Genomic DNA, 55768 nt, shown 5'->3' with positions numbered 1-55768 from the left:
ACTTTGAGGTAGTTTTCCAAGGCCTGCAGCCAGGCTGGGGAAGCCTTTGTTTTCTTCCTTCGAGCTGGGCTAAAGGTTCGTGAAAGAAAGCCTGGGGGGGGGGGGGGGGGTATCAAACTCCAAATTCTTAACCAGGAAAAGATGCTGCTAACCAAGGTTAAAAATGGTGATTCTCCCAAATCCTCAGTCAGTCCCTGCTTACTTTCTCTCTCCTTGGTGCAGCTTTCGCCAGCTATGCTTTAAGATTCATGTCTCCCAAAGAGGCCCCACAATTTGCCAGGGACGAGCAAGAAATAATTGTGCCTGGCTGGCATGTTTCTGGCCTTGCTGCCCGATAAGTTACAAAGTCTAGTAACGGTGGTAAGAGAGAAGTTACTGGTGGGCTGCCGCGACGAGCAGGAGCTCTGGGATGGGAAACAACTGCCTGTCACATCCCTGTGGAAGGAAGAAGGGAGGCCAGCTGATAGACAGCCTGTTCCTGCCACAGCTGTGGCTGCATAGGCAGCCGGTTGTTGGCAATATTAGATACCAAGGTACTTAAGTAAAGGAGCTCTGTTTTGGTCCATCTATGTCCATAAGGTGTTTGCCTATTAGATCAGCCGGTACTGTTTCTCTTCAAACAACTAGCATAGCCTGAATGGCATTCTTGAGGATTTTCTTTGATGTGTATAAATGTGGAATAGCTCAAGGTATTATTCCAGGTTTTCTTTGACTGAGTGCATGATGGAGCTTGATTTATCTTAATGGTCATAGGAAATCAATGAACATGTATCAATTATTTGGGAGTGGACCACCTGGAGTAGTGCTCAGAGACATAAAGCAGGACTAAGGAGCTTTTGTGGCTGGCACTATACAAGTGAAACAAATCTCTTCTAGAGGTGTTTATAATAGAGAACTCTGCTAATTTAAACAGCTCTTCACAAATCCAGCAGAAGCCTATTTGCTGTAACGGTATAAGAACCTGAGTACGAAGCAACTTTCAGCATCAGGGTATCATGGATCATGTAAACAGACCAATGTGAAAACTTATTTTCTGTATCACTCGAGTCTTACTACTTTTGTTTATGCCAGCCCCAGTGATCTATTTAAAAAATCTAGCAAAGCTAAAACATCTCTGTGGTCCTCACTGTCAAGTCAGAAGCCTCTAAAATGCTTCATTTGTGTGTGTCCTGAAGCCCTCTTAGTGGATCCTAATTTCCCTCATCTAGGTGTTCTTTCCTGCTCAGTATATTTGGATTCCAGGGGAGTCTTTTCTGTGATTCTTGCACAGACCAACAGGCTCCTGAATCCATCTGAGTACCCCTAACAATTCTTCTAATGTGCCTTTGATAGGGACCCTATCATGGCAACTATTGGACTGTTTTGCTTTAGTTCTGCATTCAGCTCTTTTAGGGGACTAAGATACTATTGGGTACTACTGTCTATCTCAGTAACATGAATGTCACAGTCACTTTAATCATAAGCTCAATAGTTCCTTTGTAAAGGTGCATACTGAATTTTCAGAGAGGGAACACTTTTCTTGAGTGATACAGAATTTTTAGCATAAATTTCACCCTGTTAGTTTGTTTTATTTTCAGATGACAGCTTGCTGCTGCCCGTATTTGCTGATTCCAAAAAGGGAAGACATCATTTCACATTTTTTTAAGTTGCACAGATGTGAGTATTTATTTTGACAATGAAAATAAACACCAAAGATGTGAACGGTTACCTCTCTCTCTTACTGCCATAGAGTGGTGATGATTTATTTTCACAAAGATAAGAAAAGGCAGTAGAGAAAACTGCAGCTGCAACATCTTTGCTAGAAGTCGGACAAGAGTGTTATTTGCTAAACAGTACATGCTGGGAATAAAAATCAATGTTTCAATAGTATTTGTCCACAGAATTCTACCCAGACTGTGACAAAATATTCTAAACATTTTGACAACATATTTCCCCATGAGAAACATATACCTATACTTTATTTTTTATTTCCAACATCAGGCCTTCACTTTATTGGTATCCAAAAATAGAAAATGAAAACAAAAGGAAAGAAAAAAACCCTTTTACAGTAGACAAATGAAAATGACAGTTTATGAAGATAGACTGGCTCTGACAAGGAAGGAGAGAAAAAGGAGACAGAAAGGAAGAAGAGCAAGAAAATCATCTTGTTCATTTACCTTTTCACGCTGATGTTGTGGTACCTTCCTGCCAGGTACCCAAAACCACAATGCCTTTAAGCCTTTATGTTAAGACGAGCAGAGCTGTTGTTTTCCAGACCTAGATGTGTGGGGAAAAGGGCTACTGGCCAGTGGTTTCCACTCTGGTAGTAAGGCTTCTGGTGCTGCACTCCTTGGCCCATTTGAGTTCAAGTACTCAGAGTTAGCAAAGACCTGTTGTTTCAATAGACCCTGGAAGCACCAAGTCCTCAGGCGAGGGGCCATTCGACAAGAATACAGGATTTAGCAGTTGTTCTTTGAACACAGATAACCTTGACAGAATCGTTTTGGCCTCACTAAATTGACTTGTGCTGGTGAGATTTTATTTCATTAGCTAGCTCTGACCAGGTCTATCTAACCTTACCTCACTAACATAGTAGCAAAGAGTTGATACCAATACCCACCGTTACACAATACAACTAGAGTTCATATGAATCACAAGTGCTGTAACTATGTGATTACCACTATTTTTAGAAGAGGAAAAAAATCAAACAAAAGAGTTCATTATTTTTGGAGGGGAAAAATCAAAGAAAAAGATTCCCTGCCCCCAGTCCTTTTTTCTAAATTTGGAACATTTCTATATAACAAAAATGAACATTAAAGATAAGAACTGCAAATAAAGCACATTAGCAAATGTGACCAAAATAATTTAACTTCAATAGGTGCACAACGAATGAGGGACTAAGGTCTTAAGCACAGAGTCAGAGATGAACAGAAATAAGGAGTCTTTATAGCCGTCCTATGAGTCTAAATTACTCAAAGGACAGTATGTTACCGAGCTCAGCCAGAAAATTACTTACTGAAATTTACTGAATTCTCATGGTAGGTAAAAAGGTAAGATCTTGTGGGGGCACAAATATCAACTTGTTATTTTTGACCCCCAATCAGCCATTTGTTTCTATACATTCTATTCTATAATTTCTATATACTGTCTTGAACAGCACATTAGCATTTGTAAAAAGGGTCTCTGAAGACAAAAGCAGAATGCACACTTGGAAGGATCAGCTCCTAACTTGGTGTGTGATTAGTTTTAAATACATGGAATAGATGTAATCCCCTGATGTGATGATGTATGCTCTCTGCTTTCACAGACACTGGGGGTATGAAAGACTACGAATCCCCAAGGAAAGCCCCTCACCAGATTCAGCCCAGCCTCTGGAGACTGGAATGTTATTCTAGGTGTGTCACAGTGAAAAGCTTTCAAGGAAAGATTCGTACAGAGGTATCAGCTGCTTCATCTTGCCAAGGTGTCACAGGTTTTCTCTCTAATCTTACAAAAATCCCTTTGACTTAAATTGACTTGTCTCTTAGAAGATAAGATTTGAGAGTAAATACAAAGAGTGGTAACATATGACCTTTGAGAAGAAAAGAAAGCAGGAGATTAACTTTTAATGACTGTATGGGAATTTCAGGCACAGAACAAAAGATGAGGCTAAAATCCGCCTTTCAGGTTGAAATGGGTAAGAGTAGCACGCAAATGATCCTGCATATAATGCGCTGAGTACGCTTACAGAGTCACGTTCCAGAAATACATTGAAAAGTTGTCAAGAAGAATGAGTGATTTAATGAACTGTGTCAACACATTTGCAGGAAGCACCAGATTATAATTTGCCCTGACTTAGTCACATTTTAAGCAACTGAAAAATTGCTTTTACAGCAAGTATTAAACTGTACAATGTTATCAATTTTTAAGATACAAATCTATTTTGAACAAAATTTACCCAGTTCTCCTTAGCCATACTTCAGACATTATTTAAAAAAGAATGTATTCACACAACTGGGAGCTAGATAGTCTCCTTTCTGCATGTTTTGCCTGACTGCTTTAACTTGTTTTGATCTACCCTTTCTAATTTTAAAATCTTTTTCTTCTTAATATTTGCTTAGCTATGAGGGAGGGCAAGGGAATTGCTTTATCACCCTGGAAGGGTGAGCCACCTGAAGCTCAAGGTCAATGAACACATTCCGAGTGGTTAAACAGGGAAGTCTTTTACGGCAAGTGGAGACAGTGAGGCAACTAACATGAAAGTGTAGCAAAATACGTGACTGACTGGGAAAACACATTCAACTTGATAATAGCTAAGGAGCTGCCCAGTTAGGTCTCTCACTTACATGAAACTTGCTTATTGTATTATTCAGATCAAGATTCAGATGGAGGTGGAAGGGGAAGCAAGTAATGAACTCTCCCAAATCCTGCTTCACTCTGCCTCCTGCATGTGCTCAAATTTTGTAGGAGTTACTGGCTCCTCCAGTCCGACCCCAGCCCTGCAGTCCTGTGTGTGCTGTGGACCAATGCAAACTCCAAATGATGGAAATGATGAAAACCCTACTTTCAAGAATCAGGCGATGCTGACAGAAGATTTCATTAAAAACAAGAAATTCTGTGAGCCAACTATTGAAGCCTCATTTGCTATACATTTGCGTTGCACTAGTGCCTGGGAGAGTCAGCTGAGGTTTTTCCTAGGTCTTCCTTCAAAGTAGATTATTACAGCTGTATGATGTGAGCTCACATTGCAGTCTCTTACTGCGGGGCCACATGCACAGTTCTTCCCTCTAGCTGGTGCATGCTTTAATGACACTTGTTATAGTGTTATCAAGACCTCCCCTGACTCAGAGGTCACTGAAATTGGTTAATAGTTACTGATCCATCTGGGGTCAGTTCTCCTGCTCTCATTTCCTCCCTTTCTCTATCTCATCTGGCTTCTGTCTCTTGCTGGAAATGTAAGGGGACACTCAGGAGCAGGTGTGTCCTGTTTTTAAATCTTATTGTCTAGCACATTACAATACCAAGAGACTTAGTCTTCTGTTGGCATCCCATCTGTGACTGACAATTCAGCTAGCTTTCACCTCACTTGGAGGCAAGAATATGACTTAAAGAATGGAGAAAACTGGAGTGCCCCAGAAATGGGCTAGTATCCAAGAGTTCAAGGAATCTCTGCAGAAAAAAAAAAAAGCAATGGTGTCTTCACTTTCCTGAAAAAGATTACACATGGAACAGTGAATAAGTTCAAAATGACTCAATATAAATATTAATAAAGGAAAAAATATAGGTTGCAGGAATCACATAAATTTAGCAGGGAGGAAGAACTCTTAATCCTGAAAAGCTGTAAGCTTAAAGATACAAAGAAATAGGTAAGAGCTGACCATGGTGTTGGGGGTAGATCCTATATAGGTGGCCACCACTAACTCCCGAGGCGGCAGCGAGGGCCCTGCTGGACCTACCACCGGGAATCTTTCAGCACGCGCATTTCAACAGCAGAGAAACGCAGAGGTTTCTTTATGGTTTGATCGAGGCTGCATCTAAGCAAGCCCACCAGCATCTGCACCGTCAGTCACCTCATCTCCAAACAGAGCAGCTCTGCCTCGGGTCTAGTTTTGCTGCCTTGTGGTTACTTCTGCTAGACTACAGCTAGACCGCTACACCTAGCAGCAATTTCTGCCCGTGACCGCTTCCTTTAAGTAGTCTTCTCCGAGCAGCGCTTCCCACCCTCATCGAGCCGAGCACCTCACCCCGGCAGCCCGGCCCCGGCCCCGGCCCCGGCCCCCCCGTGCGCCTGGGGGGGCAGCACGGCACTGCCCGCGGAACCACGGCCGGGGCGGGGGGAAGCGGCGGTTGCGGGGGGGAAGCGGCCGTTGGGGCAGGTGGCGCGCGCCGCCGCCCCGGGCCGGCCGTTGCCCGCGGGGGGCGGAGCGGCGGCGCCCCCCCCGCCCCCCGAGGCGCCGTCGCAGCGGGCAGCCGGGGGGGAGCGGGGAGCGGGCCGCGGCGCGGGTGGGCGGGGAGCGGCCGCCTCCCCGCCCGCCCCTCTCCCCCGGGGGCCGGGGGACGCGGAGGCGATGGCGATGGCGATGGCGCGGCGCCCGCCCCGCGGCCGCCCGGGGCGCGCCGTGGGCGAGCGCGGCTGCCCGCCCGGGGGAAGTTGAAGGCAGGGCCCCGGCGGGCCGGGCCGCTCCGCTCCGCTCCGCTCCGCCGGCGGCGAGGGGGCGGGCGGCGCCCGAGGAGGAGCCCGACGCCCCGGGCAGCGGGGAGAGCCGGCGGCTCCATGGGCAGCTCCCGCCACCATGGTGCTCGCCGCCAACAGCAGCCACCTCTACGGTAACCTGCGGCCCTTCGCCCTGGAGGACCCGCGGGCGCTGGGCGGCGGGAGGATGATCGCCGGCTCCTGGCCGCCGCGCCTGGTGAAGCTCGCCCCGGCCGGCACCCCGGCGGCGCTGCCCACGGCGAGCCCGCTGCCGCACAACGACTCGCAGTGCGGCGAGCAGATCCTCAGCTACGGCAACGTCGAGAAAGTTGTCATCGGCGCCGTCCTGTCCCTCCTCACGCTGCTCACCGTCGCCGGCAACTGCCTGGTGGTCATCTCGGTGTGCTTCGTGAAGAAGCTGCGGCAGCCCTCCAACTATCTCATCGTCTCGCTGGCGCTGGCCGACCTCTCGGTGGCCCTGGCCGTGATGCCCTTCGTCAGCGTGACCGACCTCATCGGCGGCGAGTGGATCTTCGGGCGCCTCTTCTGCAACGTCTTCATCGCCATGGACGTCATGTGCTGCACGGCCTCCATCCTGACCCTCTGCGTGATAAGTATCGACAGGTGAGTGGCCGCGCCGCGCCCGCTCCTCGCCGCCGCCGTGGCGCTGCTCCGCGAGGGCTCTCCGCTGCTTGCGGCTTCCCCCGCGCGGGGCGGCCGGGCCCCGCTGCGCCGCTTCGCTGCCGTCGGCGCGGCGGCCGGGAGGCGCCGGAGCGCAGGGCTGCAGCCGCACCGTGTGCGCTTCCTCGGGCTGGCTACGGCTAACGGGGCATTTGCAACCGGTTTACATCTCGCAGCTGATCTACATCTCCCAGCGTATGTCTTAAGCCGCTTTATACCCTGGGCAGATTTGAGCTGGTTCTTCTCGAGTTGGTGACAGCGTGAACCCCCTGAATTCAGTGGAGTTTTACCTGCTCTGAGGAGACGCGGGAATTGCAGCTTATTAGGTGTTTTATCATTGCTATGGCACAGTCTCAGAATATTTACACTTCAGCTGACAGAACCCATTTTTGACAAATAAACTTAGTGCTGAAGGAGAAGTTACTCTATAATACTTGCCTTTTTCATATTTCTTCAGTCGTCTTAAAAAAAAAAAACCAAACCCACCATACTATCCTTGCTGACATTTAACTTCTTCCAAAAGATACAGATACTGAAGCAATAGGGAGGTGTATACAGACTGTAGAAGAGCATACTAGGAATTAATTTCTGATGTTCAAGCCAGGCCTAAGATCTCCCTTTCTGCCCACATCTCAGCTCTCCTCTGCAGAGGAAGGTCAATAGGTTCTATTATTCTATGGTGGTCCAATCCTAAAATAATTTGCAGAATGTGTTTTCCCTCTTTCATGGCATCCGTCCCATACCGGGCATTTTAGCATCTAGAGGGAGACTGTTTTCATTACGACTCAATACAATTAGCAGAAATTGAAGAACCTCCTAACTAGACTCTACAAGTGGTTTATCTAGTCCAATATCCTCTTTAACAGTAGCTTGTGCTGGCTGCTTCAGAAGGTTTTTTGAAAGAGCTCTGCATTAGGTCTCTACAAAGAACCAGTCCTTCAAAAGTGTTGCCCACAAACCCAGAGGTTGTTTCACGCCAAGCGGCTTCACAATTTATAGTCATTCCAAAACTTTAACTTCTTTATAAACACTCCCCACTCCAATGCTATTTAGTGAATTCTACCGTGGCCAGCAGGTACCTGAACGCTGCTAAACATCTTGTAGCAGTGAAATACACATACGGACTTTAGGTGAGTATCGAAGTATTTTCTCTTGTTGCCTTAAAGTTTGCCACCTTTTAATTTAGTTCCAGTGTTGCGTGAGATGAATAGGCTGTTTTAACTTCCTAATATTATTCTTTGTTTTTGTAATCTACTTATTTTTAAGGTAATTGATTTCCTTTTTCCACTCTCTCCACACAGAAGTGGTTCCATTCTTTGATCATTCTTGATGTCCATGTCTGAACTCTCCAACTGCATTTCTGATAACTTTTGTGAGACAGGTGAACATAATTCAGCTTTTTTATCCAAGTAGGGATAGATGATTGATTCACACAGCAGCATTGTGGTAGTTCAGTCCTACTCTTTTCCATTCCTTAGCTTAAAATTTGAGGCTGCTGCTGTATGCTGAATAGAGATTTTAATCGAACTAGTCACAATGATGATCTCGTCTCACACTTTCTTCCTTCTTTCCATTCTTTCTCTTCTCCCCCTTCCCCTCAAAGAAATACTAACAAGGGACATAGCAGTGCACCTAGAACTGAATATAACTGAATATAACCTATTATGAATGACTGATTTTCATTTAAAAATACTGGTTTAAACCGGAATTATTCTCCTTTTGTCTTTGCATATTCCTACTTCTATTACCAAATATTTATTCAACATGGTCTCTTCATAACTCGTAATTATGTTGCCTGCTCCCTACTTGAAGGCAAAATTTGGCAAACCCTGGTGCTTTAACCTCTATTATCCAAATCCATTATGGATTATCCATATGATGGATAATAGTATAAATAGAACATCTTAATGTGTCTCCCATTAATGGGGAGACCAGCCAGCAATTCATTAGCAAAATGTCTCTATCACTTGGCAATAGAGAATTTTAAAACTCCATAATTTGTAACTCTATTTAAAAATACACAATCTTACACTGTCGTAACAGTGGTTCATCAGGCCAAAGATTAGCTTCAGATGTTAATTATTCTTTGAATACTGAAGATGTATAAAATAGGCAAACCAGAGAAATGATGAAAATTAAATGTGTATGATGAAACATAAGCAACGTAAAATTGATTTAATGGTTCTAGTTTACCTAGAATTGTTCTTACATTTATGTAGCTGGGAAAGCTTTGATTTAGCACTGGGGGAGACACATCTCTGAATAAATGAGAACCACCAGATAAAGTATTATTTTTTGTACAGTAGCTTGTAAATCATGATGTACATAGTTATTAGAGGTTCAAACCATTTGCAGGAAAGAACCCACGGGTTTGATGGAAACACTTGTAAATTTTATATTATGTATGAGGGAAGGTTCTCTGATGATACAGTCCTTGTATTCCCAGCACAAAGAATATACATATAATATGAACCAGGAAACCCAGAGGCAGGGAAGAAATGAATGAAATTTGCCATCATTCAATTTGCCATTTAGATACATTTAAACCTTGTAGCACAATTGTTAAATGCTTCTGGGGTCACATGGGAGCCCTTTGCTTAGGGAGAAGGGTTAAGATAGGATGAAACTGAACATTTTTCAAGAATAACTGTGAATTGGACTGCCACTTGGCTCTTTTGGGTAGTTTAGGAAGCCTTTGTTGTCATCCAGTGAAGTTTCCCTTGAAGGGAAAGAGCTTCACTGTTGCAGGCAGCACAGAGGGACAGCAAAGTTGGATATTTTTAATTTTCATTATTAAATCTCTAGGTTATTTCTGGATCAGAGAGAGATCCTGGAGATGAGAATCAGTCCAAGGTAAATAGCTGCAAGAGTGTCACTGTTGAATTAATTTCAAAACCAGTTTCAAACAAACCATTAGGCAAGGTTTGTAAGAGGAGGTAATACCTTTTATTAGACAAACGAGTATAGCTGGTAAAAAAGAGGCTTTAAGGCTCTTTTGGACAGGATAAACCGAGTAAATTCAAGGGGATTTTTTCCCTTGCACATTAATATGCTACTCAGCTCATGCCACTGATAGCCCTATAGTGCTGGCAGCTGGCAGGCCTACTGTACTTAGAGGTACTTTGCCTCACAGCCCTCAGTGGTGGATGCATTTTTTAACTGAATTTCTCTAGCAATTGGAAAGCTCTGAAGGATGCAGATTAGCATGGAGTCTACAAATGGACTGGCTCACCTGCCCTCAAAAGCATTTTCCTGCATTGTAATGGGCTTTTTTAGCTGCCTTAAGCTGATTCTGTCACATTCTCACTCCCCCATCTTTTCCTAGTCAGACATATTCTGGGTGACCCGTTCCAAAGGAGTGTGTTACTACTGAAAATTTTTCAGAAACTTCTCAAATGATACTTTTTTTGTCCCTCCTAATGTGTAGCATTAACTGGAGAAAGCAGCATGGTCCTGAATGTGGTGGCTAAATACTTCCCTAACAGTTATAGACATGCCGTAGGCCTCTGTATTAACTGCCTAGTGAATGGAAGACTAACATTTTTTTTTTAAGGCAGCGGAATAGTGACCCCATGTCACTTCAGAAACAGGTAATTTCTTAGTAGGACATGAAAGGGCTGAATACAGGGTCAGGGCATTTTTATTTATCAGATAAATATAAGTGTCTAAGGGCTAGCTTAGTTTGAGAACAGCGTTCTTGAGGACAGGGATTTGCAATTCAAAACAAAACCTATCTAGTATCTGAACAGTAGTATCTGAAGTAGTATCTTCAAGTAGTATCTTGTATCTGAACAGAAGGATCTGAACAGAACCACCACTACTTGTTAAACTGCTTCTGCTCTTAAGTCGTATAAATTGCTGTGAGACAGCAAAGTATGTGTTAACATGCTAATACAGGAATCTCTAACTTTGTACAGGGTGCACTAAGAAAGAATCTAGTGTGAAGTATGTCTTTAATAGAACCACAGTAGTGACTTTTCCAGAAAGAAAAGGTCATGTTGTTATCCACAAAGAACTACATTTTGTGGAGACTGTAAGATAGTACCCGTAATAATATCAGGATATCGATTATTGAGCTTTTTTCATGTCATTTCTTTCCTTTTATTCCACAACAATGAAAACTTTCACAGATCTTCATTAGAGTGAGCTGAGATGAGCATGTTATCTCTGAGGTATCTATCTTATTCAAGCTCCCCTTTGGAAGAAGCTATCTGCCTACAGGTGGGTAGGTCAAAAATAAAAATGGATGTGAATGAGCGATGAGCATACTTCTCCCTTTCCCAATTTCATAAGGATTAAATAGGCAGCTTAATACCTGGACACTCAATATTACCTTCACTGTACTCTCCATTCATCATATGGGGGGTAGCTCTGTAAAAAGGAAGCAGGTGCAGAGACTTTGGCAGGATAATTGTCCCTCAGTGAATGGTAATCTACTTTAAACATTTCTTATTACTGTTTTTTCCTTTAATGCTCTGTTCTTCTGGCTCTGAATTATACCAAATTTGGATTCCTTTACATTTATGAGTCAGCAAAATTCAGGGGTGAATTGTAAGGGGAGGCTGCAAACCATATCTTAGTGGGTGAATGAATATCTAAAGGGAATTAATTGAATTTAAACTGGTGCGGTTTGCCTGCTGATTCATCAGGTTCTTCTGACCCAAGATAGCTACAGAAATCCTGTTTTGGAGATTATCCACTGAATAACTGCATAAGTAGCAATTTTTAATTCAATTTAAAAATAACTCTGGCTTAGAAAGTAATAAAGAACATAACTACTCAGATACAGTTTAAGAATTATAACACTTTCCCCACACCCACACAAGTAATTAAACACTTTCTGGAGAACTTTTCCAGTCTGTGTCTAAGCCAGCATTAAATGAGTATTACAGACATCTATTAAATTGATGAAGATTTAGGATTTATACACAAATGATACAAAAGCAGGACTTTTTGTTGTTCTGGAGATTTTTATACACAAGGATCTGCTTTCTCTCCCATCCCTGTTTGGTATCTTTTGCCATACTCCAAAAAAGTATGAGTACTTATGCATCAGCTTAGAATATGTTGATCCTAAACACTCACCAAATTCAAATTTCCTTGATGCATGCTTGGGAACTGAGGAGGCCCAGTGCCTCACAGGAGGGATTTAAGACTACATCCAAATAAAGATTTAAGCACTTCAAATAGAATCTGGGTGTCTAAATTCTGCCTAAATCCAAAACTGAAAATCGTGGCCTGAAAACCCTGTCAGTAATTTCTTAAACTTAGTGGCACCTAAGAGCCCTGTATGGCTTTCTGTTTGTTACAAAAGCTTTTCCTGTGCATTTAGGCTGTGGGTGGAAAAGGCTGGAGTCCAGTCTGCCAGCCCTGCTCCATTCCTTCGCAAAATGTTTGTAGAGTATATACATATAGATAGATACCGACAAAAAATGTTTTATGTAATATATTCTGGATCTAGAATAAATATAGGTACCCACCTGCAGTGTCCCCCAAGAGATTTTTATTCCCTATATATTACCTGTATCATACTGCAAGAGTTCTTACCATTGCTGTGGATGGCTCAGATTTACTTGTGTCCTTGTAGTTCCTATGGGCTAGCGCCAGCTGGTTCTTCGTTCTCTCCTAGGAATATGAGTTTTGTAGATTCTCATTTCCAGGTACCCTATTTTATGCTTTATTTAGGGAACTTTCATCCCTGGTATGAGAAGTGTGTAGAATAAAAGTACTGATATGTGAGGATTTTCTTTAAATGCAGTCTGTAGGTAGTGAGTTTCCTAAGTCCATTGATATAAATGTGAAGTAGGTTCCTTCATACCTCTGCAAGATTTAGGTCCTGGTGCCTTGCAAACAGTGGAGCTTGTAATGTCACTGAAGGCTTGAGAAAAGAAGAAAGCTTCTATTTACACAGAAACATCTGAAGGATCAAGAAAAAGCTTAAAGGAATTGCAGAAAAAGTATGTGATGGAGTTACTGAAATTAAGGTCTATGTTGCGGAAGAAAGTTTTGTGATCAATATGGCAGCTTGTTCCTAAACACCACCACCACAAGAGCCATTGTTTCCATTGCTAAACCCATAAACAAATGTGCTCTAAGTCTGTAAATAACTTATTCTCTGTCTGACTGAAGATACAAACAGCAATGTCACACTAATAAGGAAAAAACAGATATTTTTATTCCTTGCCATGTAGTTTTTCTAGTTTAGTCAACTTAATATTCGTCCTTTGAGTTGTTCTAATTTGTTTTTGCAGAGAATTTGTTACTGAACACTTCTTCAATCTCTGTTTTATTTACATTGAAAAGAGACATGATGCTAATTCTTGGCTGGTTATATTTAAGTAGTGTTACTAAAAGGAAGCCATAATGCATGGAGATGCAGGGTAATGTACAAATGATAGGGAAAAGATGGCTGTAATTGGTTATGTTTGAAGATGTGTGTGAATGGGGAATTATAGTTGAATCAGTAATGGGAGATTTGCAGTTACACAACATTTACCTGAATGCCTTTGAAATTAGCTTGTTACTTTTTTTCTTTCACGTTTGAAACTATCTTCTGTTTGCTCCTACCAGGATTTAACATTGGATGAGTTTTCAGAAGTGATTTGGGGGTCTCTAATTCTTGGGGGTCCATCCAGACATTTCAGGGGAGTCTTGTAGTCAGAGGTAAGGGAATATTACTTCACATTTTTGCCAAGCGGGCCTGTTAATGTACTGGAAGAATAAACATCCACTTTGAAAATTAGAAGAAAATTTGAACTGCTTGGCCAGCATTACAACCTGATTCTTTTACCAATGCAAGAAAGAGCAGCTGTCTGGGAAATATTCCATTACCTAGACCATACTTTGATCTTAAAAGGAAGAGTATTTTTCTAAATAAAAAAATGAATTCCACAGCTATCTCAGAGCTGTCAGGGCATTTAAATAGTATGTAGCATTCTGAAGACATTTGGAAAGTGAATTTTTCCTTTCAAGGTCACAAAAAGATTTTCCATGAGTGAAAACAGATTGGATTTCCTTCAAGATTCACAGAAAGAACATAACTCCCTAGAAACACTCAGTGTTTGAAGGTGTCTTTCAGAAATATCTCCTAATATAAATTACATGAATGCAATAGACATCATCTCGGAAGGACAGTGTAGAGTAATTTGTGTGCACTCATATCAAACTGTTTTTTCCTAGTGAGTTTTTCTCGAACTGAATGAATATTATAGAATGAAACACCAAACCACCTGTAGTCATTGTGCAGTGGTTGAAACAAGACTTCCGTATTGTTGATAATACACTTTCACAGCCTTCTACAGGAACAGAAATTTCACAAGGAATGTTCTTTAACTTTTCTGGAATAATTTACTCTTAAGACTTATTTATGAAAAGCCTCTAAATTATGTAAGAGGACTGTTTTATTTCTTTGAAGGAATGCAGTCTTGTTTTTTAATGCTGTTTTTGAGCTTGAAACATTTTATCAGAAACATTTGTGGCAAACTTAGAGATAGAACATCCCGTTTCATCTGCAGCTGATATTGTACACGTGGATCTGTCTTTCAGGTATAAACACCTCTTTTTTCTCCTCTCAGTATATCACGTAAAGATCTGGCTCTTCCTGTATAGATTAGGAAATCTGAAGAAAGAGCCAGCCATTTTAGTTCTTGCATAGATATAAAAGAGCTGGAGAAACAGCTGAGTCTGCCAAGATGCCCTTGTCTTATAACAAAGATTGGAAAAATGTAATTACAAATTCTAATACCTGAGTTGACAAAGTATGAACATCATAAAGCAATGCTCACAGCAGTTTTTTTCTGAATGACCAGTACTTTTTTAAAGGACAGATTAATTTCTTTCAGTTGGAAGGCTTATAGCTTTTAGTTTTTCCTGTTACACTGGATAGCCAGGCACTTTTATAGGACTGATTCGTAATATGTCTACTCCTATGTATACTAAAAATGGAAAAGGCAGATGAAAAATTTTGAGCAAACTCCTACTATAAGGGTTGAGTTTCTTTCCAAAAGTCTCCAGTAATAAAATATGTAATGGGGCTGGGTAGTACTGTGCAGAAAACACCATATTTGTAATGCTAGCACTGTTTCAGCAGATGAGAAGTGATTTTTTTCTAACCATTTTAGCCATATTCACTTTAGAAATGCTTAGATTTGCTAGACAACAGAGGCTGAAGGAGGCTGCTTAGAAGTATTTGGATAGAGCAAATAAGAATTTTGATGTGCATATGCTAAGGTCAAGAATCAGTTGAAAATTTCATTAGTTTGAGTGACTTAAAAGGACACTTTGTTCTTTAATTGAATTTTAAGCAGTATTCATCACTACAGTGTTTTTATTTGTAAATTGTTTTGCATAGTGGATATATTTATAGCATACATTGAAATGACTTGCTGACAGCTGCATGAAAGCTATCTGGGAGGAGAAGGTCTGCCTGAGCTTGCCTGTTTTTGCAGTTGTGGAGTGGAAGTCTTTGAGTGATACAGACCAGCTCCTGTACTTGGGACAGTAAAATAGCCTTTGGTGCTGATAACATTTTTTCTGATTAATTTCTTTTACCAAAGTTTGCAACATTTGGATATCTATGTTAGCACGTTGGGAAAAAGGGCTTTTTGTGCTATGTCGTGTAAGAAACATGTCTAAGGGTGTGGTCAAACTTAAATAGGATTTTTAATCTTGCAAAGTTGATCTAAAAACTTTTTTAGAATGAGATTTCTCTTTGTAGTGGAGAGAGAGGATTCATGTAATTTCATATTTTTGCCCTTAAGATTGTCTGACAGGTTACAGTTAGTGATTTATTTGTCTGATACTTTTGTATAGCCGTGTTTGAGATAACTGAGGAATAATTTAATTCTGTATAGTTTTATGTACCAGCATTTGAGATAGCCTCCATTTTTACCTGCTGCAGTACCAGTGACAGCACAGATTGCTAATTTGTATTTTGTCACAAATCTTAATCAGTTACTGATTGAGGTTTCTCAGGCCTTTCTTCACACTTAGTTTTCACTGGATCACCCTAATAGGTGATTAGGATACATGAACCAGTTCAGGTCAACTTGCCCTTAGTTAATTCTCTCCCTCAGGTTTTAGAGACCTGTTTCACAACCGGCAGAGAATATTCGATTTCTTTTATCAACTTGGAGAAGGGAATTGAGGATTTTTCTTGCCAAAGAAAAAGTTATTTTTGTTCAATCTCTTCTTGCTATAGGGGTTTCAATTTGCCAAGATTTTGGCAAAATAAAAGTTCTAGTCATTCATCCTGCTAAGCACTGATTTAGTTCTGCTTTTGCTAAGATTGACACACTCAGGTTGGCAAGTTCCCTTGTTCCAGGTCTGCTGTTATGCTTGATTTTTCATAGTATCATTGCAGAATTTTGTGGACAGGTTGCTGCTGGTAATGCAGTGGGCATGCTTCAAATCTAAACTGTACTCCTAGAGAGACAGGACGAGATATGGCCCAAAGTGAAAGTCAGCAAGCTCCTAAAAGAGTTTGAGCACCAAGTCAGCTAGAAATGCTGAGAATGCACATTGGTTCTGCCAGCTTAATTCAAAGCTAGATTGGAGCTAGATCACAAACCTGAGGCAAATATTTGTTCTAATAATAGACATCATATGTTATGGCTCTTGTAAAGCTAGATTTTGGCAAAAGATGACTATTTCATCAACCAAAGACAGAAGGAATAAGACATCTACATTTCAGTCTCTGTGATCATAAAGACTCCAATGAAATCGGTCTATGAATATTATTACATCCCTTTTTTTTTCCTGAAATTCAAGGGTTGACTCTCTTGGCTATAAATAATAATGGAAAATGAAAATGATTTAACAATTTGGAATCATTTGCCAAGATTAAGGGTGTGCATGCACAAAACTGGCCCCTATGTAAAGATCAGCATAGAAATCTTCAATTACAGAGTTAAAGGTACAAGAGCTTTCATAGCTTGTTTGCCACAACATACATGCCCTTCTCTTGCTGACATCAGTAGGGGTATGTGCATACAGACATATATAGGCATCTGGGGAGAGCTTGTCTCTATTTTGTTTGAACTAATATAACAGAATTAAGGAAGGAGTGCACAGTGACTTTGATTTTGTTATACCTACCTATTTATTCATAAAGCTTTATATAGAACATCTAGATTGTCTGATAGGTATTTTTCACATATGGGTGGTGCCATAAATATTAGCACGTGTACAAATCAGATAATGAATTGTATCTTAGCACTAAAAAAGTTCTTTGGCTAATGTACAGACAAGAATGAAAATCCTGATTGTTCTGTTGCAGTTAACATAAAGAACTGATACTTGCAGGGAAATCAAATCTGTACTGAGCTTTCTGTGCTTATCCTGGCCAAGGAGGGAGACCAAGGAGGGGGTTAATATCATCTTGTACAGTTATTGCACTGTAGAATAGTCATAATTTGGCTAAAAAAGAAAAAGCAAGGAGGGGCATTGTAAAAACAGCTTTTTTTAAAGTAACGAGAAACCAGGGTGAAGTCTATTCTTAGAGGTACATTGTATCTTGATGAAAAATCTGGCAGCAAAGTTTTTTCCTGAGATATGTCAAGGAAATGGGTGGTTTTTCAGTTTTGTCAAAAACTCAAAGCCAAGTTTTTTAGCTCAGAGAAATGTTAGTTGAAAATAAAACTGCAGGGAAGGTTGGTTGTTTACTTTTGTTTACCATTTTTTATGTGCCTTTAAGGAGACTGGGGGAAGTAGAGGTAGAGCCACCTGAAAGGGTAACACTGTCCTTCCCTGAGTGCTGTCGGTCCTGCAGAGTGTGACAAGGAGGGGAGTCTGAAGAGAGGAGCAAGCAGCAGCCAGCCAGATCTTAAGGGTAATGGAGAAGCTTCCCAGGGACCGGAGGAGACTTGGCAGAGTTTGCTGCAACTCAAAAATTCACCGAGTTGGGTAAAAACAGAGTTGGAAGCAAAGGCTTGTCTGCAAGGGCACAACAGTTGTGGAGAGTTGTGTACAAATCTTTTTACTTCTATATTCCCTGGTTGTGATGACTTTTTCTGTTTAAACACATCAAATTTCTGGTTTTCATTTAAATAAATTCTGACTTTTTGGAGTTGAAAGCCCTCCAGTTCTTTTGGGGAGGGCTTACTAGAGGAGAAGACCCAGGCAGACACATCTTGGGATCTTCTCCCAATAACCTTGTATCCAGTTGTGCCAGCTTTATTCCCATTGAAGAATACGGATCAGTAAACTTGCTGGCAATGGAATCAATCATGTCTTCTCATAGGCTATGTTTAAAGTAGTTGCAGTGAGAGATGCGGCCTATTGCCACTGTGAGATAGAGCCCCTGATACAGAGCTTTCTCTAAGTACATTGTTTCTACCTGTTTGCTTTTAATTAGAGATGCACTAGAGACTAGGGACAAAGGATTTCAACATATGGTTTGCAGATCCCTGGAGAGGGAGGGACACAAAAGGTAACTGAAAAAAACAAAGCTGTTGTCAGTTGGTTGCGTTTACTAGTTAGAGGACTGTTCCCATGCTAAAAAATTTGGGGTCTTGCAAAGCAAAGTGAACAACACTGGTCTAGAAGATTTACTCCAGTAGCTGCTATTTAGAAATTGGCCACAGACACAGAAATTAGAAGGTGGAAATGGAAGAAATGAGCACACGTAACAGAATTATACACTACTATCTCAACTTATTGTATAATTTATAATATAACTGTTATTATCAATACAAACCATGAAAACATGTTGTGATTGTCATCAAATATTTCAGATACACAGTAACATTTGCCAGAAGAATTTTCTGTAAACAGTTCTTTATGTGGGTTGCTAAATTTTGTTTATTTGCTGTAGAAGTAGACATTTAACAAATACTTGAAATACTGAATCCCTGAACAAAGACCTAGTGTATTATCTGGCCACAAAATTACATGGATATATTTATACCTGTGACCCAAAACAGCTGCTGACAAGATGCAAAGCTTTTCTTTAATAGTCTAATAAGATATTTTGATGTTAAAAATAGTGTGGCTCCAGCTCTAAAGACTTTTTTTGCATTGTTACACACTTTAGTTTTCCTTTTACCTTAGGAATTTGCAATTGGAAACCCATTTCTTGGCACAAGCAGTTTTATCAACAATGCTGATTGCAGCCTCTCAAGAGCCTATTGTCCCATATTAAAAAGCTATTTTTGCTAAATGAGTTTGGTCATTTCTAGAACACAAGCTTCATTTTTTCAAAAATTACCCAAATTAAAATGGCACAGTGGACTGTTTGCCTATGAATAAAATAACGCAAACAGGGTGCTTAACATTTCCAAAACCTGGTACTTAACATTAAGCTCATGCACTGCTGCCTAGGTGCTGAAATGAAGGGACGATCTTAGCAAACATCTCAAACACTTACAGTTCCCAGTGAGCTCTCCGAGATCTGCAGGCACTCAGCTGTGGTGATTCATCCCACACTGATGCCAAAGTTCTGCTCCTAAATTCAAATACATATTTGAAGATACTGGTTTGGCAATGAGAACTGAGATTATTGGAAACTGTAAGCACAGGAACAAACCTTGGGTATTTTAGTCTTTATCCACACACAGTTTGATGCGACCACATCTGAGAAGAACTTGAGTTGCCAACCTGCTGCAGAGAAGAGCAAAGGCATACTCACTGAGAGGCAAGAGGAAGGGCTGCGTTCTGCTGATCCCACTCATTTCACCACGCTCATGTGTGTTGCAGCATCTGTAATATCATCAGAGAAGAGCGGTCTGGGATCCTTGGTAAGCCCCAGATCCCACTATCTTTAAAGACTTTGGAGGAGGAGGTGGTGATCTATGGTCAGCTGTACCTATTTCTGTTTTAGTATAAAGGTATAGCTCTAAATTCTGGGCAATGTGAAAAGGCACCTTAAAGGCATTTTGACCCCCAGAGCTGGATACATGATCTTTTCTGGATAACCAGTAGTTGAATCTGGGCTCAAATTTTGTCCTTCTGTACAAAAGGCCCAAGAGTAGAGGGCTAGAAGAAGAAAGAAACTCCTTCCTCAGCAGGAGAAAAGCAAAATGTTTATTCTGTATATTGAATGTACTCTGATTTCACTCCTGTGAAGTTGGTGATAGCAGTCAGCGTTGTGTTGGAGCTTGTTCTTTATTTTAAGTATTATAAGTTGCATATAGATATGATTTTGAAAAGGAGAGAAATTATGAAAGATGTTGCTGAAGTAAAAGGATTTAGTGTAGTGGAAGCCTGTTGGGGCAGGCCCTCATTCCACAAGTCAAAGTGGACACTTTATATTCACTGATCTTTTTTCAGGTTTCCTGTCTAGAGATGTTTGAACTTACTTATTTGGAGCTGCCATTGCAGAACTAGAGCTGGTGACAGCTGGAATGGGAAGGCTGAACATCAGGATTTGGATTAAATTCCACTGAAGAAAGGCTTGTCCACAACAAGCTGGAAAAAGCCAGTTACGGGGAACTGCAGCCTGGCAGGCATGAGCTAAACCCAGGAGTTTCAAAATTCGTTAGACAGGACAATTAGTTAGGTAGAAAGAAGTAGTGTCCATTTGATCATTATTTGCCTTATTCACAAACCTTCTGGTAGAAATGAATGAGTATTTTGAAAAATGAGCTATTGAATACTGTGGCTACGATGGGCTGACCATACAGTTTTACCCACTGCTCTTTGGTTTTTGCTGCAGTTGTTCTTTTATCATTAGATGTTTCTACCTTTCACCCTTCTTCAGTTCAAAGGCGTTGGGGGCTGGATATTTGAGTATTCTGAGTGATCACTAGGGGAAGAAGAACCTCTGAAGTAATATTAAATTCCTAGAAATTTTTTATTTCTAGTTTATAGAGGAGGGCTTGATCTGATCATTTTATTTATTGGATTGAAATTCCAAAACATTACTGAATGAGATCTTTTCTGAGGAAAATGACAGCAGGCAGGAGGATTACATATGAAAGCGGAATTTGGGATCTGGAGTATAAGGGTATTGTAAATAAATCTCTCTGTTAAAGTAAGTGCTAAGGAAATAAATGAGGTATGACTAAGAGCTGTGGTAGATACAATAGGCCTCACATTTGTTGATACGAAAGATGATGAAATATGATAACCTCATTCTGTACCACATACTGAGCATGCAATAATGTCAAAATATCAAGTAAAGGAAAATAACTGTTTGGCTAGGTTACAGGGAAGGAATCACCTTATTATCTTCTGGTAAGTTCCTGTTGCAGAAGTTTCTGTTAGAAAGGCCTGTGAACCTTTCTAAAAGGTTCTGGAGTTGCAGATGTGCAATTTGATCTAATCTGTTGCCTTCTCTCCTTGATACCTTCTGTTCATGCTGTGCACCCTCCATTCCTCTGCCTCCCATTCCAAAACAGGTTATGATTTATTCCTGCGATAGGACCTATTCATATTAGGAAGTGAGACACACTTTTAATGCTGAAAAGGACAAGCTACTCCAGAGAGTGCATCTGTAAAAAACAATTCGTATTGTAGCAGATCAGAATGGCATGTTCTGTTATCAAAATATTTTTGAGTATTTTATGAGGTTGGGATGATTTTCCAAATATTTCTGCTTGGAAACTAATACAATTAGAATTATTTTCTGGGGATGTCCACTTTTGGTTATTTCAGAATGAACTGTTACAGTTCATTTGCTTAAATGGAAAAGTAGGACCCAGTGCACCATTATGTTTCTACTCAGTCAATTTAGGATTAACAACAAAAAAACCCCTTTGCAATTGTCCTTCATGAAATTCAGAATGAAGGCCAACTTTAAAGCTTTCATGAAATATAGTAAGACTCTGTTCATCCATCCTTCACACAGCACTGCTAAATACCTGTCAGTATGTGGCTTTGAGCAGAGATAGCTTATTCTGTTTCTAGTAATTGTGCTAGAGTTGTACCTGGGACGACTGAGTTATTTTTTTATTGACTCAGTCTTACAAAAATTCTTTACTTTGCTTGCTGCTGTTGGGATTATTCACAGGTACAGCATCACTGATCTGAATTTGTCAGCAAGAATACATTTGTCTTTGAGGAGATGCAATGTCCTTTTTCATCTTGTATTTTTTATGAAACAGAATTACTTAGATACTTTGGTTGCTTTGGCACCTAAGTTAGTCCTAAAGTTGACATTTCTCATTTTTATTTTGGTAGCAAGTTTTCTTCTTGCTTTCAGACCTATCTGCATTGAAAGTTCCTTTGTGAGAGGACTGTGTTAGTGAAAAGTGTGTTTTACAGTGAACTGTAACAACAGTATTTTAAAAACATTTTTCAGGAAAGGAGCAAAGTTAAAAACCCAGGTGCCCACTCTCTAGGAGCAGTATGTACCTCTGGCAGACATTCCCACAGTTAATATCATGGAGAAACACAGACTCTGTAAGACAATACAAGATGCTTTGTGCATCCTGTAGTGTTAGAAATAAGGCTTCTAAATAAACCTGCTATAGTCTTAGGTTTTCCTTTGTATACTAACATAGTTTATTGATATCCTGTCCATCCAACTATGGCTAAAGCCAAAAACACCTGAGTAGATTAGTTAGTTGGTTATAGAGATTCACCCATAACAACTATCTAGGGTTCAGCAGGGCTCTTGCAAATTCAATCTCAGGGAGAAGCAAAGAGGAGAATGTGGAGCAAGTCCTTCCACTACCAGTTTTTTTTGTGTCTGCAGAGGCAGGAAGAGAAAGAAAGGGGAGGGGAGAAGGCGTATTCTAGAGGGTATTGTTCCTTAAGTGCTTTGTCTGTAGCTAATATGTTTAAATTGTTTGTATTCAGGAAGGAAGAGAGGGGACATAAATATCAGCACATTTAAATAGCTATTCCCTGAAGATACTTTGTTTTAATATAGTGGTATTATCAGTGCAATGGGCTGTGATTTTTCTTTTCATTCATTGCTTATACTATGGAAGTTTCTGAAACACTTCATTTAATTGTACTAAGACATCAGTCATGATTTTCTAGTTAAAGTTGTAGGAGGCTTTCATTTTGAAACACCATTATAACTTTCAAAATAATTCCTTTTAAGCTGATGTTTAGTGTCAACCTAAGCATGACTCATATAGTTAAGTTGGAGAAAATCACCTTAGCCATTTCTGCATTATGGGAGCCTGACAAGGGTTTTTCTTTTTTAAAAATGACGTTTTTCATAGCTTTTAAATCAAACCCCCACGCATTTTAGTTGAAGGTATCTGGTAGCTTACCTCAGGAAACACAAAAAGAACTAGCTATACAAATAAAGCACTAACCTAGGATTGTGATGATCTTGTGATCAAGGTTCTAGGCTTCTTTTGTGATCCTGGGCAGGTCAGTGAACAGCATTCAGGCTGAAAGCCTGATATGCTCTGGGCAAACCCTGATACTCAGGTTCCCTCATCACCCAGACCAGAGCTCTCTGCAGGTCCCTTCCTGTGTGTTTAGGCTTTCTCCTGCAAAAACCAAGGTGCACAGGAAGCATATGTCTTACGGCAGTAAAGTGTCAGGAAACAACTTTTGACTGGACCCAGGAACTTGGGAACTCTTCTACCTTTGTCAGTTCTGCTGTAGTTGACCTGGACATCCCTATACCGTTTCGTCAGTCTCCTCCTGAGAAAAGGCTCAAGGCCTGGAGTCCCCCCACTAGATCTCCACCATTGGTCCTGGGAGACTTTCCAGACTGCCTCAGCTGCAGCCACCTAGACACCCTTCCATGTGCTGTCCTCAGACACTTCAGTACCTCCTCCAAGGCCCTCCTAGAGCTTGCTCTGCTTTCAACTTTTTTGCAACACATACATCCTAGGACCCACCTTACTGCCATATATCAAGGAGCCACGTGGCCTGTGTATATGTGCCTGCATACATGTGGGAGGAGAAGATGGTAGGCAGAAATGCTAGTTGAAATAAAGACACAGGCCCTGTAGACTATCAGCCTGCCTCGTTGCTCACCTAAGGCATGTTTGTGTTGGTGTCTGGTAGAGCACAGAGCTAAGAGAAAACACATTGCCACCTTTGTTACAGCCTACCTGAGTGTTTGCATAGAACAGGACAGTCCCAACACTGAGGCATGTCTGGTGGTTGTCTCCTGGCATGTCTCCAATGGCCTGACTGAAGCAAAGAGGCTGGCTGGGATCATGAGCACTCATCTTTGCCAGAGGAAACCATGGGAGTGAATATAGGAGGGAAAAGACATGTGGTCTTTGTTAATATGTTTTGAGTTTGAGAACTAAAACCCTAGCTGAAGACAGTAAGGCAGAAAAAGGACGTGTTACAACTGCCACACACACTTTCTGGCAAGAACTTGAAATCTTTATTGGCTTTTGGGATGCCCCTGGGCGTGAAGGAAGAGAGATAGGGAGAAACCTGAAAGAGGACAATGTGATTTTAGTCTCTTTTTCAGTTCCTAATCTGCAAAATTCATTCTTTTTCTCCATTCCTTTGTTCTCTTTTGCTCAGGAACCGTCTCTATAGAACAGAGTAGGGATTTCATCTCAGCTGGTGCTTCAAGAAACCACACATTTCCTTAAAGTCATTTTGCCCCACAGCAGGGACAAAGCAGCAAACAAAACTTTTCCTATCAGCAAAACATCAGTTGTATGGAGTGCTTTTGCCTGTCTCCATGTTATCCTGATGACATCCAACTCTTGTTTTCTAAACTGGTTAGCCCATTGGATCAAATCATGTTCAGGGACTTGAACCTTATCTTCAGTTTTATAAGTGGCTCAGGCAACTGAGCAAAGGGATCATCAAAGGCTCTAGATTCTCTGATCATGTCAGACCCAGCTTCTAACAAGCAGTTTAACTGCCAGAAGAACAGTGAAGCTTATTGTGCAGGAGATAGAAATGCTTGGGAGTAAGGATCCGAACATGTTAACTCCTCATGAATTAAGGGCCATCCTAAACATGACTTCCAGTCTTTTAAAGCATTCCTCCCCAATTTCTTTAATAAACTCAAGCAAGAATAGAGCCTTTCATTTCTCCTCCAGTGTCTTACCAGCATCCATTGGCCCAGCCCTTCACCCCATCGACTCACTTGCCGTTTTAAATTCTCTAGACTGGAAAGAGAAGGACAAACATATATAATTCCCAGTACATCTCTGGATCCTCTTCCAGAGAATTGTTGCGTATTATCTATCAAGGAGGAGTGGGGTAGGGAAAGGAAACACTTTCGAACGCTGTATGTAATTAACCCTATTGCACTCAGTAAACAAACAAACCACCTGTACGCAGGAGACCAGAGATGAAGAAACCCACAAAGATGGGCTTCAGAAAAAAATCAGGCATTTTGAAAATGTTTAAAAATAAAAGGTCTTTCTTTTCAAGCATCTAAAACAACAGATACCAAAGCGTACATTTAAGATCTTTCATGTTATGGCATTCAGCATTGACTAAGAAGGAAGAACTACAGGTTTGACCATTTCTAAGTAATGCAGTTAAGATCAGGAATCTGGCCAGTGTGCTGAGACTTTTCATGGACTATATACTAATTTACTATATGGGAAAGATACAATGTTTAGCTAGATGGAGTATAGAAATAACTGAACAAAATTTTTGTTTTCCCACTGAGCAATGGTCTGATTTTGTTAGAGCTGTTTGTCTCACTTTAAATTGCACAGTATTTACTGTGGAGGTTTTAAAGTAATCTAATACATACTGTGAAATCAGCCATATATGCAATGAAATCAATAACTTGATCCAGTTCTGGGAAGGGGAAGAGTATTTATTTTACTCCTGCCGAAGTGTCCTCCTCTTCCCTGACAATAAACTGGCAGGTATCATGATGTGGTTATGAGGCCAGTTTGTACTGCAGAAAGAATACATACAGTACTGTCATGCAATAATTAACAAGGTTACTTTTACATTATAATACCACAGTCATGCACTGTAATGCTCATTGTATCAGCACGTAAGTCTTTTTGTGTTTCTACCCCTTTACTTCCATCTCATTTGCTTAGCTGTGTAATGAGAATAATATTTCGGTGATTGTTTTGTATACCTTATTCTACTTCTGTTATGGGTTTTTCATGCAGCTGTAACAGAAATAATAGATTTGATCATTTTTTAACATGTTATTTTTACATTTCATTTACTGTTTAATGTATCAAAGTATAAGGAAAAATCATTCTAGGCAGATCGCTATAGTAGGAAGAGTATTTCTGAATCTTAGCAAGCTTTTAGGAATGACCTCATGCTCCTATTCTTATGTGGTGTCTCCTTAATGCTGCGCTGAGTTGAATAGAAAAATTATGAAAGATTGTGAGAGAATCACAGACACCAAAGGAAGATCAGTAGATTAGCATCATTCTTCAGAATAAGTTATTATTGCAGGTGAATCATTAGACAGGGTCCTACAGCTGTGAGCTGGCAAAGAAACAAATACAAGCAGAGAAGCAATGAAGCCAGAAAGCTGCTGTACTAGAAAAATAGCACAAAAGCAAAGAGGTAGGCAATTTTTATATCTTTTTAAGAGAATAGTTTTATGACTCTTAAAATAAGAAAATAGGAAGGACTGAAAAAACCTCAAGCTCAACTCCAATCAAATTGTAAGTGACAACAGAGCACTATGTCATGATCCCTGATTGAAATAGCTGTACTGTGCATCTGTGTAATTTCCATTGCAATTTTTCCAGTTTTATTCCTTAGTGGCACATTCTGCTTCATAAAAGCAAAGCCAGACAGTGAAAGATGCCAAGCTGATTCTGGAAGAATCCTCCGATTGATCCTCTGATAGGTCAGATGAGTGATAGCAAGTTACCAGCCAGTTAAGTACTGACAAAAAATGTGGACTAATTAAAATGGAATTCTATCGACAAAGTACATTGAGAGCAGTGACAAAGGAGTTTCTTGTGTGTGCTTCAAAAACAGCATAAGTGATCTCTGCATCATGGTACATGAAATTTATTTGTGGGTTGTCAGGAGGCTTGAAAATAGTTTTAAAACTCTTAGCTGTTAGATTTTCTATTACTCTGTGGCTTTACTCACAGTGAAGAGCAAGACCTCTTCATGTTTTTCCTATTTTTTAGCCAAATAAAACAGGTAATAAAGTAAGATTTTGGACACAGGACCCAAAATTGGGCCTTCTTATTACCCTTTTCTTCCTTTTGTTAAAGTCGATGTAACTGTAGCTGTTAATTCTGTTTGCCTCAGTCTGTTTTCTAGATATTTCAAAAGGTGGGGAGACTAGACCAAGTTCCCAAAGTAGCTGTAAACACTTCACCATTTTTACAGCCTAAATATCGCAGGTATATTTGGCTTTCTCAGGTGGGAACAAACATAAAGAAAAGGAAAAGAACTTTACTACTACTGAAAAAAATCAGGTTCACTCCACAAAAATTAAATGTCATGCTTGGTTAACCTTCAATGCTACCAAGTCTGGCACTGCTGCTTTTTCTTAACTATGGTTGGAGGAAGAATTGATATCTTCTTCTACATCTACAGAAGCCACTAATCACTTCAGTCACAAATAGAGAGTTAGTCAGATGAAGATGATGAGAAAGATTATCCTGAAATGTTTTTCTGGTGATAACTGGCTGACTACATGAACTCACTTGATGGTATTGCAGATAAAACAAACTACTTTGCACGATTTCCTAGGTTAGAGAATGAAATAAATATATTTACAAGAAAATAAAGTTGTATTGAGCCTTTTAGATTTTATAATCTAGTAACATCTAGTGGCACTCCATGGCGGTCCAGTCTCCAGCTTGATAAGTACTGTGCAAGCAGTGACATTGACAACCATCATGACAAGCAAATAGCTAAGACAGACATGAATGGGAAAAGGAAATACAAAGAGTCACAGAAAGATCATGCGCCAGAGATGGAAACCAGGATCAGTGGATTCCCATTCCCTCTGTGATATACTGTTTTCCGTATATGTTACGGCCTAACACTTGCTGTAGCATTGAATATATTGAGCACACTGTAATAAGAAATGTCTACATAATCTACAGTTCAAGTGATCATGGAGACTGTGTTAGCCCTGAAGGGTACAAACTATTCTCTGTGGTCATTGTAATGCATCAATATCAAAAAAGCCAGAATGGAAAAACAAAAAAACAGGAAAAAATAAAGAATGCTCTCAGGAGCTCTCTTATATGGTTGTAATGGTTTTACTACTATCTGTAACAATTTAGAGATATGGGAAAGAATACTGGAGCACAGGGAGGCAGATTCTTATTAAGAGAAAGGAAAAGAAGACATTCATTTACCTTTTCCACTGTTGGTAGTCAGTGGGTAAATGTGGCAAATGGTGATTGTTCACAATAGCTGCTGATAGCACACTCCAGCAGGGAAGGAGCTCTTTGTTCTGTACCTGCATTTGAACAGGACTCCAGGAAGTGGATGGCAAGCGATAATTATTCCACCCTAGAGCTGGGATGCACTGTGCACCTCAGACCTGAACAAGGCTGCAGCACAGTAATTGATTTCTAATCCTCCAAAGGGGAAGGGGAGACCCTGAAGAAATAAGCAACTAGCCCAGAACTGGGGATGTGCTCATGTGCTTACACACACTCATCTAGAAAGAATTTGCTTCTGTCTCTCATCATTTGTCTTCTGTTTGGTCTGTGTTGTCTGTTCTTATTTTGAGCTCTTTGAGGCAGTGAGGCCTCAAGATGGTATATATTTTTGGAATGATATTTTAGTTTAGCTGATTTACCTTTAGTCATTTTTGGAAGGTAATCATTAGAGATTAAGCATTAAAAAGCATATTTTTATGATGAGTTTGACACAATACTTTAGAAAATCATGAATTCATTAAGTCTTGGACACTCTCTAGTGTATTAGACAACAGTAGTGATTTACATTATTTTGAAGTTGCAACTAAGTTTTCAAGGGTAATGGATTTCATCTATGGAGATAAAAAGATAAAGAAGGTTCCTTCATTTATGTCTGCTGACTTCTTTTCCTAGCATACTACATTTAGCAAAATGGATAAGGCATGCTGGTGTATTTTTATGCTAATTAATATAGCATTTTGTGGAGCTCAGATAGCTTCCAAAAAAGTGGTGTCAGTGCAAAACTAATGAATTTTAATTCTTTTCAGTATATTTCTGCTTTCATGAATTCTTTTGTTATATTCTGATGCATCAGAATGCACCAGTAGGCATTCAGAGTGTGCAGCCCACAGATCTGATTTTTACAGAGATCTAATTTAACTGTTTTAGCTACATAAGGAAGATCACCTCATAATCATGTTGTTTTTAATGACCAAATGTGTAATAGCTAGAAAAATGCATATCTCAGGAAGATGGACCAATTTTTTTTTTTTTAAGATTTTTTAAAACAACACATTTTAAGTGGCAAGTAAACTTTTTGCATCAATGATATGTTTAACACTTTCATGGATAAATCATGCTATTCTCACACAAATTTTAAGGGTGTGATGTTGTATTTTACCCATCTAACATGCCACTGTTATCACAGAAGGGCTGCAAGGCAACTACTGTTGTTGCAATTATGTTACTTAAAGAGTATGGATCTGTCCATCAGATAGATAAACTCTAGAACTTCTCAGCATTAACTGTGTTCCCCTACATTGTGGAGAGCCTTGGAAAACTCTCAGCTCATTAGCAGTGCAAACAGTTTTGGCCAGTGATTCGGTATAATAGAATTCTCCAGGCAATCTACACTGTGCCCAAGGCCTCCAGGAGTGGATGCCTGACTGTATTCTAATGCAAAAGGTGAGGTGAACAAGGCACAGCCTTTTTTAATAACATGGTCCATGCTCAGGTATCATACTGCTATAATCCCAGCCAATTTTAATAACTATTCTTAGCTCACGGCACCCGCAGGCACTGCTCTAATTGACTTGCACACGCTGTCAAGAAGGGGGCACAATAAACCAGTTCCATCCCTTGTATCAAACTTTCCCTATCAGTAATACATCAGTGATGTTGTTGAGACTCCACAGATCATGAAATGATGCGTCTTTTTATTTCCAAAACTGTAACACACCTGGGTTCTTATATAAAGCAGTAGCACTAGCCATAATTTACTGCATTGCAGTAAAATCAACAATGCAGCATTCGACAGAGCTAGGCAGATACTGATATTTTGATTTGCTAGGTATGCACATATACCTAGCAAAAACATTCTTAATCACATTACTGTATTTTGTGTTTGTAGCCCTCCCAAACCTTCACTTTGTAACTAAATATTGTTACATCTTGAAACCAAAACATTGCTTTGATGCATGAAGTAAAAACATTTCTTTTATAAGCACCGAAGTGAATCACACTGATTTTTCTTCAAAATTCTTTCTTTTGGGGGACAAGGAAAGAATAATTTGAGAAAGCTAATGGAAATTTATAGATAAGTTCCAGCTGAGCAGAATCCAACTTTTGCGATAAAAATGTTAGATGGAAAAAAAAGTCAAGTTCCACTTAAGAGAAACCTCTCATAGTTAGAGAGGAACTACGGAAATCTTCTATAGCTAAGAGAAAACACAGACTTGGGATATTGCTGTCCATCTATGTAGGGCAATAGGGACATTTTATTGGAACAGAATGTGTATTTTAAGCTTTTGCAGTCTGGAAGATGCAGAAGCTGTCAGACTTCATTTTTTTCATGAAACCATGGCACTCTGTAAACATTTTTCTTGTCTGTTTCCAATTATTTGTCATTCTAAACTTAACTCTTGGTAAAACCAAGCTTTTTCTGCCGTCCTCTTGTACTGACACTGTGATGGATTATTTTGTTCAATAAAAGTCTGAATGTTGAAGAAGTGTCATTTCTTTCTAAGTAAATGATAATAAAAAGAATTATGTCAAGAGTAGATTATCTCAGTACTACCATAAGCTTGCAGATTGTTGTTCTTGCCTGAAACATGAAGGTAAGAAAGACAACTCATCATCTCAGTTTGGTGGCAGGGATCTTTATAGCTGATGAATAAGTAAGATGAATGAAACCACTTGTTTTAATTTAAGCATGAACTCAAAATAGAAAGTAGTGTGTTTTGTAGAGTAAGCATTCATCTATACCGATACTTCATCAGACAGTCAAATAAAACAGGTTTCAGAATTTCCTTAATGATCAAAAATTATTATTTTTAGCCAAGCACCTTAAGTTTTATGGCAAACTACGTGAAATAACTTTATCGGTTAACCAAAGCATTATGTAGTAACTCTACATTATTGTTCTAGGTACCTGGGAATAACAAGACCTCTTACGTATCCTGTCAGGCAGAACGGAAAGTGTATGGCCAAAATGATCCTGTGCGTATGGCTCTTATCTGCCTCTATCACCATACCCCCACTCTTCGGTTGGGCCCAAAATGTAAACGATGAAAAGGTTTGCTTGATCAGTCAAGACTTCGGCTACACAATTTACTCCACTGCAGTTGCGTTTTACATCCCAATGTCAGTGATGCTTTTCATGTACTATCAGATTTACAAAGCTGCCAAGAGGAGTGCTGCTAAACACAAGTTTGCTGGTTTTCCCCGGCCAGAAGAAATGGAAGGAATATCTATGAATGGAGTTGTTAAACTGCACAAAGAATCTGAAGAATGTGCTAATTTTTCACGACTCCTTAAGCATGACAGGAAAAACATTTCCATCTTTAAAAGAGAACAGAAAGCTGCCACTACGCTTGGAATTATTGTTGGGGCTTTTACTGTGTGCTGGCTGCCATTTTTCCTCCTCTCAACTGCCAGGCCCTTCATCTGTGGTACAGAATGCAGCTGTATCCCACTGTGGGTTGAGAGAACATTTCTATGGTTGGGTTATGCAAACTCTCTCATTAACCCTTTTATATACGCCTTCTTCAATCGGGACCTGAGGACAACTTATCGCAACCTATTGCAATGCAGATATAGGAATATCAATCGGAAACTATCAGCTGCGGGCATGCATGAGGCTCTGAAGCTTGCAGAAAAGCCAGAATTTGTTCTGTAAGGTCACTTACTCTTTATTATGATAATTTATTATTTTATCACATTAATTTTTTTCTCTCAAATTTGAAAGAAGAGTTATTGGAAGAACCAGCCTTCTTGAGCACTGTTAACACAGTCATCAAGAAACTGGAAAGTAGCAAGGTAAATTCCTGTACAAGCCACCAGTCATAATGAGCCTGGAGAAACAAGACGACAATCTAAAGAATCTGGGTGTAAGGAAAGGGAACTTGAGTACTGGATACCACAGAGGGGGCGCATAAAAGGTGGTGCAGGATTTCCGAGTTGTTGGTGAGGAAAGAGGGAAGTTGGCCTAACCCTTTTGTTTGGCCCTCGGCCCTAGACAACTTCTAGTAGCTCTGGATATTGGATGCATCTTGTATCCTAGAAATTTTTGCTGTAATAAAGACCTGAGAATGCTGAAGAGTTCAATATAATTCATTGCTTTCCACTTTGTTATTATAAAAATAAACCATTTAAGATGAAGCTGAATCAGAGAAGTTATATTGCTTGGAAGTATTCTTTATTGTAAAAAAAGTGTCCATTAAACATTAATTTACTGGATTACCTGGGGATAAACTACTTTGTGAAGTTTAACATTGCCTTTGTACAGACTTTATGGCACTGAAAGAATACATTACACTTAGAGTGTGAATATAAGAGACTGAGTAAAGTCACAGACCACCTCTACTGCTGCATAAAGTCATGCAGCACAGTTATCTGCAGTGCTGCTATAGCAGTTATGCCAGATAAGAGTATTGTCCTATATTGCTAACTTTAATAAGTGATTACAGTTTATTCCAGGAGCTGAGGAGCTGTCTAGTCCAAGTCCATCTTTTCTTTGTCTTTGTTCCACTGTAGTAGTTAATTTATTGTCTGTTTGAAAGCTCTTTTCATTTATTGTATTTTTTTTTTCTGGAGTCAGTAAGAAGGATTAAAATGAGCACTGGGTGATATTCAGAAACATCTAGACTTTATCTACACAAACTGAGTTTGCTCATCACTTCTATTTAAAAAGATTTTAAAACTTGCCCTGAGTGTGAACGAAGAACATTCACAATCCCTAGTTCTAGTTGTTTCCCTCCACAGCAGCTCATCCAAGTATGCGATTCTGCTCCTCCTGACATTGGTAACAAAGCTCTTCCTGCAGTGGAGCAGGGTCAAATCTTTTAACAATATTGCTTATTTACAACTTAGAACAAGAATTTAAAACGTGTAACAACTCATACCAATAGGATGCTTTCAATGGACTTTTGCACTGCACACCATGTTCCAGATCTACCACATCTTCCACATCTACATTTTCAGCTATCTCAGTGTCGCTGAGAAGAAAACATGCTCGTTATAAAATAGGTTCTTCAATTAATAATCATTACATTAGGGCATTGTATATATTAAATTTCCTCAATAGCAAATCACATTTTAGGCTAAGTCCCGTCCCCACTTTCTCAAGTACGAAGCCAAAATGACTTAAGTGAATTCAGTGATGTTAATTCAGACTACATAGCGAGAAGTTTGTGCCACAACGTGTGTTCAGCGCATACAGAGATCATTGCAAAGACTTGAGTTTGTAAGCAGTGGTTACCAGATACATAACAGCTGGATCGATGTGCTGAGCTGCGCACGCTGAAACTAGCTTAGCCATTCTAGATAGATTTATACACCAGCATACACACAGTACAAAGTATATTTTGGCCTCTTATTTTTAGAGAGGGATAATTTTGTAATGGTAGGAGATATGCTATGTCTCAATTTCAAAAAGCTTTTCTAAAAAAAGTTTCCAATTAATTTGAAATATTCTGATTTCTTTTAAATATTTGAAAAATATTACGTGCAGAAGGATGAGAAGAGAATATCTGCAGCTCTGTAGAAAACAGTAGAGCTGATGTTGGTACGAGGATGTTTTCTGTATTCAGCATGAAATGAATGATGTTTCTGATTTAAGTTGTTTGTCGGAGAGGCATCTTTGGAATTGCTAATGTAAGGGAGCAGTTTCCACAGTTCTTCTGTAGCATTTATATTATTTTTTGATTTTTCTACCTAAGGATACATAGGAGAATATACAAATTAAAATATTCACGAAGATTCCAAGTGGGATTTTAAAATTCTGAAGCTGATTTCAGAATTCTGGACAGAAGTTTCAAATGTTATTATTCTGCAGGAAACGCTGGAAAGTTGTGTTTGCTCCAGATCAGAACAATTTTTTTTTGAAATATGGAAGTGTTGTATGAGTCAGAAATTCTGACATTTGCCCAACTGTCACTAGAGGCAATTGCTTCCTTCAGGGAGAGCATCTTGCAGGAATCCTCTCCTTTACCATTTGCTTCAGGTAAAGAGATCCCTGGAAAGAACAAGAATTGTTATGGACTACATCAATTCTTCTTGAAGTTTGTGGGGATAAACAGACAACTTTCATCTCTGGATATATTTAAAAGAAAAAGTCAAGCTTCTTTATTTAGCCAAAACAAACACAGCAAATGGAAGGGCTAAGCTGTTGTTGCATCGAGCTGTATTTAGGGGAAAAAGCAGAAAAGTTGAGAAGATTAGAGCAATGAAGTCCTACCTTCCCAGGCACATGGGTAATGCGGCATTGAGAAGAACATGAGTGAGATTTCAGACTGAAAGAGGCTTAGATAAGAAGCACAAGGAAATAACTGCTTGGGTTCAAGTCAAAATGCCCAACTTCAGCAGCAGTATGTTCTTTAGTTAGATAATTCACTACTCATATGGCAAAGGGGTAACAGAGCAATGGGTGAATGAGATGTCTCCATCACATGTAGAGTCTGGTGTGTGCTAGTACCAAATCCTGAAAGAGCTCACACCCTCAGTTGTTGTGGTTTTTCATGTGCCTCTAGGAGAAAGTGAGGGAGGCAAATCAGACAGAGTGAAAAAATGGTGGTATAAAACTCCCAGAATCAGTCAAAGCATTGGACGCCAGCATAAAAGTAACCGAAAGAAGAAGGAGAGAAAGGTGAGACATCAGAAGCAAGACCTGGAAGCAGTTCTAGGTTTTAGACATGCAATTGAGTTATTTTTGGGATGACATGCAGAAATGTAGAGGCAACAAGGGCGCATATCCAAGACTTTGAGGACAAAAATGCAAACTGATTAACATATGCTAGTACAATTCCAGTGAAAAGACTGTTGCTACCTCATTGCTTAAAGGGGAGGTGGGCTCTGCAAATCAGCACTACTCTGCAGTTAGCAAAAGCATATTTTTTTAGACAAACGTGAAGTGAATTTTGACTTTAGGTAACATCTGCTCAAAGGTAAAGCCAAGAAAATTTAAGTTTACTTTTATTCCCCCTGCCTTTATTTTTATTTTTTAAGAGATTGGTGTAACTAAATCCATGAACTGTATTCACAGAAGAACGTGGACAGCGATGACTGCTAACTCCATAACCCCACACCTGGGAATTTTGGAAAATTTCAGCCATCTTCTTAATTACAGTCTGAGATGTGAGAAGTCCCCCATTGACTGCAGAGTGTAAAAGACTCTTGAAATGCTGCACAGTCTCAGCTTTTCTGTCAAGGTGTCTGTTGCTTTGTGTAACATTTGTGTGTTTGACAGAAAGGTCCTCAGGAGCACAGGACAGCACATTCCAGAAAACAAGAAAGCCTGGAAAAGACTACCTTGGGAATAGGTTTGCCAGTTAACTATAGTGCAGAACTGGCCTTGTCCCAGCTGAATCCTTTGTCTGATGAAACTCAAGGCAGCATTTATTATTACTGATGGTACCCGTATCCAGTATTTCTGATTAGAAAGCTTAGTCTCATTGCTGTACTTTCTAGACCATCTTTCCAATTTCTGTAGTTCTGCCTGTGGTTCCAAAATTGATTTGTAGCCCCTGTTACATGATTTTTGGTTGGTGATGGTGGTGGGAAAATGGAACCAAATTCTGCTTCCATTTACTAGACTGACAAGTTTGTGAAGTAGCTGTGCTTAGTTCACACTCACACTGTACTTCGCAATGCCTTCCATGGTTTCACAAGGCTGTTCAGCCTTTTACTTCCTCTATAGCTCCCGAGTAGGGATTTACCTCTCCTTATTCAGGGACGGAAGGAGTCACCACAATGTATTTTTAGGCTGGGGCTTTTTTGCTTGGGAGCTCTCCAATTGGAGTTTCTTGGGAAACGTAGCCAGCTTTACCGTAATGAGTCAGAGGAATCAGGAGAGTTACAACTATATACGATGAATATTAATCATCATTACATTTACACAAATCTGCCAAGATTTGAATTTTGCAGCAATGGTACTGCAGTGAATAGTGATAACGTTGAGATATTAGCGGAAGATAGCTGATACTGTGGGGAAAGAAACTAGGCCTCCTTGACTTCACATATCTCCTCTGTTCACCTATAAAGTGGTGTGTAAAGATCCTCAAGAGCAGCTATTGAGTAAACCAGTTCCCTAAAAGGAATTTTAGGCACAGCTGTGCCAGAGAGCCTTCCCTGAGCCTAGCTCTCAGGATTACAAAAACATTTTAATGAAGATAAACATATTTGCCTAAAAAACCTCTCAGCTGTGGCCAAAAAAGCCAAAGAACAAAACTCTGAGAGGGGTGTGAAAAGATAATCCTTCGCACAGCTCATGGTTTGGTATTAGCACTACCTTTTCTAGAAGTTATCATGAAAGTCATACTAGCTCTCAAAGGCTCCTCATGGATGTGCCTTCTTTACTCAAAATAGTCTTTCCATAGCCTGCCTCATGCCGGTAATGTAGGAGCCGCTGTGCTGGGGGTACATTACCAGGAAGCCCCTGGCACCCTTCGAGTCTGGCCCTGCCCAGATGCACTATATTTATGTCATTTTGCTCAGGGCACAAAGCAGCATAAAGTAAGGGCTTTCGATTAATAGCTTTAGACAGAACAATTCTCCTCTGTCTAAGCAATGGCCTTTGCACAGAATTTGAGATAATGGTTTTGTGAAGAATTTACAGTTTGGCTAGTTTTTGCAGCCTTTTTTTCCAGCCATCTCTGTTTCACTCTGTTAATTAGCTGGAGTCGAATCACTACACGTTCCTCAGGGATTCAAGCGTCCCATGTTACTTTAGCTCTGCATTGTCATTCCTCCTGACCACGGCCTTTGTGAATTTACTGCTAAGCTACTGTAAAGCTCTCCCATTTAGGACTACCAGTTAATCTGCAGTTAGCCCATACAGTAAAAAAAAATCCTGTAGTAGTCTCTGCGTATTTTCCTCATCTTTCAAATAAAACCAGGGGTTGTTGCAGTGTCAGTACATCATGAAAACTATACCCCCTTCATCACTTGTTACTGCTTTTTTGAAGTTTGCAGTGGAAAACCCATTCCTGAGCTTTCCTCTCAGCTCCTGCAATCTACCAGTATATAGGTTTAACGCTGTAGCACAGCACTTGGCAAACAGTTTAGTAAGATTCTTACTAACAACAGATACAGCAGAGTAGTAGAAACTGGAGATGTATGATAATATCCCATTATTATATGCCCATTACTTCACACTTCAGTTTCATGAAAAGAAAAAAGCCTTCTGCTTTTCCTTCTCTGTTCAGATGTTTTACTAGCTACCACCACCTGCAGAAAGATATGTCAAACAATGTGAAATAAATCCGCTGCAATGACACAGAGAGAAGGGAAGTGTTTATCAGATAAATACTATAAATACTGCAGACAGATGTCCATTCATGCTCTCCCTCCTCTTAGCTTTATGGCAGGAAAATGAATTTCCAGGCAGCCCCTGCCCCAAATGCTGGCATCGGCATGGTGCCTTTGGGAGAGCCCTGATAAGGTAAGTTTTGGGCCACTGGCCAAGATACTACAGGTACAGAACTGGAAGGAGTTTTGAAGCGATACCATTCATTTTGTGGGTTTCCTGTAGCTACTAACTTAACCTTCTGTGTAATTTTTCTTGTCTTTCAGGAAAACTTTCAAAATATAATCTTTGCAGAAAGTGCGCCAGAGCGAAATATCATCATACCCTCTTCATCGTTTACCTAAGAATCAGTTCCTGTCTTTTCAAACAGTTTTTCTCAGGAAGGCCCAGTGAGATGGGAGAGAGAAGGGAGAAATTCAGACACATAGGCAATAGTTCTCATGTACAAAATTATTAATTTCCTGGAATAGAAGACACTCATCCCTCATTTTGAAAGGCAAGGGGGTAGGAATGGAGAGGTCTGGACTTTTTAAGAGGAGGGCTGAAGCAAATAAAAAAAGAAAAAGCCTGAGAAAGACTACATTAAGAGAGGAATTTTTGCAATGTGCAAGAAATCCAAACTTTTATCTTTCCTGCTTTTAATCTCTTAAGTAGCTATTGCCACTAAAGAGCGGGTTCAGCATGATTTTCAAGTGAGATAATGTTGTTTTCTATATCCCCTTTCTGCATCTCTTGCCAAATAGGCCTATCATTCTTCATGCTTGCTATTCTGACACCCCTTTTAGCCATCCTGCTGCATTGCCAAACCCCCTTGTGCAATATGTGCAATAGGGCAGAAGGGCATTTACTCACTGAAAAATGAAATATGTTTATGTTTCCCGGAGTAATTTTTCTCTGCTGCAGGCAAAAAATACAGAGATACTGTGTTTTCTTGAAGACTCTCCTACATAGTTACTGTAGAGATAATATTCTGATACCTAATGGCTTTGTGACTTTTTCAATTAAAATTATTTCTGTCATTTGTGATCCTTCACATAGATCTAGTCAAATCACTTCAGCAAAAAATGCATACAGAAGTATCAGAGTTTCCAGAAGTGAGAGACCAATGCACTTTTATAAACCAACATACCAGACTGAATAAATATTTTGCTTTTAGTTTTGTATCTACTCAGTCAAAAATAATTTTTCATTAATTCAGTAGTTGTGTGGTCTTGCTAGTTCCAGAAAATTGTGTTTACAGTATGCCTTTAAAAAAAAAAAAAAAAAAAACTTTCTGCAAGAAAAGAAAACACCACTGTAGTATACTTGCTCAGCCATTTTGGAGAATCTGTGTTTTAAAGTATGAGGAAAAATATAGCAGAATGCAGCAGACTGAACTCACTAATTTCTCAGTAAACTTTGCATTTTTAGCTGATCTAACCACAATTTCTGCAGGTTGCTGATAAAATAGTATAGATCCACCAGCCAAATCTACCCTCCAGAAGAGTGCATAGGAGGGAGGATCGTGGCAAGAAAAATAACATTATTAGGGAAATTAAAGTGAATATTTACTTCACAACAACAGTTGCAAAAACAACAACAACAAAACCCCACCCAATAAGTAAAAACAGTGATGATATTTTGGTAATCTCAGCCCTTAAACAGCATAATGACAAAATACTACAGCAGCTTTATAGAAATACAAAAACCAGTATCTTAAGTGATGTGTGTTTCCAAACCGGGTAAGAACTACTTCCACGCCCAAAAGCTTAGAGACCGATTTCCTAGCACTCTTCATTAATGGAGACTTTAACTAAGAAATTCTGGACCAAGTTGCTGTGGCTTCGTGGTCTAGTAAAATAATTTTACCTTAGTGTGGGTTTGCCACAAGAGGCATGTATGCCTCCTGCACTTGGAGCGTACTGCCTAAGACCTATTCAAGGTATTTACTGGCTTTTCAAGCTAAAGCTTTAAAGAGGCTCAGATATTTATCCTGACAGAGAAGCAATAGCAGCAACACAGAAATCAAAGAGCATAAAGAAAACTTGAAAGCTCTTGGATGTTTTGTTGCAAACATGCAGAGAGGCTGTTCCTTACAAAATGCTTATAGCTTTTCTTAGTTTATATACAATAAGGATTTTCAACAGTTATGTTAATTACATTTCTCTTTTCAGACTAGACAGCAAATACAGCAAATACTGTGAAAGTCACGTTAAGGATGTTTAACTTGCAGTTATAAAAACATCAAATGTACAACTGGATAGAGCAAGTTAATGCTGTAAAATACAAAATTTTTAAAATCACTTTTCCCTTTTGAAAATAATGCCTTAGCAGCCCAGAGAACAACAAAGATCATCCGCACCAGCGAGGTCTGGAATCTCGAGGGTACATAAAAGCAAACTTCAGCCATAATAATGAAATAACTCATTGTCTTTTGTCCATACAGTCTCTTAAAATTTGTCCTTCCAGCTCATACAGAAATAGAAAATGAACAGAAAATGAAAGGATAATGACATTTCCTAAGGTAAAATATATTGAGTCCAGAATTTTATTTTGGCTTTAAGAATCACCTATAATCAGCTAAACCTTGACCTTTCAAACAATCTTTGCTTTCCTTTATATCTAGTTTTGAACTTGAATATAATTACCTGGTTAATTCTCAAAAATTCATAACCTGACCTTCTCCTTTTAGTTTACAGTGAATATTTTTGTTAGAAACCTATTTCTGCATTGTGTCCCTATGTAAAATTCCTTGTCTTGTGTGTTCCTGTGTTGGTCTGTATTAAGTGCCTCTTTTAATTTAGATCCTTTTTTGCAAAAGATGTGTTTTCTTGTAATAAAATACTTGAAATGAGCAGGAGTGCAGATTTGTCTGTAAAAGCGCCTGTTGCTGACACCTTTACTGATATGAATAATTCAGTGGACTTCAAAAGGGAGGCAACAGTGAGGCAGAGGACCCCTTGGAGCACACTATCCCAGCAAGAACTGGAGGTGGGATGTCCCAAGAACCTGTATTATAATCTCACACATGTTTCCAGTACTAAGTTTCAGCCTTGCTGGGGTAGGTCATGATGGGGATTGGTTCTTCCCCCTGCCCAGTGTGGGCCAGATCCTGCATCTTATCTCAGTGGCCAGGAATCGGGGATCTCTGTACGAAGGTGGGGCAAGGAGGAGGTCTCCCCCTACTTTACGGCGACTGTTCAATCTGCATCATCGCAGATCTACAACTTTTCTGAGGATGGACAGTTCTGTCCTTAGCGACATTATTAACATGTTTAAGGGTTGTGGTGACTCAGGGCCAGAAGACTCATGATTTTGCCACGTCAAGCCAAATCCCACCACAGTGTGGGGCAGAGACAGCGGCCTGAACACGCGGCCAGGATGCCGAGGTCAGCTGGGCCGCCCATTCCTGTGATCAGCTGCAACACCACTTTTCTCCGTAGCATCCACCTGTGCTTGTTCTGACTCACATTGGCTTTCAACTTCAGAGAAGAGACAGGAGTTGGCCATAATTATAATTAAAGTGATTTAAAGTTATAAGTGGGATAAAATACAATGTCATTGCAGTTGAGACAAATATTCTGTGCAAAGTTTTTGCAGTACTTATTTGTCTATAGATGATTTTATAAAATTGGCTTCTTTATTGCTCTGGCTCCTTTTTCTCCTCATTTTGGGCTTCTGCCACTGAGTTGTGTAAAATGGACTGGGAACTTTGACAGTTCTCACAGCAACACAATATGAGATGAGTACGAAGGTGGCATGAAAACCATCATAACCTCCCACTTTCCCCTAGCTTTCTCCTTTGTACTGGACCTCTGGGAATTATCTCATTAACCATGATCTAATTCCCTCTTAAGGCAATAAAAGGTTTTCATTTATTTCAGAGGTATCTGGATCAGGACTTGTAGTTGCTCCAGACATTTTTCATCTAATTCATTCACTTTTTCAAAAACAGAAGTTCTGATTTCTTAAGGGGAAAAAAGAGCCATGACTCATGACGAAATGCACATCAGTGCAGCCAGAAACAGCCAAGCCAAAACTGGAAGACGAAAAATGAAGAGTTGGCTTCTGAAGAAATGGATGGATTTGTGAAATGTATTTCATCTTCTTTGGATGGGAATGACTAAAAATATTCAGTGAGCTCAATACTTTGCATTAAATACATTTCTCTTGGAAGTAGTCATATCTTGGTTTTGATAAAAATGCTGTTGTGTACAAATGAAAGTTGTTTTCTGCCTGAGAAAGCCAAATCATTTCAGCAATAAGCAGTTTGGCACATGGGGGAGGGAAAAGCAACTAAACCTCAAAGATAAAGCGCTCTACAAACTTCCAGCACATTAATCAGTGTAGAAAGGCATTCATTTATGCTTTCCATGCTTAGGGATCATCAGCGATACAGAAAGTATTTTGTTGTACTACAAAGAGATATTTTTTTGAGGAAGCGGTGGCTCTTTTGACCTTTCAAGGCTTGTGTTAAAGAGATTCTATGTACCTGAGAAGAAGATCAAGAACGGCAAAAATAAGAGGCTGATTTTCATGAAGTATTCTGTAGTACTAAATGGATGCCTGCTTACTCACTGAGCTAGACACAGTTTGTTGGTCCAGTCCATAAGCTCTTAAGTCAAAAAGCCTCCTTCTGTTATTCTATGGCAAAAGTTAAGGGACAGAAATAGGATGCACATGTATTACACCATCGTTAATTTACAAATTTGATTGCTCTGCTTTAATGTGATTTTTGTGATATGTCAAACAATAGAAAATGATTGTTCTCTCATTCTAACTTAAATAACTATAAAAGGTTGCAGAATTTCCATAGCATCTTGGGTTTTTTTCTTACTGGCCAGACTAACCTGAGAATTACAATATCTGTAGTTTTTTTAGACTTATCTCTTCAACTATCCATTCTGGAGTCCTTGTAGGCTGATCACAGACTGCTGATGCAAGTTACTGTTTCTCTGTTGCTCCAAAACGAACGGTCAAAGCATTTGCCACTCTGCAGGTACAGGATATGGAGCAACAGAACAAAAGTAGTTTACAAAGTATTACCTCTCCCCCTGTTTACATTCATAGCTAAAGTAAACCCCTTTGACTTGAAAAAATTAAACAGCAAGTGTTTGTGAATGTCCCAGGGAAAACTGATTCGAGGAATCCTTCCTTGAAGATACCTTTGAACACTTTTTTAAACAATCTTTTTTAACTTCTTATATTCATTTCCCCTCAAACATCCATTATACGTGGTTATATGACTTGCTATATATGAATGTATTGGGATATAGCATTCCTAAAGACTATCTCCTTTAAAGTTACACCTGTATGAACATTCAGCTTATTTCCATAGCTGTATTATTTGTGATAACTTAGCCTATTTGCACTTTAACCAAAACAGTCCTGGTAAACCATTCACTCACTACACATGCCATCATACTTCTGTTTTTCTTTTTTTAAATTAATACACAAGTTCACAATAGTTGTCTAGATAAAAAGAAGCTGTTTCTACTAGTCCAGGCCAACTCATTACTTATCAATAAGAGATTCACGAGGAACAATTTACAAGCTGTATTAAGGCTACACCAGACCTAGGGTAGAGCCTAACCCATCTTCTGCTCACTGTGTTGATGCCCTAAACCGCCTCCTGCTACCACACCGGGGGGCTCCGGAGTGGCCAGTTTGCGCTGGACTAGGTCAGCGAAACTCTCCAGTACTTTGCTGGTAAAACTGATTACTCTGAACTCTGCCTTTGAGACAAAATGAGTCTTTTATGATTTGCTTTATTTCCCAAAAGCAATGAAGAAGCAGTATGTTTTTACTTGGTTAGCCTTAAGTATTTAACAGGAAATAAGACACTTGTTGTCAATGGCCAATGGACCATTTTGGATTGAATTACATGGGAATATATTCAGAGCAACTTGGCTGAAGTCAGAATTACACTGGCAAATAATAGCAGAACTGCACCTAATGAGCAAGAGAGGTTAATAAGCATAACTTAAAAAAAAAAATCAAATATAGTAGGTTTTTTTTTTAATTAAAATAAAGAAAAGCAGTAGTGGTCTCTGAGCATTTGGTCTCACTTGTTTGTCCCTTTCACAATAGCAACAAAACAATGTTACTTACATGAATTATAATGTTACTTTCCTGCTTCATGATATTGTGCTAAAACCTTAACTTCAAGTGAAATGGAGAAATTATACAATAGAGAAATAATTTGAATGATTTTTTAAAACTATCAGTGATACTTTCCTGAGTAAATTCATGCTTTTTAATGCTATTATTTTAAGCGTATGCCAAAAATATATATTTTCAGAGAAGTATAATTGAGAGCAAAGAAATTAGAAATAGCTCTTAGGAGTTAGGGATCTAGTTAGCAAGTTAAGATAGTTATATGCACATAACAGACACAGATGCACACCATTGCTCATATTTCAGAGTTGCGCTCCATCTCGAAAGAAACAGGAGCAAGTATCTTATTATCTAATATGCATTTGTGGCTTTTAACTTCTATTCAGTTCCCCAAATCCTATAAAATTACAAAAATATCTTGGAATATGTTGCTGTTTCATTGAACTATATGGATGTGGTGCTACACGAATTTTTCTTAAAGCATCCAAGAGTTTTCAGACACATAAGAATACTGGGAATTACTGAATGCTGATACTTTGTCACACAAAATGAAGTTCATTTTTTCCTACTTTCACTGTCAGGTCTGACACCTCTCAAACCAATGCACAAGCCCACGCACTAAATGATAGAGTCACTCAAGGCTAAGTACGTATTCAAAACTAGCAAGTCATGCATGCAGCGCGTTAGAGGATTAGAAAAGCAGGGCTGATCCAAAGAAGTCAAGAGATTAGGTGGTGCACTGTAGCTAGTAATACAAAAAGTAGTACATGGGTCTGCCTTGTACTGAGGTCCCCAGGCTACTGTAGATATACATTTAACAGACGGAAATAGAGGTTAAAAACCCCAGCACTCTCAGTTCTGGATCAGTGGAAGACGCCTTTCCAACTCTTTGACCAAACCTGTTCTGGGACATGATGGTGAGCAGTTTGCATTTTCACAGGGCTGTCTTTCAGTAGTTCTCACAGGATTTGTCAAGTTTTAATAAACAAACTGTGAGGTGGGTTTCATCCCCACTTTCCAAACAAGGAGTGACTTCTCGGAAGAAAGACAAAAATTTCATAGAAAAACTTTCAAACTTCAGGACTACTTAGACAAACCAAGGAGTTTATAAAGTGACAAAGCTGTAAAATTCAAAGCTTTTTATGGATAGATATTATTTTCTAGATAATTTTAAAATCTAGTCTCAAATGAATACTATTTTGCTATTTTTTTGAGGTTAAGGCAAGAACTTGATGTCAGTAAAATATTCTCACAACGTGGTGGCAGCAGGTGAGAGCTCCCTTTCTCTCTTTCCCTGCGCACGTAAAGGAGCAACACACCGGGCTACACACGTTACACTCATCCACAAGGAAAACACTATGACAAAGCTGTTGCCTATTGAACCAGGAATAGTAAATCATTAGTGAGGGTGGAGGGGACATACAGACAAGGAAAAATACAGACCAATTAGTTTTAAGGGGTGAGGGAACATTGTCTATTGTAATCCAACCCTATTCTGCTTATATTTCTCTTACCTCCCAGACCAAGTGAGTCTCCTGTGCAGACAGTCCTCCTACATCCAGTCCTCCTTAATCTCTTTTTCTCCTTTCTGTAATGTTCTCTTTCTCCTCCTCTTCTCTAAAGCAGTTGTCAACACTATAACAGTACTTGAATGTTTTCAAACACTGTCACAACCCCCAATTAAACTAAGACTGACTCCCTCTAATTCCCAGCAAACTTTGGCAAGATTAATGGTTACTGAGAGGCAGCTGTTTAGGTTTCTCATTGCTTCATTGCAAAGACTTACAGCAGCCTGAATGCATCATCCCATTCGCAGAGTCACAAGTATATACATACACATACACACACACACACACACACACAGAGGTCAGTGGTTACCCTGGAAAACTCTGATGGCAAAGAGCGTAAGCAAAAGTCACGAGTTGTCTAAGGGAATTAGGTAACTGAAATCTCTTAACTATCAGTTAGACTAGAAAGTCTATTCCCTTAGGCTTGTTGGAGATTTCTTTCATCTGAACTGACTAGAAAGCGGAAGGCATCTATAGTATTAATCTATCGGTCTTTTAAAAATTTCTTTTTTATCTAAATAAAACCTTACATTTGTAGAGCTACGTCCACATGCACTGAGAGATTGTAGGATTTAATTCCTGATAAACTTCCTCAACATACATCCTGCCATTCTGAAATTCATACGGTTTCTCTGAAGTATTTTTTCCCGCTAAGTAGAAGATGGCATCCACTCTGCAGCCAAAATTCTGAATCCTTATATGCTTTACAAGTCTGGGAAATTTCATTACCACTGTTCCTGATCATCATCTCTGGATGAGTTTACAGCCCAAAGTTTTGTTACCTGGTGTTTTATATTCAGTCTACTTTCTTACCCCCTCCATACACACATACATGCTTCTCTTTTATCTAGATACATGCACATCGCAATTTTCACTGTTTGATCCAAGCATTTTTCAAAACTTCTTGAAATTACCCTTATTCAGACAATTTTCAGTTTCCTACTTGCAAAGAGCAGGTAAAACGTGTTGGATATGTATTAGTATCAGTATTATCTGTTTAGCATCAGCACAGAAAAGCTGTGGCATTTTGTATTTTGTTTTAAATGCAGTTAAGTTTATGGAAGAGAGTTTATAATCAATGCCTTGGAAGTCTCTCTCCGGCACCTTCTAGTCTTTATTGCTAATTGTGAAGATCACTGTCTTATACAGCTTTAATCCTGGGAGGCAAGACAGGTCCTGAAAACCCCCGTAGCCCACCAAACATAAATAACTGGAGCAGGATGGCAACACTGTTAAAAATGTGACTCCTTAAGCAAACAGGATGCTGCTTTCCATATTGCTTCACCTTTTTACATATGCATAAAGGTAATAGTCAAGCCTGAAGAAGACAGTAAATGCCGAGTCTGAAGACACATCTGCGAGGATGGAATACCGTTTCCCAGGCAGATAATCATGGAAGGCACCATATTCTGTCCCCTGCTGTTGTGCTTCACTATCAGTAGCATGTAAGGGACCTGAGGGTAGCTACTTCAAGGCCTGTTTACTCTGTCAGAGTACTGTAAAGGCAGTTTAATGCAAATATCCCTCCTAAGGAACCCAGGTAGGTGTTCGCTTTGATGGTAGAGCTGAATCATGCTGCTACAACCATGTATCAAATTTAGAGTATCTAGCTGAAAAAAACACTGGTATTGATACAGCTCTAAAGTCCTGCTGAAGTTAACTGCTTTGCCAAAGGAAAATAAGGCTAATGACCCCATAGCTTATCTTCAAAAAGACAGAACACAGGTTATATCTTTTTGCTTTCCTTCATGGGATACAGGTATTAAAGCAAGGTGGGGAAAGAAACATAAATGAGAAATATATCTTGCCACATTTTTTAAAAAAGATCTAATTCATTTGCTGTATTGACAGCTGAACCAGTGCTATGTTGAGGTATTCAACACACATAGTGAACAAACAGGATGTACCTACTGAAATGGACACAAAATTGAAAACCAACAAAGTAATAAAATAGGTCTAAAAACTGAAGGTGAAAAAGGCAATTGGACCAACAAAAAGATTTCTTCAAATAACCACAGATTAATTACCATTCTGACCATATATCACTCAAAAAGCAGTAACTGAGATTGAATTTGTAAAGCAAAGAAAAATGGCTTTGTTATAGGAAAGAAAATGAGGCAGTATTAACAAAAACATGAAAATTACCCCCCCCCCCAAAAAAAAATTCTGCAGGGATAATCGTTATTTGGAAAGTAGAGATCGTTCCAAGGAAATCTCTCCCACCTGCTGGTGCATCCGACCTGCATCATCTCACTTAAAACAAGCACTGATGATTTATTCTCCTCATCAGTCCAGTAACAGCGTCTGTGTGAAGAGCTGCGCTACACCCAAGGCAATGAATTACGGGGGCAGTCGGCTGTGGTGAAGTTCAGAAATTTCAGATGGCTGAGACATAAATGGGAAAGCAAAGAGAGTGCCGGGTGGGATAGGAGATGCCTGGTGAGCAGTGAATGACATCCAGGCAGCTCTGGCCTGGCAAAGGGGAATGTTTTGGGCTTTGGTAGACCCCAAACCTAACCCGTGGACTCTGGAGGGCCCCGTAATTAATGTGAAGGTGCAAATTTTCCCCTTTCATACTATCTGTAAAGGATTCACAACAACTGGCTTTCAGAAGTGCAAGCGGAGTATAAGGACAGACGAATGCTGTACCAACACTTAAAGGAGGAGCAGGTTAGTCTGATCCTGAGATCCAGGGTAACAATCAGTGGATAAAATCAACAAATGATAAAGAACGGTAAAAAATAATTCACTTCAGTAAAAGGATTTTCACAGGGGTTTCACACTTTGTCGAAGACACATGATGTGTGAAGTTACTAATGTAGGTTACATGCTTACCTCTGCCAACACTCTAGCTCTAGACTTGTCAAAGACATTTGATTTGCACCTGTATGGTGTGGTCCCCTTTAAATAGGCTAAAAACCAGGTGGCAGATGTTAAAAATGTCTGTGTGGGAGCCCGACCTGGACCTTGTGTGGATTTTCCAGGAGTCCCTGAGAGACCTGTTTTTGACTCTGCATGGTGCAGTATTTTTAACAAGGACCTGAAAAAAACTTCAAAACTTACTGTTTACAAAGTTAACAGATGGCAGACTGTTGAGAAAATGAAGCCATGTATTTTAGGCATTTTGCAGAGATATATTAACTTTTTTTGATACAGCTATTTTAGTAGTCTCTCTCTCTCTAAAGTCAGGGTCTTCTGGCATCTTGAATTGTGCTAAAGCACTCTTAAGAGACAGAGAAATAAGGAAATAAGTTCTATTTTTAAACTAAAATATCTTTTCTAGATGATCATAACTGTAAGGTCTACTATTTTGTGATCTTTATGGCTGTGGAGAAACACTATACTTTTGAGAGGACATATTAATCGCAATAGGAATTCACCCTGGATTTCAGGAAAAATAGGATTTTGCACCTGGAAGGGAAGGTAGGTCTTGTTCCCCAGATGTCTTTTTGTGGTCTACAGACATATAAGACATTTGATTCACCAACCTACACTACCCTTGTTATGAATATCTCTCATTTCCTTCCCTCATCTTTTTTCTTTTTTTTTCTTGGTCCAGGTTGGTTTGTTCTGTACAAACTCACAGCCTTTCCCCAGCTGCCCCCCTTGATTCTGGGTTAAAGTCCTTGCAAAGTTACCTGGTTTTACTCCTGTGACTGATTAATTTGCTTCAGCCTATGCATGAAATACACACAATGATAAAAGAAGAAAGTTTTTCTTATCAGCACAAGGTGTACTGTTGAAAAAGTAACATGAAAATAGGAAAAACATATCTATGTATGATATGAAAACAGCAAGATATTCTTGAAAATGGTCATAAATAAAAGTGAATTTCATATACTATTTCAGTCTTCTGGGTCTTTCAGTATGCAAAAGTCACCAGAGGATATGTTAACCAGATTATGTTAATGTTTTAACTATATTTTTTCACTGGTGGGAACTAGTGAAACTTGAAGACTGCTAATATAAGAAGAAACTATCTTCCCCAAATAGCTTACCACAAATTACAAATAGAAGAAAGTTAAACTCTTTAAATTGTAGATAGCCTGTGATGAAAATGTTAAATGTCTCTGGTTCTAATATTTGATTCTCATTTGGAAAAAAAATTACTGTCACTCATGTTGTGAATTCAAATTTGTACAGGAGACTAGATTAGTAGAAAAGGAAATAGAGTTCTTCGGTATTTGGTAACGAGTTGTATTATGCTCTTATAATGTATAAGCCCAGAGGGATATTAAAAAGTTAATTTGGATAGTACTTAAAAGGTAATTACTTTTATACAATAAAATAAAAAGTCTACTGAATAATAACCCCTGTGTCATGTGGTTTCTTTGAACTAACACTATAGAAAATAGAGACTCTATTTAAGCAATTTAAATTTAGATTAATTCTCATCAACGAGAAAAGTCTGAATTGTTTAAGCCTGACTCACTTAAAATCCTTACTATATCAAAATTAATATTAAAGAAAGGTGCCCACATTTGCTCGATAGCAGTGAACTGAAAGAATAAGAGCCAAGAAATTTTAATGCATCTCTTGAAGAGAGGGTTATTTGTCCAGCACAAGCATTGCAACAAGGGGCTCAGGCCCTATTGAGCGGGTCAAGATTTACGACTCCTAAGCTTAAGCTTATTTCATGTATTCAGGTATCAAAGGGACGGGTAAGAAAGCGAGCTGATGCAGTATTTCCTTCCTCCTCTGCTTTTTTCACCTGTTCCCCTTGCTGACATGTTCGTGCTGGTTGCCACCCTGCCCTGCTCCCTGTCCTGCCCAGCTCATGCGTTAGGCTTCAGGGCTGCCCAGACCTTTCTCATCTCCTTTCTCTCAGTTTGCATCTTCTCTTAAACTCCTTTAAAATACTTAAACCGTCTTGGGAAAAAAACACTTCCACCCTCACCTAGCTCCCCCTGTCTGATGCCGCTATCAAGACTCCTTTGTCCCATGTCACCTTCTCCTTCCTCAGCCCCTCAGTCAAATCACCCTAGCAAGGTCTTTGGTGCCAACACCCAAGAGTAGCAGTTGACCTTCAGTCCAGAGAAGATCATCCAGGCAGCCCAATTTCCTGAATAACATAATGGATTAATATGGATTAGGTTTTGCTTCTAATTCTATTTTTAAAAGTCATATAGAATATTGTCTAGGAAATCCTCAGACATCAGTCTTGTTTATTAAAAATGGATGACTTAACAATTTTTTTAAAAAATCTAAGGATCTTGGCTAGTGTAGTCACAATGTTTTTGATTTATAAACAAATACAAATTAAGGTTAATTTTTAATGTTTGTATCTTACTTTCATTTACATCCATTTTATTTGTTTCCTTGCATGGGCACATATATGAATAGACACATATATGAATATATATGGGGGTTTTTTTTCTTTTCTTTTAGGCATTTTTTCAATAATTTTCAGATCACCTTCAGAGGTTTTACTGATGGTGATGATTCAAAGGCCATAGCCTGGGAAACACACTACATCATCTCAACACAAATGAAGTTTCGATAAAACAAACTTTTACAGCACATACTCACCATGTGTATTATGTCTCTGATGACCTATTCAATCCACATAGGGCATCCACCTTAGGACATCTATACAGAACAATAATGAGACCTTTCATAACATTTTTGTTCAGTCAAGTGTTTTCTTCCTTTTTTCCCTGTTGTATCAATCCTTATTTCTTTAGCCAGATGTCTTCTCCTGTAGTTGACCACCTATCTGAATTCTTGTGTTAAGAATACCAAGTATCTGCGTTGGGTATTTATGCATGTAAGTAGAAATGATTTCCAACTGAAGCAAAATAAAACAATACATTAGATAGCCACATGTGATCATTCAGTTACTTTTGGCGGCATATCATAAAAGAGTCTTTTAGAAGAAAGATGATATTGAAATGGCTCTCAGAACATCAGTCCTATGTGCAATCACTGGAGCTCTGAGCAAAATGCATCCCTTACGGTCTCAGTTACCAGCTTCAAAAGAGATGGAAAACACAGAAAAGCCACACAAACCATTCTGGGAAATCTCATCAGAGAGAAGTCAGTGAAAGATGTATTTGAGATAGTAAACATATATATTTAGTTCTCCAGAAACAAGTGGAAAATGAGCATACAGGATACGTCTATGTTCTCAGCCTAGGAATACTTTCCGATACCTCAGTCCAGGTGTGCATCCAGGTTGTGTCTGAACCTTGTGTACTATAAGACTGGACCGCATATTCTGCACACACACACACGCAGGCAGTTCCCTGGTACTCAGGTGTCCCCGGGGAAGGAAGCAAGGTGCACGGGCATTAAGAGAGCTGGGGTAGACACCAAGGCACCTCCTGCCCCGGCCAGGACTGGAGCGTGCCGCGGGGCACACCTGCCCCCATAACACACATTGCCAAGGAACGGACTGAGCCCCACGGTCAGGTCATCACACACTTTCCCAGGATCACCAAGTCGCAGGTAACCCTCTCTCAAGGGACTGCCCCTTGTGAGGGTCTGGTCCAGCCCCCTCTGAGAAAGGTCACTGGAAGGAGTGGAGCAGCACTGAAAAGCCTCATCTTTCAAGCTCACAACCTTGTGACTCTGGGTGTCTTGCCTGTGAATGGAGAGGGTCTTTGTGCTGTCCCAGTGCTATGTTCACTCTTGCCAGGCCAGGCATATTAACCATTGCTTAATTTTAGCAAGAATATGAAGCCCTTCGTAAATCACTTCCTATGAAGTTATGAAATGCATCTGCCCTGGCTGTAAGTTCCTTTCATGTTGGCAAATTTAGGTTGATCTATGCTTAAAATGAGGAATGCCAAGAACCCCTCTGCTCTCCTAGGCCATTTACATATGCCCACTCTATATTCATTAGTTCGATATTTACTGCTCTTATTCTGTCAGCAGAATGTTGATTTGGTTTTCACTCTTGCCATTACAATGTCACAGGTATAATTACACTATGAATGACGTGGTAGAACTAGAGACTGAATAAAATACGATTTCTGAGGGGTAATTGCTAGTAGGAAACTGAATTATAATAATGACTTACAACTGGATAGCAATTAGCTAAATAAAATTATTTTATTCATTACCATGATTTATAGATGAATCATTGCAGAAAAACATCAGACCATAAGCTTGTTTCATCTAAAATGTTACGAATATTGAGATATGGAGAGTGACCAGTTTGCTGAAAAGGGGGCAAGGAGAAAGCAGAGAGAAAAATAGTGGAAAAGCTGCTGCCTGTTTCAAGCCAGTCAGACCTCCCACTGGAAAAGCTTGCTTTGGAACTGGGGAGTGATATTGCAGTGGAACCAAGCTCTGCTTTTGCAACAGATCTTATCAATAAGTAATGACTTTTGAGAAGGAAGGAGGAGCTCTCCTCTGAGCCAGGGGACTGCGGAGCCACCACCATCCTCTGCCCCAGCCTCCGGGCCAACGAACACGACTGAGCGCACTCACTGTGTGCCCCGGGCTCTGCAAAGTGCACGGCCGGCCACTTCCTCTTAGAGGTGGTTGTCACTGGTGGGATCCACATTTCTTATAAAATGGTCACAGCACTCACTCAGCAAATGGGAAATCTGGCATTAAGACCCCCGTCAAATGCACCCCTGGCGCTCAGAGCACTCTGGCCTGCAGACAGACCAGCCAGAACAACAGAAGCGTTGTCTGTCCCGTCTGTTGGAGGCACTTTGCAGAAAGCAAATCAGTGTTCATTAGGCCAAAATAGAAGTAAGTGGATACATGACTCCAAGATACTCATTTCAGGAGTTCTCAGGCTGCGGATGTGCTGTAAATGTACAGTCAGAATTCTGGAAGCAAGACTAGAGTTTAGGTTTTCTATTTCCCAGATGAGCTTCATCACCCTGTACTACAAAACGAAGCCCCTAGAGATCCTGCTTGGCCCTCCAGATCTCACGTTTCTCCCACAAAAGGGCGTCGCTTCAGGAGCAGAAGCGGAGACCACTCCACCCCCAGGTCGGAAGACCCTGCTCAGGCACTGCAGGAGGAGCCTAGCACAGGCACCGGCATTTCACCTTGGCGATCAGGCGCCTAACAAGTGAAGCCTTACATTGCATTTGATATAACTGTTTTCCAAGTGTGCTGGCACAAATATGTGGATGTAGTCATGGATGTTATATTACTAGCTTTAATTAACTAAGAGAAAACATATACTGTTCTCTCCAAGGACTAAATAAGACGTGCTCAAAATTATTAAGTCTGTAGTGCGATTGTACAGATTGTACAGGGATAAAAGTGTTATTTTACAGTGAATGATTATATCTGCTAATATAACTTACCAGAGAGCAACTTAAACCTTCATTTGCAACTTTTCCTTTTGCTGTATTTGAAGACGTGTTTCTATTATTAACACTAGTAATTCCTTTGTTATGATGTATTTTGGAGTTATACTAAAAGAGAAAAATCTCCAGTGTTGCTGATAATTTGCATATAGCTAGTGAACTTCTGTAAGATGAAAACCAAAATTAACTGTTGTGTATTTTTAAGTCATTCGTCTAAAGCCTTTAAAAGTATGTTCATCTCTTTATTTGAATTACTATTTCATATTTGAATTACTTTTCATATTTCATATTTACTTTTCCAAGAGTTTGATGCTATATATCCATTAGCTCTTTATATAAAGTACCCATTGGATACAAAATTTTTGATCCATTATGAATATATTTACTTGAAAACTGAGAAAACTATTTTATGCAAAATAATTCTAAAATAATCAGCAACTATTTACTACTTAGCACATTATTCTGTGTCTCAGAGCATGCCTAACTGCTTTTCCCCATATAATTAATGGGGAAATTTATTTATGGGGAAACTTATTCAATAATAAATGCCTTTCCCCATGTAATTTCTTCCCACATGAAGGAATACAGTCCCCTCAGAAACTTGCTTTTGTCTTAACGAGTCATTCCTTTGTAATGTTTCTCCATGTGTTTCTGCAATTATTTTTTAACCCTGTAAAATATTGACATTTCCTATCAAAGTCTCCTTCTATCTTTGATGACTTTACTGGAAATCCTTTATCTAAAGTTATTGCTATGCTTTTCTTCTGAATTTTCCTTGCACTCCCAGGGCCCCCTTTTCCAGACCAAGCCAAAAGGGGCTGGTCAGTCCAGCCATGCCAGAGCCTACAGGCTGGGACATCTTACCTTACCCTGCAAGACCTTGATCTACAGTTAACATTTGGCAGGTAAGAGAGAGAAAAACACAAAGTTCTTTTAACACTGAGATTGAAGATTATTTATTTGATTTTACCTCAGCAAGACCAGGATCTCTTTGTGCTACATAAGCCTACGAAACTACAAGACAATGTGTTTTCTACTAAAAAGGGCAGCAAGAAGATTGAGATATTAAGACTGAGCACTGATCGTTTGGTACAACATGCTGATAAGTTTGTGCTCCAATATACAAATGCTCTCTCAAAACACAAAGGTGAAATTCTTTCACATTTAAGTGATGGCTGAACCTACACAAAGTTTTAATAAGAAAGCACTGATTTTTGCCCATTAAAGAAAAACTGAGCAAGTACTGTGAATATGCATTAAGCGCATTCTGAAAAATGTTGTTTAAAGAGAATGCTTTGGACTAGATGATCTTAGTCAGTTGTTATATTAATACTGATGTGATATTTCTTGCTTCAGTGAGGACTTATTAAAGAACGTTCTGCATCCTAACACTCAGCATTTAGAATTCATAACAGAAATTAGGTGAGTTCCATTATTGCTTCTGGTTTCTGGATTTATCTTAATGAATTTATCCCCTGTTCCTAGCTAACTACAAGAAGTTTAGCTGGCACAATAATTACTTTCACAGAGCATAACTGAAGTGAACAAAATACCTGTTGCATACCATATACTACTGCTTCACACTGTATAAGCTTACCATTAACCATGGTAATCCTGGGTAATGTCTCCAAAAAATATCAAAATGCAATGTTGAAAACTTGAGAATTGTCAGTAGTTTTTACAATGTGTGGTGTCTTATTTTTTCTGCTGCCATACTTCTCTGTGCAAAAATCTTTAGGCTGTAGAAAATAAAAGCTTTCATATCAAAGCGGGTTTTAAAATATTTATTCAGACTTTTCTGTTGCCACAAAGGAACACTATTCCCTTTAAAATGCTCCCTTTGGAACTGGCCCAGATAATTGGCAGGATGAAAGAATATTGTTTAGTTTGTTACATTATCAGATAGAAGAGGCTGTAAATAGATTGAATTTTCTCCATTTCCATGAAGTGGCCTATCTAATCAGCCGGTTCATATTCGCACAGCAGGCTGCAAAATGCCTAGAAGGAAAGAGGCCTGAATGAGCCCCAGAAACTGCTGTATCTGCTATAGTTTCATAGACTGCAACTCCCACAGATATACCTTTTTCCATTTAGACTTCAAACTCTTTCCATTTAGTTCTTCAAACTCTTATCTGCAAGTTACAGTATGTAGAGCCTAAACTGTGGTTTACTGAACAAAGCAGTAGAAAAGACTGACTAGTTCTGATAAAACGCAGAGGAAGATTAAGCCTTTATTTGAGAAAATTGTCCTGGGATTAGCTGGAAGACAAACTCATACAGGTATCTCTGTGCTCCAACTGACATTTGACAAATATCTGAATCTTTTTAATTTGTGGAACAGAATTTTGTTACTTAGCTAGCAAAGGCTTTGAAAGACATTGGAGTGCTTAAAAAAACTGGAGTGCAGAAAAACTGCTGTCTTTTACTAGTGCCATACAAATACCTCTGCTGGTTGCCTAATTTCAGCCCAGGAGGCCCCCAAGCCACAAAGGGCCAAACTACAGGAAAGGTTCCCCTCCTACACTTCCTTTTATCTGCCA

The 55768-nt window shown here is 39.5% G+C and overlaps 1 protein-coding gene across 1 annotated transcript; it reads left to right on the top strand.

Annotated features, from left to right (window-relative positions):
* Window positions 1-6110: 6110 nt before the first annotated feature.
* HTR7 (5-hydroxytryptamine receptor 7) lies at window positions 6111-32163 on the top strand. Its single transcript, XM_064514028.1, has 2 exons — window positions 6111-6775; window positions 30913-32163. The coding sequence occupies exons 1-2, from the start codon at window positions 6252-6254 to the stop codon at window positions 31661-31663; spliced, it is 1275 nt and encodes a 424-aa protein (XP_064370098.1). The 5' UTR covers window positions 6111-6251; the 3' UTR covers window positions 31664-32163.
* Window positions 32164-55768: the final 23605 nt, after the last annotated feature.

Source organism: Dromaius novaehollandiae, chromosome 6 (assembly GCF_036370855.1).
Source record: "Dromaius novaehollandiae isolate bDroNov1 chromosome 6, bDroNov1.hap1, whole genome shotgun sequence".
Taxonomy (NCBI): domain Eukaryota; kingdom Metazoa; phylum Chordata; class Aves; order Casuariiformes; family Dromaiidae; genus Dromaius; species Dromaius novaehollandiae.
The sequence above is the reverse complement of the archived record's forward strand: the minus strand, read 5'-3'. Positions and strand labels throughout refer to the sequence as shown.

Coding starts and splice junctions, on each gene's coding strand:
- HTR7 (XM_064514028.1), top strand. CDS start 6,252: ATGGTGCTCGCCGCCAACAGCAGCCACCTCTACGGTAACCTGCGGCCC. Junction 6,776..30,912: donor TGCGTGATAAGTATCGACAG/GTGAGTGGCCGC, acceptor TTATTGTTCTAG/GTACCTGGGAATAACAAGAC.